At 43.7% G+C, this 72,089-nt stretch overlaps 1 long non-coding RNA gene across 1 annotated transcript; it reads right to left on the bottom strand.

The window, feature by feature from the left end:
* Nucleotides 1-23,727: 23,727 nt before the first annotated feature.
* Nucleotides 23,728-69,442, bottom strand: LOC138258936 (uncharacterized). Its single transcript, XR_011198605.1, has 3 exons — nucleotides 69,263-69,442; nucleotides 30,320-30,379; nucleotides 23,728-25,581 (listed from the first exon to the last, which is right to left on the bottom strand). It is a non-coding gene; the product is annotated as an uncharacterized lncRNA (long non-coding RNA).
* Nucleotides 69,443-72,089: the final 2,647 nt, after the last annotated feature.

Raw genomic sequence — 72,089 nt, 5'->3', positions numbered from 1 at the left:
CTCCTACAGGTTGTCTCCGATCTCCTGTATCATAAGTCACACAGAGAAGACAGATTCCCTGTGGAATTCTACAAGTGGGCGGGAGAAGAAATGCTATATGTCCTACATGGGGCGCTAACTGAGGCGTGTCAGATGGACTCTTTGGGTGCGATCTCCCACACCACCATAATCGCTGTTATACCAAAACCTGGCTGGGACCCTCTGTTTTGCGGCAGTTACCGACCCATATCCCTCCTGAACGGCGATATTAAGATATTGGCCAGTGTCCTGGCTAACCGCCTGCGCAAGGTCATACTGTCTCTCATACACCAGATGCAGGTAGGTTTCGTGCCGGGCCGTAACTCAAGAAACCATCCCTGTACCCTCTGTCACACCCTTTGGGGGACTTGGACCACGCTGTAGGCCACGCTAGCACTGTCCCTTGATGCTGAAAAGGCGCTTGACCAAATAGAATGGCCATACTTATTTGCAATATTGACAAAATTCAGATTGGGTGACCAATTTATTTCCGATGTCCGTCTGCTATACGACCATCCTACGGCGCGGATCAACTGTGGGGGCTTCCTTTCGGATCCTTTTCCGATCTGTAGAGGAACCCGGCATGGGTACCCTCTATCCCCCCTTTTGTTCCTGCTAGCGTTGGAGCCGCTGGCGGCTGCAATCTGAGCATCCCCTAGGATAGCGGGCCTCCTTCTGCCGGGCGGCACCACCTCTGAACTTTATCTGTACGCTGATGATGTCCTGCTCACATTAACCGACCTTGAACGCTCACTGCTTGCTCTCATGGTGATTATTGACGACTTTACTCCCCTCTCTGGCTATCAGGTAAATTGGGACAAGAGCGAGGCGCTCCCCCTTTCACAGGAGATGACAAAATCAGTGCTCCTGGGCTTCCCATTTCGCTGGACCCCAAAGCACCTTAAATATTTGGGGGTCTTCATCAACAGTGACCTAGAACGAATGGCGGCAGACATCCTGGATCCCCTCATTGTACGCATGAGACTTGACTTTGATAAATGGGCCCAATCAGGCCTCTCCATGTGGGGCAGGCTGCAGGCGGTGCGGATGGTCACGGTGCTGTGCTTCACCTATGTGCTGGGATTTCTGCCCCTCCAGATACTCCTCTCCACATTGAGATTGGTGGAAGCCGCAATCAGGTCCTTTGTGTGGGGATCTATGCACCCATGACTAGCACCAGCCAAACTAATAGCACACAGATCACACGGTGGAATGGGGCTCCCCTTGGTGGAGCATTACACCTTAGCCCTCCACCTGTCACCAGTGGCAGCTGCCCTGTCCGTCCCCACAGAATCACCACAGTGGATATCTGTAGAGAGGGAATTGCTTTGCCAGAAAGGAGGCCTTAACAGGCTTTACCGCACGACTTCTGCAACCTCTAATGATCTGAATCCGATTCTGAAGGTCACAAGTGGGGCATGGCAGAAGGCCGACCGCCTTCTGGGGGATCACCCCTTTCTCCACACCCAGGCCCCCTTGTGGCACAATGATAGCCTGTGAATAGGTGGAACTGGCCGCATTGGAGGGACGCCGGTCTTAACCACATAGTCCAGGTGCTGGAGAACGGCAGGCTCAAACCCTTCACCAGTTTGAAGGAGGAATTCTGCCTCCATCCTGCACAGGAGTGGAAATACTTGCAACTCCAGCATTGCATGCGTCAACACCCCGACATTGCCCGATGGGGGCTGCACCCCTCACCCATAATAGCTTACCTGAAGACATGGGGGAAGTACAAGGGTTTGATGGCTGGCCTGTACGAAGTCCTTACAAGTCACCTATGTTCACGACCTGTCCTAGATAAACTGCGTATACAATGGCAAACCCGCCTCCAGCAGACTTTTGATGTGGAGGATTGGGTAGATACAGTAGAAGCGTTAGACAGAGGTACGCGTGAAGCTCGCTTAACGTCCTGCCTCTTCAAGATACTTCACGATTGGTACTGGACCCCGGTGAAATTACACAGGACTGTCCTCCTACCGCATGCATCATGCTGGTGCTGCGCAGATCCACGCTGTGACTTGCTCCATGTACTCAGTAGCTGCCCGTCGGTACAACCTCTATGGAGAGCGGTTGAACATATCATAACGGAATCTATGTCACTCCCAACCCCCTTATCACCCTCACTAATCAAGCTGCACAACACGACCTCCATCCCGGCCTTATCACAACCTCAAAAAAGGCTTCTACATACAGCCCTGGCAACTGAGAAAACATGCATCTTGCGACACTGGAGATCTGCAACTCCCCCCGCGCCCGAGGAATGGATTGTGGCAATGACTAGCATAGCTACACATGAGAGAGTCATTTATAACCTCCAGGACCAGGCTGCCATCTTTGCTCAGGTATGGGCCCCCTTCCTTTTGGACGTCTTGGCCGCATCGTCGTCGCCATTACCGACCCTCAGTTAATTTTCTGCACCTTACATTCCCTCTCCCTCCCGCCCTCCCCCCGACTCCTGCCCTCCTCCTTTCTCCTTTCCACACTCTCTTCCTACTCAACGCCCTTGCCCTGGGGCCACCACACTCGCCCACCTGGTCTCACTATTCCCCCCTCCTCCCCTCTCCCATATATATATATATTTTATTTTATTATCTTTATTCTTTCAACACCAGTCCCCCCGTTTTTCCTCCTTTCTTCTCTCTCGCCTCTGCCTTCCCTTCCCTCACCCCTTCTCTTTTCCTTTTTTTGTCAATTTCTCAACAAGCCCTGCACAACCTGGAGATATCCTACCTTTCCCCATAAATATCTTCATATCTCTTACTTTTAGAATCATCAGAACACCAAGGTGCTGCTTTCCCCTGCCTTCGCACCTGCCCTGACTGATAGCCGGTGTTGCAGGACAGATTCCGTTTGCAACAGTTGTACAGAATCTTTGTCTATATCGATCCTCACTGACGGAGGAGATGACACATAGGGATTCAGGAATCCTATGAGGCGGACCCACCTCAGAATGTTGCCCAAACATACTGGTTGATACCCTCTTTTGACAGCATACTGCTCCAAGGCCTGCATCCCCTGCTTATCCCCCCACCTCCCTCTCCCTTCAGCGTTGGTCTTTCCATTTACTATCGCTGATCGCCCTCATCCCTGTTATTCTCTTCATGTATTCTTTTTTTTTCCCTGTCACCATTTGAATATTCCATTGATCATGCATACGTCTTGTTTTCTCAGTCCTTCCTAAGGCGACGCTCCAGTGATCTTCGGACTATAATATGCAAGAACCATTATCTGTTAGCCTTTGTCCTTTTTGGCTTACTTCTTGCTTATTGATCCTGTATTACAATGTATCTTTATTGCTATTCTCAATAATAAAAAATTATAACACAAAAAAAAGTAAGAGGTTCCCCAGTGTTCCGTGAGAACTGTGGTGGGGGCTGCAGTTTGCACTTTGAGAAGCAGTGGTAGTTTGTACCACATAGTTTCAACGCTAGAGAGCATAGATCCCACCAGACTGCTGGACATTTGCCTTCACAGCTCCAGAGTCATGGGTGTGACAGATCCTGTCCTGAGTGGACAGCAAGACCTAAACAGCCCTCCATGGGTATCCCCTACTGGAAACAGGGCAGTTGTCGGAAAGGAATAATGCAATGCTTCAAGGGGCACTTCCGAAAGGGTGATTCGCCCTAAGTGGAAGAAGTGAAGGTAGTGGTGGTATTGGTCATAAGCATTTGGCAGGCCACTCATTGATGGTAAAAATTACCTGTCGGTAGGGGGCCAGCAAATCCAAGGGTTGAATACGAATAAGGACAGCAGTATGCTTCCACATAACTTATATGGGTGAAGGAGGGGTTCATCCTCCTATGAAGTCGGGCCGGCTCAAAAGGTGGGAGTGGGGTCAAATTGCCTTTTCCTGGGCCCTAGCCATGGGTTTTTTGGACTAGGCCTGGCTATGACACTAAGGGAAGAAAGGGTTCCCTTATGGCTTTGAATACACCCACTTTGTCATTAGGTCTGCATATTATCTGTTCACAGACCACAAACCTAGTCAGCTCTGTTTAAAATTCTGAGGGATTGGAGATAGAGGGTAGCCTCCAGTGCATCAGGATGTACACCTTAGTGGCTGTGAGAGTAGTCACCAGCCACCGCTTAGTGTGTTTATTTGGTACCATACAGTCTGTCATGTAGAAGGGGCAGTCGCCTTGAAGGGGTAATCTGTTGTGTTAGGATGCCCAAGGTCTCCCACATAGCTGCCTAGTACATCCGAAGTGCCCCACACTGCCAGAGAATATGCCAGAGGTGGCAACCTCCAGTTCCACATCTCGAGCTCAGGTCATGCAGCTAGAGGCCTGCATCGTGCACTCTCTGGGGAGGAAGAAGGGGTCCAATACCTTAAAACAATGAAATCTCAGGTTGGCCTCCTGAAGAAAAGTGTTGTGCATAAAGAGAAGAGCAGACCAATCTTTCACTCTGCAACTCTGCATTCTTAGACTGACACATCACTGCATGCTTCACTTTTCACGTTCTAGAAGACCCAGCTATGATTTTACACGTGCTCATTTAGGAACTAGTCATGAGCCATCCAGAAGGAAGCTGATAGGAAAGCTGCACAGAGCGGAGAAGGGAAGTCCCCTGCTGCCGTCCCAATCCTGCCTTGCACAATCCTGCCTGCTGCTCAGTCCAGCACACGCCACTATTTACAACCGCCCAGATCAGTAACTACCAATAACGAGGCCCAGCAATGGGGGAATCAGTGTCTGTCTGGCCTATCCGCAGACTGAGGTGAGCGTGGCTGTTTATTAGGCAACAGGCACTGAGTGAGTGCACCGCGACCACATGGAAGTGGGCCAGCTAGGTCTGGGTGTGGTTTGTGAGGGTCCAAAGAGCCCCGCTCACCTCCCTGCCTCCCCACTACGCTGGTAACGCTGGTAATGTGTGGGTCAGACAAAAGGACTACCATGAACCTGGGATGACTCCCCAAAGAACTTTTGGTCACAATCCTCAAGATAAACGGCGCATGTGGACAGTGACCCATAAGAGATCAATTACTCTCTAAATCAACATGAGTTCAGGTACAGTCAGGCTTCCCACAGAGGGCAAATATTGGCACCAAAGGAGGGTGCAAATGAAAGGGAAGTGCACTGTGCTGGAAACACAAGATTGTAATTTCAAACAAATGGCATTGCCTCCTACCCCTTTCCAGGCCTCCTTCAAGAAGTTGGGCATTATTGATAACTTTGCCTTTGTAAAAGACCCAACCGCTGTTATTTACTCTAATTCTGACGACATTAAGGGCCTTCTGTCCCCGTTGGCCCCTCAAATATTGGGCTCAATGCAAACGCAGCAGGATGCATCTGTTAACAAACCTTATCACTAACTCTTGCTTCGCCAACAACCATGGACCAAGGTTTAAAGCTTGAACCTCCTCTCCAAGTTTTCAGATAAATATGCTGGCGCAAAGCACGATTCAGTCTCAGATCCTGAACAACCAGCTGGCCCCCAGAGTGTGAGGATAATTTCTTGTAACACATCGACTCAAAGGAAGCCACAGGCGAGCAGTACTCGGGTTATGGCCCTGGTCCATTTTCCAATGATAATAAATCAGTATCAAAGCATTGGGCGGCAGAGCACACAACTGATTACAACTGTGACAGATAAGCCACACAGTCTACAGCTGCCAATTACTCTCGAAAATCTGACAGATGCACCCAATGACTCACTGTTTATTGTAACTTGCCAGCATTCAACTCCTATGTTGCAGCAAAGCCCAGATACACAGGGGCTTAAACTGAGGCTGGAAGCCTGCAATATTCTATCTATAAACGAGCTGTAAGACTCCTGGTTGCATTCAATTTCCATAACAAACGACAAGGATCTAGTCCAATTCCTGGACTTAAAAACCTTCATCTTGCTAAATATTAAAGAGCAGCACTTGGATCAATTATATCGGCCGCAGGAGTCAAACCAATGCTCTACCGCACCGCAACAAAAAAGAGGTATCCACTATGGGTATCGAAGTTTCAATTGGTTGGGGCGATCTACACCAAGAGGTAGACTCGCCAACTAAGGGAACAAATGAACCTACCAATATGGATATTCCAGCCAGTAACACCAGCTTCCCTGACACCAACAACAGCGAAAATCCACCTATAACACAACATTTAGCTGGCTACTACAGTTGTGAGATGTGGGATCTTACTTGGTTAAACTCCTCACTACTAAATGCCCTCCATACCTCAACGATAGTACTCAATATGCAATCGGATAAATTAGATCTACAAATTGACATAATGAACATCATAGTATCACTTATCGCTGACATTAACCACAAACTGGAGAAGTTAGCTAACTGGCCGTCTGTTTTAAAGGCCATAATGGACCTGCAGCAAGATACCTGCAAGTGTGGTCCAATTATCGATAAATTGAACACTCTGCCCAGCATTTTAACAAATATACTAGATGAACTAAAAATAAATGAGTGCAAGTTCTTGCTATCTAGTCAGGCAAAGCAACAATTAACTTATCCAGTTCCTCAACAAATGAAACCAGGAGAAGAAATCATCAAACATCAACATCTGGACTGTCCAACAAAAAATAGGGAGAAGGACTTGAGCACCACCATCTGCCCAAATGCCAACCCAAAAGCTCAAAGCAGTTCATCTACAATTTTGAACACCTCTCAGGCCAATGCAATGGCGGACCAGATGCTAAAACCCATGTCGACCGGATCAAAGTGCTCAGTCAAACCATCAGCGCGGATATCTAACCTTTTAACCAAAAGACAAAAAAAGAGCCAGAAAGGCAGGAAAAAAAATCCATAGCAAATTTACCCCATATTTACAGTGCAACCGAAGCTGCCAACAGAGACATCCCTCCCTTCAAGTGCATTGCAGACTCAAAACAACATGAAAGCTACACGGCCAGTGGTAGCAAATGGCTCAGTACAGTTAATTTCTCATGATATACAACTAGCAATCTCCCCTCAATACATAAAGCACACAGTGCTCATGATGACGGAACCATACAAACTTAACTCGTCCTTTCTGGATATGAGAGAAGCAATGCACAAGGACTTGCCTTCACCAAAAAAACAGCAATACAGGGACGCTTGACAACAGCAGCAGCGAACACGTCAGCATACACAAGCAGCAAGAGGTCAGAGGTGCAATTCATTTATTCACTATCACCGCAGGCCCCCTCAAAGATACCGTCAGTATCGACAATGAAACCAATGAATGGCTCGCAGATAGTGGCATTGGGAGTCAAGTTAAGACCCGGGAATCCAGTGCCTCCGGCGTATTTAAAGCCGCCTACAGAAGATGATCACCTGCAACTCAAAGTTGATTGTTCGGTTGTTAAAATGGGTGATTCCCCGAGAGACAACCCACAGTTACAGAACTTTTGTGGCTCTGAACAGATACAGTTTGTTCGTCAGCCCAATAAATCATCACCTTGTGTAAATTATCCATGTTGAAGCACTAAGAGCGCCCAGCTCAGGGAAAACACCACAGAAACAATCCCAAATTTGAACTACCCCCCCCCGTAGAGTGGTAATAATTAGTAATGAGCGGAGGGAAACATCCTTTTTTACGACCTTTGTTTTCAGTAAGTCGTGGTTAACGAAAGCGCAACAATGCTTTTTTTAACCACGACTTGTGCCTTAACTACGTATGTTCTGAACAACGAACATGCGTGGTTAAGGTACAAAGAAGGGAGTTGGCGAAGGTAAGTGGTGGGTTTAGGTTTTGGGGAGGGGGTGGCGGGTGATGGGTTTTAGGTTTTGGGGTGGGGTTGGGGGGTGGGGCGTTTTGGGTTTTGGGGAGGGGGTGGGGTGTTTTTGGTTTTGGGGAGGGGGTGGGGGGCCAGGGGTTTTTAGGTTTTGGGGTGGGGTTGGGGGGTTTGGCGTTTTTGGTTTTGGGGAGGGGGGTGGGGGGTCAGGGGGTTTTAGGTTTTGGGGTGGGTTTGGGGGATGGGGCGTTTTTGGTTTTGGGGAGCGGGTGGGGGGTTAGGGGGTTTTAGGTTTTGGGGTGGGGTTGGGGGGGTGGGGCGTTTTTGGTTTTGGGGAGGGGGTCAGGGGGTTTTAGGTTTTGGGGTGGGGTTGGGGGGGGTGGGGCGTTTTTGGTTTTGGGGAGGGGGTGGGGGGCCAGGGGTTTTTAGGTTTTGTGGTGGGGTTGGGGGGTTTGCCGTTTTTGGTTTTGGGGAGGGGGGTGGGGGGTCAGGGGGTTTTAGGTTTTGGGGTGGGGTTGGGGGGTGGGGCGTTTTTGGTTTTGGGGAGTGGGTGGGGGTTAGGGGGTTTTAGGTTTTGGGGTGGGGTGGGGTTGGGGGGGTGGGGCGTTTTTGGTTTTGGGGAGGGGGTGGGGGGTCAGGGGGTTTTAGGTTTTGGGGTGGGGTTGGGGGGGTGGGGTGTTTTTGGTTTTGGGGAGGGGGTGGGGGGTTAGGGGGTTTTAGGTTTTGGGGTGGGGTTGGGGGGGTGGGGCGTTTTTGGTTTTGGGGAGGGGGTGGGGGGTCAGGGGGTTTTAGGTTTTGGGGTGGGGATGGGGGGTGGGGCGTTTTTGGTTTTGGGGAGGGGTGGGGGGTCAGGGGGTTTTATGTTTTGGGGTGGGGTTTGGGGAGTGGGGTGAGGGATGTAGGGTGAATGGTGCCTATTACTAATGCTTTTATCAGGAATGCCTTTACAACGAAATATCATTGTTAAGTCATTCGTGGTAAAATCATTAGTAGTAGCAACGAGGTCGGTGTTCCGACCTCGTTGTTAAGGCAGTAGTTGTTTTTGAACTCGTTGTTTCGTCGTACAATCATGAGCGGAGCCTAACAACCACAAAATTAACGTTCCAAAACACATGAACCGCTACAACGGATCTGCAGCATAGTGCTCCTCGAATCAGTCAAGTAAGCCGGTCCACAATGGTCCAAAACAGTGAACAGCATGAAGATGAATGGCTGAGAAAGTTAGAACCACATCAAACCACAGACTATGCCCTCCAACCTCAGTACCGCAATAATTCAGTAAATAGTTACAAATCAAGGCAAATCATTCTAATTCCACAATATACGCCAACAAGATTGTCTGAATAGGGGTAACATCCTAAGGCTGCTGGCTGAGTTGCCATCAACCCAGAAGATAACATCTACGGATTTAATATCGGTGAAATTTATTTCCAGCAGTGACCGACAGGGGCCAGAACAAACACACACCATCTGGAGAACAAGGGAAATAACTATATTGATCCTGGATGCTAAAACGCATTTTGAAAGAATGGGGGATAGTCTTTGCAGAGCCAGCTAGGTCATGCTACTCTTTTCCTCTATTGCCCATTGATTAAAAAAAAAAAATACCACTCTGAATCAAGGGGTTATTTACCCAAAATGTACGGACGAAAACCATTGAGTCCTGAAAGAGGCAGCAAAGGAGAGGGGAAATTAAGCTGAAATCTGCGTACGTACCTCCAATTGCTCGAACTTTTCTGCCTGTAACCCCGCAATCACAGAACAACTCACAGGTAGAATAGAGGTGGATGGCTCATACCTTAAATGCTCCAAGGAGTAACTGACTACAAAACCATAATGTAGAAAATAAAAATCAGGGGAACGCCGTAAACATTTTGTCCTGGAACATCGCTGGAGCAAAAGGCATTATCTCAGACAGCTTCACATTAGCAAACAGCCGCAATTACAAATAAATCATATTGCAAGAAACATGCTTAATAGACCCAGTCCATCTAGGTGGTTACATATTACACCATGTCAGTGCACAAAACCAAACAGATCTGGCAGACCAAGTGGAGGACTGGAAATGTATGTTTCGACAGTGCTATGTGTAACAACAGAGTACTTGGCATGATCTGCAGGCCATTAAACTCATCTTAAGCGACGACCGACAAGCAACTCTTTTTGTAATATTCAATGTTTACGCCCACCCACATAAATGCCGTGAAATCCAACTCTTCAAGAAGTTACTGAATAAGATTGAGGAAATGAGATACGCCATCCAACCTGGGACATCCTAGTGACAAGTGACTTCAACGCCCAATTAATCCATACTCTAGAGCCCGATGAACAGGTGGTTGCAGAAACCCCTTTATGGTGAGTCTTGCCTCAAGTCCGGCTACCACAGAAGAAACCGGACGGCATGGGCCTGGAACTGGTTGACTTACTAAAACATTTGAGCATGAGGTTCCTAAATGGTAGGACCAAAGGTGATATGCCACTAGGTTATACTTATTATATTTTGATGGCGGCCTCCACAATAGACTATACTTTTGTGAATCTCTCTCTGCTACCCCAAGTGAGGAAATTCAAAATTGAAACCACTCTTTATAGCCATCACTCATACCAGCATTTAGAACTGAATATCAATGGTCAAGATTTTATGCCTGTCACTGTTGACCTTGGTAGTCTTACAAACATTAACTTAATGCGTTTGATCTGGTCAGAGTCCTCACTACCACGGATTTGTTAAAAATAAAAAAATCTGTACCAAATGGCAATTCTTCAATACCTGTTAGTAGCGGAAGCATGGTCCACCTTTTTAACTGCATTATTCTCGCTCAGTCCCACTTCGCATCCAACAGTGACACAAACACAGACAGCATCCTTAAATTTGTCAGAAAAAAATTCGAAGTTAAGAGGGGAGCTGAGGTAAGAACTTAGAAGAATCAAAAAATAGAACGTCACAGAATCCATGTGTGCTCATATAAAGTCCCTAAGGAAAAACTATAAAACTCAGGTATGGCTTGAACGCAAGAAGGAAGAGGACAACTTTTGGTTAAAATTTCTCCCCAGCTCTAAAACCTGGAAATTCTAGGGCTTTTTGGGAAACAGTTAATGGTACTGATCAGCAGCCAAGGAATGTCAACTACTCCTCAATGCCTGAAGAAAAATGGGTAAATTCCTTGGCCAACATCTTTTTAAAACAAAAATCACCTGAAGCAAACCTATACCTGAAGGAGCCAGTAAGTTCTAATGGCTTCAGCCAGTCCAACATAGGATACAGTGCAAAGGCAGTATCTTTAGTCATTAAGAAGGGGCGCAGAGATGGTGCGCCTGGCCCCAAAGGCCTCCCCCAGGAGCTATTTAAGGCTGACCCGGAATACTGGTCTGCACAATTTGCAACTCTCTTTATGGAAGTAGAGAGAACCAGAACCATCCCGGACAGCTGGAGAGGATCTATTATCAATACGATATTGAAAGGAGGGGATCCAACAAATCCAGACAACTATAGACTGATCGCCTTAATTGATAGCAAGGCCAAATACTTTGCCTTATTGATCCTGGATGACCTGCTTGATTAGTCCAACTCAACCAATCTAGTTCCTTTGAATCAAACCGGCTTTAGAAAGGCTATGGCACTATGATAAATGTACTAGCATTAAGTGAAATCGCCAACGAAGCAAAATGCCTAAAGAAAAAGCGATATCTATGCTTGGTTGATTTTAAAAGTGCTTATGACTGTGTGAACAGAACCATTCTTCTGCACAAGCTGCCAAGTTGGGGCCTGCTTGAGAGAATTCTTTGAAACATTGAAATGCTATAAACCTGGGTGCAGATCAAGTTAGCAGACGGCTCAAATGTCTCAAGGAGGATCCCAACAAACATATGCCTGGAACAAGGATGTGTCCTGGCTCCGCACCTGTTTAATCTTTTCATAGCTGATCTTTCCCCCAAGTTGGATGCGATAAACTCACACTCCCCGAAGCTGGGAAATTTGCTTATATCACACCTCTCATATGCTGATGGCATAGTTTTACTGAGCCATACAAAAGTAGGGTTACAGCAGTTAGTCAACACCTTAGTCGCTTTTGCAACATCAAATAAACTGAAAGTTAACAACACTAAGTCAAAAACTATTTCCATGGGATGCCCTTTTAATTCTGCAAGAAAATGTAAGTTAGGTAATACAGGACTGGAAGAGATCAGTCACTACAAACATTCGGTCTTCAATATAGATAACAAACTTAATTTTGTGCCACAAAAGCATCACATTGCACAGAAATGCAAAGCCTTGACATTTTCCTTTTGTGCCTGCTAACGCGGCTGGTCCTTGATAAGTAAACTTACAAGGGGACGTGTATAGACCGATGAAACTTTTGGATCGCATGGAGTATCCTAATCGCGTAGTGACCAGTGGCATCAATAATCGATGTAATTAATCAGTAACCACTAAGAGAATCATTAGTCAATAAACAATTATAACCATAATTTCATGAATATACCACAACTCGATAAAGCATTTAACAATTTTTATTTCCCTATTGATTGTAATTCTAATGCATCTGGTTAACTCAACTTTATTTAATCAGCTCAGAATTAGTTTATTGGGAACCACCAATAACATAATCTAATCAGAACTTTGGAAAGCATATGTTGAAAGCTTCAACATAAGCCAACAAAAATGGATATAATAGCAGAGTTCAGCAATCTGTCCATCAATCATTTGTCACTGTCAACATCACCTATAGAAAACCTACCTAACCCAGATTAGCATCAGCATGTGGGACTTCATGCGAAAACTATTTAGTAAACATAAATTTGGAAAAACATCTGGCTAGAGAAAAAAAAACCTATAAAACAGCGCAGTTGGTGCCTAGAAGAAAGGGCACAAAGTTAATTAGTCACATTGTCATAGCTACCTATCCATGGAATGGATCAGCAACAGTCAGTCTTCGTCTTCAGGTCATCAATAGATCAGCAACACATCAGGCTTTTGTGAGTATAGGCCCAACAACAGAATCTCGAACCGCGTCTCCTGACGCCATCAATTCTCCTCTTGCATCTGAGGTTTTAGCCCCTTGCCATGACTTTTCTATGCACCTACGGTGAATGAAATGGAATTGTGCCACTGGAAAATATGGCCCTCATTTTGACCCTGGCAGTCTTTTGACCGCCAGAGTTAATGTGGCAGTATCACTGCCAATTGGCTGGCGGTGTATATCACCACATTATGAGTGTGGCAGGTTGGCTGTTGCCAACCCGCCCCATCTCCACTCATACCGCCATGGCGGTATTAACCACCGGGATGGAGATGTTCCTCTCCATATAATGAGCCAGCCTACTTCCATGGTTCCCTCGGCTGTAGCACTGCCACGAAAACCATGGCGGTAGGGCTACCGGTGACAGGGAATTGCTTCCCTGTCACCGTAGAAGGCTCCTCCACCCCCTTATCAATCACCTAACTCCCCCACCTCCCCTAGAGTCACAGTGCCCCCACTCCCCTCCAGAGTCACAACACCCTCCAACCCCCACATACATGCACACACACACCCACATGCACCATGCATACACCCATTCACTTCAATTTCCACACACCCTTTCACTTACACTTCCATACACGCATTCGCTCACACACATCCATACACGCATTTACTCATACACACATAAAAATACACATTCACTCACATGCATACAACTATGCATACACCACAACACTCAAAGACACATTCACACACACACACACATTCATACGCACACACAGACACCACACACTCGCACACAGCACTGCCCACCCTCCCACCCCCTCCCCTGTTGGATGCCCGACTTACCTTGTCCAGTGAGGAAGTAGTCAGGCAGGCAAGGGAAGGAGAGCTTCCACCGCCGGCAGCACCCCACCAGCAGGACACCGCCAGGTTGTATTATTGGTTACAATACAGCTGCTGGAGACCTTCTGGCGGGGCGGGACAGGTGGTAGCACAGCCCAGGCGCCTCTGACGGCTGCTGACGGATTTACGCCCAAGATGTGGCAGAAATCCGGCAGTGTCAATAATATGGCGGTCTCCTGGCGCCCATGGCTTTGGCGGTCTCGCTTTGAGACCACCAAAGTCATAATGAAGGCCTATGTCTGTTGTCTGATGGGACTGAAGAGGGGTACTTATGAGATCTCCAAATATATCCACTGTGGAGGACTCTGAAGCAGTGCATGGGGTACTCAGTAACAGACCTCTGACATGGAAGACCGCAGGGGAGTGAAGCAGCTATAATAGACTAACTACTACTAAGGGCTCAATACAGCAAAACATCACATTCCAGGAGCACATGGGCAGAGTTCAGGCTTTTGAATCCCTACGTGCCAAGGGAGGGGGCTCTGAGGAAGAAAGGAGGCCATCATTAGAGGACCAAGGAGGTGGCATCAGTCTGTTAGATAGGATCAATGGAGGTCTCCTCATCCCCATATGTTTAATCTCTTAGGGCCAAGCTTGATTTGTCCCTGTCCTGTGTGAGGTTTTCAATAACTCTGTTAAGGCCCACCCTAGCCAACTTCCTATAGTATGGGTTGAGGGGCCTGGTGTGGGAGTCCACACTGTTGTGTTGCTGGTCCTGCCCGCTGTCATGCTGACTCTTTTTACCAGTCATAGGTCCTTGATGCTCCATCCCAGTAAGCCCCTCTACATCCATGAATCAGTCAAGGCACCTGGGGCCAGATGTAGGTAACTAAAATTTTGTGACTTGCAAATTGCGAGTCTGACCGACTCGCAATTTGCAACTCCCAAAATTGGATGCAGAAAGGTGTCTCAGACACCTTCTGCGACTCGCTATGGGGTTGCAAAGACCCACCTCATCAATATTCATGAGGTGGGTCGCAGTTTGCGACCCCATAGTGAGTCCCTGCACTCACAGGGATGGTGGCCTGCTGTAGTCAGCAGACCTCCATGTCTGTGACTGCTTTGTCAATAAAGCAGTTTTTTTTTCTTTTTCATTTTGCAGCCAGTTTTCCTTAAAGGAATACGAGCTGCAAAATGAAAACTAAACCAAAACCATTTGGTTTAGTTTTTTTCAGGGTAGGCAGTGGTCCGTAAGTTTTTTTGGGCATTCACAAAGGGGAAGGGGTCCCCTGGGGACCCCTTCCCTTTTGCGAATGAGTTACCACCAGTGTGACACTGGTGGTAACTGCGGGTTGGTTTGCGACTGCATTCGCGGTCACAAAGCAACTCAGAATGGCGATGCGGTCGCAAATAGGAAGGGGACACCCCTTCCTATTTGCGAGTCGCATCCCCAAATTGAGAGTCGGTATCGACTCGCAATTTGGGGATGAGCATCGCGTTCGGCCTTTTGCATGCCGCAAACTGCGTTTTTCGCAGTTTTCGACATGCAAAAGGCTTCGTATATCTGGCCCCTGGTTCCTGAAACTCCAATGTGCACCCTTTGTGAGTGATAAGTGTCACTGCAGGGTCAAGGAGGCTGTATTTGATATTATGTTGACAAAGCTGGGGCATCTGGGTTAGGAATTTCAGTGAATATGCCGGCCATCCAACTAAAATGGGCCCTTGTGCTTTTTCACTGCCTGTATGATGGTCTTCCCCTGATTGTGACAAAGAAGGAAAGCGATGATCACTCAGGGTTGCTAGGCACTGGGTGTTGAGGAAGCTTGGCAGCATGGACTACAGGAAGGTTGTCATGTTATTCACCTCAGCTTCTTCCTACACTCCATGAATACAGATATTATTCCACTCAAAGCGGTCCCCAAAGGTAGTCCCCACGGCTGATGACCTTCTGTAGGAGGTGCCAAATTCTATGTCCCAGTTAGGTTGTTGGTTCACTTGCCTGACGAGGTCATCTAGACGGTAATCAGCTGTATCCAGGCGCTTGTGTAATGGAGAGAAATCTGTGCTCCTAGACTTTATTTCCAAGGACAGGTTATTAATTGTGGATTTGAAGTCAGACATTTTGGAGTCCATTCATAAAATGTCTTTGACAATTGTGTTGTGCACCATGAGGGGCATCTCTGGCTTTAAGCCTGCAAATGGGCAGTCCAAGGACTGGTAGCCAGCTATTGTGCCGAGGGTATAAGGAAAGTAGCTATAGAGATGTAGAAGGCTTAATGGGGCTGTTAGCCAGTCAGTGGTGAGCTGGACACTCTTGATGCAGTCCAGTGATGACCCAGTTGGGCCAATCTCAGGATTCAGGCACTCTGGCTGAATGTCCCTAGCTAATAGGGCCTACCTTGTAAGTCAAAAATCATGAAGCAGAATGTGATCACAGCTCCAGGGCCACCAAATAGCATGTATTGCCTGCACTTTGCAAGAGATGATCAAGTCACAGGAGGGGGAGGAACCATCACTCAAGTAGGATCTGGAGAAATTATTCCAGACATCTGAGAAACAAAATGTATGTGGTAAAGTGACTTGAGGCGCCAGTCTCTAGCAGGTGAAATGAAGGGGCATATTCATCATCAGGGGCAAAGAAACCCACCCATCCTAGATAAGAACATCCCAAAAGGAAGTGTTGCCAGGGCACAAACGACCTGGAGATAAGCAGTGGTTAGGGTTGCCTCCCCCAGATTATGTACATTAGGGTGAGACAGGAAGAGGAAGCTCCTGGAGTATCCATAATGTGGCTTGGTGAAAGCACCACATGCATTTTGTTCCCTGTCAAGTGGAGAGGCAGTAGGAAAGGGGGCCCTTCAGGCACTCCCATTGGGCCCCACCATGAGAACCATCTTACTCAGGGCCTCTCCATGGCCCTCTTGGGTCCTGTGTGGCTACCAAATTGCTGGAGGGGTCCCTGAAATGGCAGTCCAATGGAAATAATGGAGGAGAATTAGAGACAGGCCAGATGCCAGGAGGTCCATTGAACCGGAGAAACTGCAATTCACTCCTCAGATGCCGGTGGGACAGTGCAAAGATGGTGGTACAGAACCCGGGAGAGATGATGCATTACTCATGCTTGCCCCTGGGGCCACATCTGGAGGGGAGAACTTTTGTGTACCTCCTTGGTGAGTGTACAGACTTGAAAGGAAACTCTTTTCAGGTTAGATAATGGAGGGCCACACAAAACACATGTAGGCCACTGAGTCAACCATGGTTGTGGGTGCTAGCACTCCCAGTAGGGCCCCAGGTGTTGCAGCAATTTATGGAGGCTCCATCTTGCTTTGGAAGCTCACTCTGCCGTCTCAAACAATGCTAAAGCCATTATAAAAGTACAACTATACATACAAGAATGTTCCTGCAAAACAATGATTGTATGAGCTTCAACACCTGACATCTACAGTTTTCTGTAGAATATACAAGCCACAGCATAGGCAACAAAGTATTAATTGCAAAGCCAATATTTCTGCAGTACTTTAGGCACATACGTTCTTTGCTGAACTGTTTTGCACCAACAGTACAATGGTATATATTATGGTTTTGTGCAGTTTGTTGGAACATACAATTAATCTCTCATATGCATACAAACAGTACATTCAAAGTCATGTACACACTGCAAGAAATTGGGTTATTGGTTCTCTTTGGTATGGGTCCTGGTCAAGTAGAAACCACATTCCTTGTCAGGGTGTCTGGTAGCTTAGCACACAGCTGTCAGGGTTAAGTTAGGGGCAATGAGTAAAGTAGCTGTGCAACACTTTAAAAGATAGTACAGTGTAAATACCACACAAAACATTCCACATTGTAGGTAGACAAACAGAGCAATATTTAATAAATGAAACAAGACCAAAATAACAAAAATCCAATCAGTAGAACCGGAGATATGAATTTTTAAGAAATTTGGTGAAAAGAGCCCCAAAATAGCACAAATGTCCAACTTGGGAAATCTGATCGCGCTGGACCAGGTCAAGGTCATACTTTCAGTTTGACCATGATGGACTGCAGGTTGGATGCAGTAACCAGGTTAGGCCCACTTCCATTTTACGTTCTCAAATTCATTCCAAGAGTCACATTTAAACTGAAGAGGGCTGTTAAAAGCAGGGAAAGCATTGTGGGAGGCTGTCAGTAAAGCTCGAAGAGCAGGATGGCGTTATGGTTGAGCGTTGCTGGAGCTTCACTTTCGCAGTCCTCGCAAGTGGTCAATGCTGCAATTCAAAGAGTCAGGCTGACTGAGCCTAACGGTGATTTGTGGTGTGAGTGAGAAGGTCTCTTTGCGAAATGGGCCTGTTCTTGGTTGTGAAGAGCCCAAAAGCATGATTTTAGCACCCTTGAGCCACACCAAGGGTCCAAGGCCTAAGAGGCACCATTTGGGGGTCAGGAACACACTGCAGCTGGCTCCAGGAGCTGGTGCAGGATGTTGGGGAGCCTTTTATGTCCCCAAGGCTCACATCAGGAAGCCAGCAGACTAGGCCTTGGAGTCACTCTGGGTCCTGGATTCAAGGTGAAGTTGCAGGTCCAGTTCTTCTTCCCCAGGAAAGAGGGCAGAAGGTCAGGACAGCAGAGCCACATTGCCTTTGGGGTAGCAGTCAAACAGGGTGACAGCCTTTTCAGCAGTACAGCGGTCCTTCTTCCTGGTAGAGTAATCGCATGTTCAGAAGTATACTAAAGAGTTGGTGTTCGAGGTCCAGTATTTAAACACAGCTGTGCCATTGAAAGAGGGAGAAGCTTTTAAAAGCATGCCTTCTTGGTCCTGGCTCCAGACTAACTACAGGGGGTACGCAGCCCTTTATGTGGAGGCAGAAGACAGCCTATTCGAGGGTAAGTGGGGATGTGCCCAGCTCCTCCCTCCCATCCTGCCAATGATGGCCCATCAAATCACACTTAAGCTCCCCATTGGGTGGCTATCTAGGAGGAATGCAGGCCCAGTAGGGAACTACACCCAGTTATGTCACCCAGAAACAGGTTGAAGTCCCAAATGGCTAAGGCAAGAAAATGGCAACTTTTAAAAATGATAATGCAAAATCCGACTTGCAGAGATACCAGACATGAACTGGTTACTTGTTCCCATTTGGTAATTACACTATAAAATATAATATGTTTACTACAAGGTTATCCTATAGGAGAGACAGTCTTTGCTGTAGTGAAAAATTAATTAAAGAGTTTTTAACCTCCAGGACATGAAAACTTAAAAGTCCATGCCCTGCTTTTTAAATACAATGAACCCTGTCCTCTGGGCTGTCCAGGGCCTACCATGGGGGTGACATATGTATTCAATGGGAAGGTTTGGGCCTGACAACAGGTTTAAATGGCAGTTTAAAAACAGACACACATAGGCTGCAATGGCAGGCTTGAGAATGTTTAAAGTGCTGCTTATGTTGGTGGCACAATCAGTGCTGCAGGCCCACTAGTCGCTATTTACTTTACAGGCCCTAGGTACATGTAGTATCACTCTACTAGGGACTTATAGTAAATTAATTTTAACAATTTGGTATATGCTAATCAAACATGGTTTAAGCAGAGAGCACAGGCACTTTTGTATTGGCTAGCAGTGGTAACGTGCAGAGAGTCCTAAGGCTAACAGAAACGAATTTGGCAAAAATGGAGGAATGAGGGCAACACACACACATTCAGAAAACATACATATAGGCGGATATACACTTGCATATTGCTTAGAGCCCCCAAAATTCCAGTTCATGTCAACAACAAACAACGTGGTTGTGAGATGTCCAAGAGGTCAAACCCTGCCCATTCGTTCACAGTCCTAGTGTCTGGTCCAAAAATGCTGTATGCTAGTACCTGCGTTACAGGTGGGAAATGTTATGCAGCTAGTATATCAGCAACTCTGTATTTTTAACTCCTGTTTTTGCCTAATTGGGAAGAGTTTTTTTTATCGCTGCATTGATTGTGATAAGGAAAAAATAAGATACATTAATTTGTGAAATTTTATTATGTCTGCCCTTCCAGCCTACATCCTCAAAGACATTGGCTTACCTTTGTTGACCAGTCACACGATTGGGGCTGTGTGGTTGCTGAATCCTCACTGGGACTGTCTCTGGTCACCTCTGTCTCCAATTAACTTTCTCCACTGAGGATGGTGAGCCTGGGCATCCAGGTGAAGGGGAAAGGGTGGCTTAAGGGTGTCTTCCTGTTATATTGCACCCGGTTTCCTGGTAAGAGTCGTTGGTCAGAACCAATACCTCGCATGTCTCTTATTTACATGCATTCCTTCCTTAGGTAGACAGATTAGTGCCTGCTCACTCTCAGCTCCTGAACTTCAGACAAAACACAGATTAATTTACTGATATGTGCTTTTTCTTGGGTTGCGCCTTCAATGTTTCCAAATGGATTCCATGGTTCCTTTACTTATGTTTTTCTGTTTTTTCTTTCAGATGTGCCTTCCAGTGCTCCTGGGTACAATCCTAAAACATATATGTTTTTGAGGTATTTTTTTCCATCATGCCTCACTATCCAACCTAACAAGGAGATAGCACACTGCCTTGCTATTATTGTTTAATCAGGTATATTGAAAAGTGCTGATTGAAGTGCAGCATGCATATTCTCACCTACCTGTTTAAAATGCATACTGGCAGTATCACGTTCCCTACAACATGACCAGATTACCTGTCAGGATCTCACCTACCCTCCCCTAACTCCTCTCACATCCAGTAGGTTATACTACAACCACGCCCCTTCAACCAAAAATACACATCCAACTGTAGTTGTGCTGTAGTCGTGCTGGGCAGTAATATTGCAGCAATATCACAATGTTGGTAGTTGTGTGCTATGAAAATGACACGTGACCTATCATAGCAATCTACTTTCAGACAATCTACTGTTAACTACTGTGCCACAGGAAGGTTAAAGATGAAGTGAGGAGCATAACATGAATGAATATTTGGTTGCCAAAGCAAGGAATGTGTTATTGTATGTGGGGTGGGTAATGTTCAGGCTATTTGTATTGTAGTTCACAGAGTTCTGGCAGTGTGTGAGCAATGCTAAAGGTGTAATAACACCGGATTCATTGGGTGGCTGTCCTACGCTGTTCACCGGCCCATGTATGGGCATTCTCCTAGAGAGATCCCTCCTGATTGAGAGGCATATAGCAGCTTGTTGCCACTGCAGTGCCTGCATATGCCTCCCATTCGCAGACACTATCCAGGCGGCTACGAAGAAGCAACAGCGGTGTTTAGTTTGGCCCTTATCTGAAACTCAGAATGGAAAATGAAGAAACTGCTTCTCTGCTGCTACAAATTAGATGACGGAGTGGCAAAGAAAAAGTAGCTCAATCAAAAGAAGGCAGCTGAGGGGAGAACATTCACCCTACAGAGACAGTTGGAAACAGGCAGGAGCTGCTAGAGATCAGGACCAGAGCTCACTGGTACGGCCTTATGCATCGTCTGTGCTTGAAGCCTCCCTGGAATGGTGTGAATCAGGTTTTTGTATTACGAAGCTGACTTTTTATGAACCAGCCAGTGACGTGTTGGGGTGCATGATAACTGGATTGTATGTGTTTGTTTTCACTTTTAACTGATGGCAAAGGTCACTTGTGTAAGGGTATTCATGAACTTCCCCTGCTACTAATGAACACAGATGTAGGTTTTCATCTACCACTGTCTGATTAACAGATTTTAACAATTTGTAAATGACTCCAAAACAATAGATACAGGGTCTGTAGAAGGACCCCTTGTTAACTTTATCGACAGTATAACCTCTGCAACAGCAGTTGTTCTTTGCAAAGCTTAAAAAGGTCATTCAAAAGTGCCTTTAGAAAGTGGTCACAATGGGCACATACGGACAAGCCCTCTGAAAAACAAGGAGAGTGCTGCACTTCCAAATAGGCCGAGAGCGAGAAGCTCACTGTAGTACTCTATGTTATTTCTGCCATTACAAAGCAAGCCACAACTCCTCCAAAGTGCTGGAATGTAGAGAAATCAAAAAAGGCCAGATGCGATTATTTCCTGGTCCTGTGCTGTGCGGTGCCATCTGTCATAAGAAATGTCAAATATTGTCTCCAAAGAGTTGTTGGGCCGGCCCAGAAGGCTAATCCCCTGACAGTGATGGCCATGGCATAACCAGTGGATACCTGGGACTTGCTGGTGTAGAACCGCGCACCTGCTCAGTTGCAAGATATAGCCTTCCTAGCTAGTGTCAAACACCAATAGACACAGATTTTAGTATTGGAGGGAAGTTTGTATCAGCCATGAAAGGTTTCGCAAAGGGGAAATAGCTGCAACTGTTTGACTTTCAAAGTGGTGGTATATAAAAGGCAGCCTTGAACAGTGTGAACTGATTAGTGTAAAACTAGCGAGCTACAGAGTGGGGGTAATGGGAAATCTGGCAGTGGCCAGAAGGGTAGTGTGGTAGATCGGTGCATGGGCTGTTTTTTGGCTATTTGTTCCTGTTTTACGGTCTGGGGTGCTGAGTTTTACTGTTGATTTCTCTGATCTTACCACAAACATTGCCGGCATTAAGCACAAATGTACACATTCTCGGCACCTTGCAAAACACATATACAGCTTATCTTTCTTTGCAACTTTAAAACTGCTCCGGCTTTGGAAATGTGGGACACTTTTTTAGCTATCTGAGTCCCTAGTGTAAGACACTTTTAATTTGGTGCCTACCCTATTTTCTATCCTATCCCCACCCTGGTGAGTCATTAATACTTCACAGGCAAGCGAATCTAAATTGCTACTGGGTGGTTTGGGAACGCTCTACCCACAAAACTGTAAAGCAGAGTCAAAGGGTTCATTTTTTAACATCTTTTGAGCTAACTTTAGCTAAAAAGCTTTGGATTCCAGGCGCCCTGATGAAATAACCCCCTACTTGCTTCTGTGCCAATCAAGCCTAAACTTAAACCAGTTTGTTAGGAATTTACCCTCCCCAAAAATTCCTTTGAAAAATTATTACAAAACTGTGGGGGGCATATTTATACTCTGTTTGCGCCGGAATTGCGTCGTTTTTTTGGGCACAATTCCGACGCAAAACTAACTCCATATTTATACTTTGGCGTTAGATGCGTCTAGCGCCAAAGTCCATGGAGTTTGCGTCATTTTTTAGCGTGGACTCCTACTTTGCGTTAATGAGATGCAAGGTAGGCGTTCCCGTCTAAAAAATTGACTCCGAGGCATGTGCGCCGTATTTACACTCCCGGGCAAAATTCACGCCTGGGAGTGGGCGGGTCAAAAAAAAAATGACATACGGCCGCTTTTGCGCCGTTTTTTAGCGCCTGGAAAAGGCAGGCGTTAAGTGACCTGTGGGCTCGGAAGGAGCCCAGAGGTGCCCTCCCAAGCCCCCAGGGACACCCCCTGCCACCCTTGCCCACCCCAGGAGGACACGCAAGGCTGGAGGAACCCATCCCAGGGACATTAAGGTAAGTTCAGGTAAGTTTTTTTTTTTTTTTTGTGGCATAGGGGGGCCTGATTTGTGCCCCCCTACATTCCACTATGCCCAATGACCATGCCCAGGGGACAGAAGTCCCCTGCGCATGGCCATTGGGCAAGGGGGCATGACTCCTGTCTTTGCTAAGACAGGAGTCATTTCTATGGGGGTTGGGAGTCGAAAAAAATGGCGCAAATCGGGTTGAGGCAAAAAATTTGCCTCAACCTGACTTGCCCCATTTTTTGGCGCCCAAGCTCCATATCCCCCTACGCCGGCGCTGCCTGGTGTACGTCGTTTTTTTCCACGCACACCAGGCAGCGCCGGCGGTTAACGCCGGCTAACGTCATTGATTAAATACGGCGCCCGCATGGCGCTTCAGAATGGCGTTAGCCGGCGCGAATTTTTTTTACGCAAAACTGCGTTAGCGCAGTTTTGCGTCAAAAAGTATAAATATGGCCCTGGGTGCTTAAACTCAATTTCACTGCAAGTTGACTGAAAAGCCATTCCTATTGCAAGCAGTTCAGAAAATCAGGGTATGGGATTTCACATGGCTTATCAGTGCTTTTTAAACGTATACCACATCTTTCTTAACTTTTAAATTCCTCTGTTTTTCATTTTCTATCTTTCCCCTTTCAAGTCGATTACTGGACATTTTTCATGACATGAGTTCTATTTGGAAGCTGCATGGTTGAACAATCAATCGAAGAAGAACTTTAAAGTGAATATATATATATATATATATATATATATATATATATATATATATATATATATATATATATATAATTTATTTCCAGGCATTTTTGACTTCTTTTGTCAAACGAACTGCTGGCACTGGTGTAACTTTTCATGGTTGCTGGTACAGTTTTGTTCTATGGATTCCAACCCGCTGGCCAGTGCAAAAACTATATTAACACAAAATCAGGTCAAGAAAATATCAATGATTCGAATTCAGACCAGTCTTATTTCCGTATCGAATATATAGATCCTTATTGGGAATATTTAGCCGTTCTTTTCAGGCGAAGTTTCATGGGCTACTCAGTTAACAAGCATGTTTTCGATGAGCAGATTCCGCCCACAATTTGACATTAACTGCATGAAAAAGGTGGTGGTGTTCTGTGGGAGCCTCTTTGCCATCACTGCTGTTTCACCGAAGTATGGGCTGTAAACCGGGCCGGACTGGAACTCAGTAGCTTCCTGGAAGCAGTCCTGGCGAATTGTGTCAGTGTCTCCTTAGAGTGCATAGCTAGCAAGCCAGACCACGACAATGGGTTTAGAGGGAGTTCTCCAGCCCATGAAAATTTGGGGAAAAATTACAAAAATGTTGCATCCTACAACACATTTTTAATTATATATTTATTTGCATTAGTTTTTAAAGCATAGTAAATGAGTAAGTAGACCAGAATACAGGAATCTTTATTGGGACTCTTCAATGATTTCCTCATCATCACCCTCTAACAGTACCTCTCATCTCGCAGTAGCCCCTTTCTCACATGTATTTATTTTGTTTTATAGTACTTCTCTTCCCAATGTAGGGTGCTGCAGCACTTTACACCACACACACATACAGAGACAATGAATCATATGTCTGTAAATCAGTGTATAGAAAATGTTACATAAGACAAAGGGGACTACAAGGTGTAGGATTTGCATGTCATCTATTCCGGTAGGAATTGTTTAAGAATGCTTGGTCTGGGGAAACATAAACTCATGATTCCGAACGTAACACAGTGGTTAGGGTAGACTTTATTAATGACAGTTTATTTCTACCCAAACAAATCCTTTTTAGCAAAATTAGAATAATATGGGAAAAACATAACTTTCTAACCTGTACCATTCAGTTTGCATGCAGCTCTTTGATGGCAGTTCACAGCTCACTATGCTAGGGTATGATTTTAACTTATGAAATGTACAGTAACTGTTGAAGCGCTGATGCCTCCTCTGGCGACCCGGGATGGTCCAACCCTTCTGGCACCCCTATTGGGGAAGAAAGCCCCTTGTCGGCCATCATTCCTGCCATTGTTGCTGCAGCCTTGAAGTTTGGAGGGGCCTGACAAGAGTGCGTGGCTGGAGGAGCAGCTGTTGCCTCTTCCGGCCCCTATGAAAACCTTTCCAGAGAAGACTTTTTCATGGACGACTGTGTTTTATCTAATGAAGAGGTCGCCACAAACTTCCCGAGCTCCTTAATAAAAGGGTCTTTGAAAAGATTGCCTTGCGCCACTGCTCCCACTTCTGAATTCAACAACTCCCCCAGTTTGGGATCTATTTTTATGAGCAAGAACCTATACCTCTCAGCCAAGATGGTGCAGTTAGTGTTACCAAGCAGGCAGACTGCCCGTTGTGCCCAGCATGTGACAATGTCTGTTTGTAAGGGCACCCTAGACTCTACGAGGTCTCTGCCATTTCAATAATTTTGGTGATCGGACCTAGGACGTCCAAAAGTTTATTCTGGCAAAGTCCTTTCTTCACTTTTATTAATTACAGCAAGTTCAAAGTTCAACACAGAAAAAAACATCCATAATACTGCAACTCCCATGATGCTCCCTCGTAGCCACAGTAACCAGTAAACCAATCCCTGTCCGAGAGCCCAAATATCTGTCAAACAAGAGCCGTCCTTCCTCTTCTTCACCGTAGGATTTTAAGCTTAAGCAGCCTCAATCTGACTTTCCATCTTCTGCAAGATAAATAGATATGAGAATTCTAGACTCAACTATGAGGTAACCACTTCTAAAACATGTTATTCCTTAAATTGCCAACAAGACTATAATTTCAAACAAACTTCTACATCCATCAACCCTTGAATAAACAATAATTCCTGAGTAATGAAAAACTTGTCAATAAGAAAATTCTAAATACTGTACCATCAGTCTTTTCACAGAACAACAGTATCTCATAATAAGGAAAATGAATAAGGAAAATGCATATAACACCTGTGAATGTGATGTCCACTCATCCTTCGGCATTGATGAAATACTCCACTGAACCCAAATCCCGGGTGGGAATACTGTCCAAGTATGAGGGAGGGATAATCCTCGCCTCCGTGTCCTTAATAGAATTGAAACTTTCTTTCACAATATTTAGGAACGTTTTCATTCTATGTCAGGACTGAAGGCGAGGATTATGCAAGTTCAAAGCTTACTTACCACTGAAGGTGCAGCTTGATGTATTGGTTTAAAATATAATTTCTTAAAAAACGATTCTGATGACCAGTCAGCCGCATTCATGATACTTTCCAATCTACCTCTTACCTGAATAGCTTTACAGGCCATAGCACCTCTGATAGAGTGGGCACCAAAAACATGTATATCCATGCCAGCTTGTGTCATGATCCGCCTAACCCATCTCGCAATCGTGGGAGTAGAAATCGCCCTAAACTTTTTTTTATGGTGATTAATAACGGTGTCTCCCCCAGAGGTCTGCTCTCCTCGGTCATTTCCTCGTATGCTTTTAGACACCTCACCGCACACAGCTTAGGATGGGATTCAAAACTAGGGTAAGATACCGACCTGGTATTTGTCTTAGTCCTCCTAGAAATAGTAAACGTCACTCCTTTGGGGTTAAAACCCCTAGCTGAGATGTCCAAAGCTTGGACATTCAAGACTCTTTTGCAGGATATAAGACACAGCAGAATAGCCAAATACACTGAAATCTCTTTCCTGGAAAGAAACTGATTATCCTGCCAAGATGAAGTAAAGAGTAGGACTCTATTGACATCCCACAACGCCGAATATCTGGATGCAGGAGGTCTGGACAATCTGACTCCTTTGAGAAGTTTACTCACCCAAGGATGTTCACCAACTGGTAAATTGTTGACCTGTTTGTGCTTTGCTAAAATGGCTGATCTGAAAGAATTAATAGTGTAATAGGCTAACCCGACATGTAACGTTTTGCCAGAAAATTAACTGTGAGAGTGACAGGTGCCCCCACCGGATCCACCTGTCTCTCCAAACACCGAAAGGGCCATCGACTCCAGGCCAATCTATAGCTCTTAATCGTGCCTGGTGCCCAAGATTGTCTGATAGGTTCATTAGCATCTTCTGAAAGTTGTAAGACTTGCCAACGTCCCCTGAAATCCTCCAAGCCATAAGGTTGAGGTGTTCCTGTAACTGTATAGGGTGTTCGCAACCTGTCGGATCTTGAAGGATCCCTGGCGCAACTGATAATTTTAGAGAAGCCATCCACGAAAGCTCCAACAGTGTAATGACCCACCCTGGATTACTGGTGTAATCAGTACCAGAGATGCCTTCTGTCTCCTGACCTGAGCCGCTACCCTCAGAATCAAAAGAAACAGAGGAAAAGCATACCCCTGAAACCTCAACCAATCCTGTAGAAATGCATCCACCACCTCTTCTCCCGGTTCTGGTCTCCAGCTGAAATAACAGGGAAGCTGAGAGTTAAACCTGGATGCAAACAGGTCAACTTCGCAGGTTTCCCAGCGCACCATCAAGGATTGGGAGATTGCCGGATACAGTCGCCAATCGCTGTAGTCTTTGAGATGACAGGAGTTCCAGTCCGCCACCTTGTTCTGTTGTGCCGGCAAGTACTCCGCTGTCACAGAGATCTGTTTCTCTAGGCAATAGTGCCAAAAATCCTTGGCCAGTTTCGCCAGGACTCTGGATCATGTGCCCCCAAGTTTGTTTATGTATTGGACCGTCAATGTGTTGTCCATTCTTAATAGGATGCAACACGATGCCTTGTCCTGTGTTAAAGAACGGATTGCAACCGAACCTGCAAAGAGTTCCAAGCAATTGATGTGGAGATTCAGTTCCTCCGGGGTCCATTGACCTCCCATGGAGATCTGGCCACATCTGGCTGCCCAGCCCGTTCTGCTGGCATCAGACTCTACTATCGTGTCGGGAAGGGACCCGAAGATCACCCTCCTGTTCCAGTCCTCCATGTGGTTCAACCGCTAAGTTATCTCCAACCTTGCTTCTCGGAATAGTTCCACCAGTTCCGAGTACGTGAGGCCCTTCCTGAGATGAGCTGACTTGAACCGTTGGAGGGGCCTATAGTGGAGGGGACCCGGAAAGATCACCTGAATTGATGAGGATAAGAGCCCCACTATTCTGGCAAACTGACAAAGGGAAATTCTGTCCCTCCTGATCATCCTTGCAAGTTCCTTTTTGATTTTGGTGATCTTGACCTCTGGGATTCTCAGGGTAACAGAAACTGTCTCCACTAGGAACCCCAAGAAAATTGTGGACTGGGACGGGAGAGGCATTAACTTGTCCCTGGTAACCACAAACCCAAGGTCCTGTAGCAACAGAAAAGTCATGTTCAAGTAGTTCAGCAATTGCGCCCGCAACTTGTCCATCAGGAGGATATCGTCTACATAAATTATCAACCTGATGCCCTGGGTCCTTAGAATCTCTATGACCGGTCTCAGCAGCTTCGTGAAGTACCACAGTGCTGATGACAGGCCAAACAGTAGGCATTGGAACTCCTATACCTGATCCTGCCACTGGAATAGCAGAAAACTTTGATGTAGAGGAAAAATGGGGACTGTTAGGTACACGTCCTTGAGGGCCAAATGGACCAGCCAATCTCCTTGGAGTAACATATCTCGGAGGAGATAGATACCCTCCATCTTGAAGTGACTGTAGAGTATCCACTTGTTGAATTCTTTGAGATTTATCACAAGTCGGAAGCCCTTGTCCTTCTTCTTGACCAGAAATATATCGCTTAAGAAATACGTCGGGTGAAGGGAAGTTTGTACAATAGCCCCTTTGCAAAGTAGTTGGTGTACTTCTGCCTCTATAAGTTGTGACGCTTGCCAATTGAACTGAATGGGATGGGGTCTTACTCGTTGGATCGGGGAACCATAGAACTCTATGTGGAACTCCTTGACTGTGTCCAGTACTCGTGGATCAGACGAAATCCGTTCCCAGTTTCCTACGAATAGTCTCAGCCTCCCTCCTAGATTTTGAGAGGAAAAAAGTTATTTGCAGCAGGCATATTAACCATATGCACTAGCTTAAACCAGTCAAAACTGCCACTAGACAATACTCCAGTCTCTCTCTGGGAGCACATTAATCAACAGAGTTATCTTAGCACTTTTATTGTTGCCTGAAAATTGTTGAATATACAAGGAACTCTGCAGTGCTTTTAAAACCTCTGCACTGATAAACAACCGGTCCCCCAGTTACAAAAGTAGCCCCCACTCTTCCAGCCTCCCGGGGAAACACAAACTGCCTGGGAAAGCCATTCTGGCTTTCACTGTAAAACATCATGGTACAGGTGCTGTAAAGGTGCCTTGGCATTTTCCTTCCAACACATCTTCTCTAACAGAAGTCATTAATTTTTATCAGCATGGCTTGAATAGCAACTGCATTAATGCACACAAAACTACGGTCATACATTGCAGCACAGTGTTGCTGCAGGACATGTCTTCCTTCTGCCCTGAACCCACAGCTCATGAATCATATACTGAATCATTTCAACTGAATGAATGACTGCTGGCTAATGCCGTCCATTTTTAACCTCATTAAATAAGTGCCCTTTGGCTTTTACAAAGTGGCTGGTAAAATGAAGTGAATTTGTATGGATTTTCTATAGAAGAAACAGAGGGCCATATTCACAAAGCTGCAAGGGTAAGTCACAGCAAAATGGTTGTAAATTGACTTAACGTTTTAGTGAATTAAAAGTTTGGGAAAATAAGAACTTGAATTATTTTGTAATACACTGTTGCTGTAGGATATGAAATATGTTATGAAATGGTGTGTATTCTAATTTCTTGATTAAAAGTGTAGATTTTTTTTTGTCAAAAATTAATTGTTTTTATAAACTAAGCAAACAAATGTTGTATTCAGGGTTGCTAAAAGTAGAATGAGGGAGCATTCTTTGACTGCAATCCTCAAAATTCATAATCGAATCGCCCCCTAGCAACAAAGATCATACAAGGGATAAAATGGAGAAACTGTCACCTTAAAAGTTCTACATAATGTACTCTTCATTATTAGTAGAGGTGATATCTTTCTAGTCATTTTCCTTTATCTGTAGGCAGCATTTGAAGACACTGCCCAAGAAAAACTAATCTACCTTCTTGCTGGCATATGACTATTAAAGGTACAGTTCTGCAATAGTTTTTAGCATGAGGCTCATACCAATTTCCCTATGGAGAAAATAATTTAAAAATACCTGTGAATGAAGATGACATTCAGTTTTTTTTTTGTTAAACCCAGAACTTTCCCTACCTCATTTTCATACAAAGGTTACATTATTTAGTGCGGTTTCTGGATACAAATTAAAATCTGAGAAATCAAAGATACTGCCACTAAATAAATTTGGTCGTAAACATACGCTTGATGCTTATAATTTTGCTTGGAATTATAACAAAATTAAATATTTAGCCTATGTTTTACTAACGTCATCAAAACACTCCAAAACTCAATGTTGACACTGCCTATACTCACCTAATTCTTTAATATCTAGATGGAATCCCCTTTTTCTTTCTTGGTGAGGTCGTCTTGATTCTATAAAGATGACAATGGTCTCAGTCATTTTATACACACTTGCTATAATCCCTGTACATTTTCCAATTTCTTTCATTAAAATATTTGACTCTATTCTTTCTTGCTTTTTATGGCACAATAAAAGGTTAAATATCTCATTATCTAAATTGAAATTACTTAAATATTGAGGTGGAGCTAATTTCCCATATTTTATTTTATATCGTAAGGTTTTTCTTATACAGGCAGTCTTATTAGATTTCTGACTGTGACCACCCTTTCTCCTATTTATAGTTAGACATGGAAAATCTTCCTTTTATACTTTTGTTTGCAGATAATTTTGGCTCCTCACAAAAGCCACCACATCTCTCTAATCCCACATGTAAACAAATGACTGCATTATTTCAACCATACCTTTTATCTGGTAGTATGGACAAACTTAATTTTCTTTATTCCACAATATGTTTCAACAAAGTTATCAAAGCAAATCGTGAAGCTATTTGCTTGCCCTCTTGGAAACTCATAGGAATCTCTTGTGGACATCAGGTTTTCTAACAACATACACATCTATTTTTCAAATGCTAAAGTCCTATTTAACCATCCTACCTCATATAGACAATATATTGGCACAAGTGTTAACTGACACGTTTGCAAGTTGTGCTCCTACTTCCTTCTTGGATACATGTATCTTTTTCCCTATTACAGCTACGTTCGGCCACCCCAAAAACATCCATTATCTAGATGTCATTAAGAACATCCTCCTGTGGTGAACAATCAGAATCTAACTTTAAATTTCTCTGCGAATATGATCTAAATATCTCATGCCCCCCCCCCCTCATTATGGGTTCAAATCTGAAGGAAAATCCATGAATCTTTGAGCACTTATTTGTAACAGATTGTTAATCACACCAGAATCTCTACATATAATCAACCCCTTCCCACCACATATGATTGTCTTGTAATTCTCCTCATGCAAGTTTACCACACATGTTATTTTATGAATATTGTATCACTATCTTAGCTTTTTGGAATAAAGTTTGGAATCAAATTAACTGGATCGTCAAAGTTAACATACTGTTTACTGTTACAGATCTCTTTTTTATGAAGTTTATCAGACCAATATCAAGCTTGTTCATATAATATTCCTATAGTTGATCTTCTGATTGCTGCTGAGTTTCAACAAATTACAAAATAATAGAAGGATAATTTGAAATTGTCCCCTATTCCAGTCATAGGCCCACATTAGGACCTTGGTGGCAAATGCCACCTATCGCCACAGTGACGGCTGCCAACATACGGTAGCCGTGGCTACCGACTGTCCATGCCATTATGACCATAGCCGGAATTCCACCAGAAGACTGGCAGAATTCCGGCTAAGGTCATGGCGGCAGACAGTGGTAAGGTGGTGCTGCTGCCAGCAGCAGCGCCACACCAACAAAACACCGCTTACCCTATCATGTTCCATGATACGGCCTGACGGTGTTTTGCTGGTGGATGCTGCTGCTGGCAGCAGCGCCGCGTCCCATCTCCTGCCGGAGGACCCCCTGTAAGCAGGTAAGTCTGGTTCTCCGACAGGGGGGGGGGAATGTGACTGTGTGTGAATGTGTGCATGCATGTGTAATCCGTGTGTGCATGAGCGGGTGTGTGTATGTGCATGTTGTGTCGTGTGAGTGCGTGTGTGGCTGGATGTATGTTCATGAGTGTTGCTGTGAGTGTGTATGAATGTATGCATGTGTGGGTGAATGTGTGTACGTGTGTGTGAATGTGTGTGTATGTTTGTGCGAGTATGTGTGTGTATGTGGGAGGGTCAGAAGGAGTAGAGGGAGGATGGGGGAGGACTCTAGGGAGGGAGAGAGGGGCAGGGGAGACCCCTATCAGTGCCAGGAGAGGAATTCCCTGGCACTGATAGTGCCTACCTCCATGGTTTCCGTGGCGGTACAGAAACCATGGAAACCATGGCGGTGGGTGGAGTCAAAATGCCATGCGCGGCATATTGACAGCCGCCAGGCTGGCTGGCGGTCATTACCGCCGTAGCGGTTGCTGTGTTAACTTGGCAGTTTGGCTTTGGCTCCACTATTATGACTATGTCATAATAGTAGCGGTAGGTACCGCCTGCCTGTTGACGGTAATACCTCCACTATAGCACCAACCGCCGGGGTCGTAAAACCCCCCCGTAGTGCTTGATTCAGTTGTTTTTTTGTCATTGTAAAACAGATGTCACTTTACTTGTTGGTTGTGTGTGAAGCAAGCTAGCAAACTTTATAAAAATGCTAAAACAACAAATGAACTCCAATAGTTTGAGGGTTTGGATGCTGCTTTGTCAAAGGGCACTTCCACAAGTGGTAGCATAGTTGTGTTGGCCTGACCCACACTACGGTGTCTTCTAGGGAGTCACTGTCTACCTTACAGTCTGACTTGTAGTAGTCAAATAAAAATACCTATAATAAGGTGAAACTGCTAAAGATTGTCCAGTTTTGATCAAAAATGTCCGTTTGGCAATTGACCATAAGGTCAAGCATATTTAATAACATTCATCCAGATTTTAAAATTACTAGTCCTGGCCCCCTGAAATATCTCTGTAAAACAATTGTTGTCCAGAGATTTTCATTTTTGATTTGTGTTTTTTTATTGTTAGAGAAGTAATTTAGCTTGGGTAGACATTGTTAATCCTGGCCGATTGTTTCTGGATGACATTTTTAAAACTGGCAGATGTGGTGCAGTAAGTTTTCAGGAACCATGAGACCTATCTACTTCATTTTGGTGTCAAAAGATAGGTTTTGGGGATCAAGTACTGTTATAGAGACATAAAATGATTCCTCAGACCAACCCTTTCACCATTTTCCAAAAAGGCTCCTCTATAATGATGTGTTTTAGCCATAATATAGGTAACTTATTTTAATATTGTTTTTGTTTCAGTTTTTGTGTTGATTCTAGTTCATAAAAATCAGCTAAGCAGGTGGTAGAAGACAATATTTACCTCCTGAGTGTTGCTAAGCACAACATGTGAGGACACCTTCAGCAAAGAAAAATGTGTCATATGCCAAACTAATCCGAAAGAAAAGCTAACATCAACTGTGGCTGGACAGAATAGAGTTTGAGATGCTGCATACATATGGCAAGACGAAGCTCACAAAAGATTGAAACTAATGGGTGAAGAGGATCAAATATTTTATATCATTATAACAACAAGTCGTATACAATGGAAAAAAAGCCTGGAAAAAATTAGTTCACAAATAGTGGAAACCAGTGATTCACAACAAAAATCCAAGTCTTCTGAGAAAGCGATGACAACCAAACCTAAAGCCCATCCAAATCAATCGCTACTCCTCATCCGCCTGCAACAACTGATCAGAAAGCAGAGGATCTTCAATGTGTCAGCTGTGGTTTAGCCAGAAGGTACAAATGGATTAAAGAAAGAACAAAGTGCAAAGTATGTGAGTCTTAAAGAGTAAACATGTTTTTATCTGCAGCCAGTTCCTTCCAACATGAAGTTTTCATCCGAGGAGCTGATCTAAACAGCGAGGGGAATTTATTTGCAGAGGATTTGTATGTCCTCCCAAAGTGCATGAGTGCATACATTCGAAAATATGAATGTACAATGAGCTCCGAGTAGCAACGTAACCTCCAGCCTTCAGTTAAGTTTGCACGCTTTGAAAAAGCAACTGAAGTTTTAAAGCCACTCTTGAGTGCTGGCTACGGGTTCACACTCCTTAGGATCAGCAAAATAATAGTCAACATTGATGAAACTGTATTGATCCATAGTAATGAAATTACATTTTTTGTGGTGAGAATGTACAATGTCAGAATTCGTTTTTGTCAGTCTAACAAAGAGAATGAGCCACTAGTTTTCTCAACTGATTTGACACATGAAGTTCTTGTTGCCAACATAAGATCACAGGATAAGGTAAAATCAGCAGGAACCATTTTAAGAAATGTCAACAAGAATGCCTGATGGTGTTTTAACATGTTTTACTTCATTGTTTAATATCAGCAACGCAAAACTGTTCTTGAGTTAGGAACAGAAGCCAACAACATTGATGATGGCTTTGAAGATTTAAGCGAAGAAGTGGAAGATAATCCCATGAACTGACAGGCTTAAACAGTGCAAATGTACTGTCTTTTCCAAATCACGTTTTATGAATTACATCATGTCAAAAAAACTCCGCTACACATGATGACTGCCCACACAATCTATGACAAGGGCAAAAGTAGAGAGCTAATAACTTCAATGAATAGGATTGGTGTATTAACAAACTATAATGACATAGTACAGAGCAGGAACTTGTTAGCAGCTCATGCTGTAATATCTTGAAAATCCAACAACACACCACTTTCAAGCCACTTTACCAGGAAAGGATTTACAACTGCTGCTCTTTATAATTTTGATTTTGCAGAACGCTCTTCTTTGTCTGGAACATCCAGTACACATGATACTGCCATGGTGCTTTTTCAAGGCTGTACTCATGAAGTAGCTGCTGGAAAACAAGCTGTGTCAGATGTATGCATAAACAAACAAAGCTGTAAACTTATAATAAAGCCAACTGCCTTGCCAACATCACAAAATCACTATAAACAATCAACACGTCACAGTCTACCAGAAAGTTTCAAAGTGGCTAGGACATGGATCTTCTTCTACCTAATGCTGCAGTCCACAAAGCTGATTTAAATTAATTTGTCATATTGTTTATTCAGTGCAGACTGAAGGATGAAGAAAAGCCAGTTCCTCTGTGGGTTAGAATTCATGCACTGATCTCACAGAATACCATCCCACTAAAGAAGGTTGGATGTTTACCAGTAATACCATTTCCAGTCACAAGCTAGGCAACAGTATACACAGTTCTAAAAAATGTCTAAAATGTGTATGCTCAGCTTGAAGACCAGCCTATACTGCCAATGTTCTGCAATGAAGGTGATTTCCGTATTGTAGATGACATTTTTATGAGCAATCCAGTAGAGTTTGATGATCTTTATCCAATGAAAGGCATTTTCCACATGAAAAAGCTGCATTGCAGTTTGCAGAACATTTTCTCAGTGGATGTGGCATAGACAATGCACTTATTGAGGCTGAAATCTTTGGAAGCAAAACTGTCCAGTCAGTGTTGAACGGAGCTCGTTATGTTTGTTCGCTACTACGTATGCTCATCAAATATGAGGCTATAGAAACACTGCATTGGAATGCTTTCTGGAACAAGAATGACAACCTAGGCTTTGCATATCTAATCTCAGAAGTAAACAAGGCACAGGGTGCACTTCATTCACAAGACATAATGCAAAGCCAGGCAATGTCTAATATACTCCGTTCAAAATCAGAAAACCTGAAAATCAAGTTTGTAGAGTTTGTCAAAGAATGTGAAAAAAAATCAGAACTTTGCAAATACTCAGGAAATGTTTTACACATGGTAGCGCTAGTGAAAAACTTGGTATGTGCTGATCAGGAAGGTAATTGGGAGCTCCGTGTGAAGACTGTGCAGTCACTGATTACTGTGTTTTGCAAATTTGATTGTGTAAACTACCTGAGATAAGGGTCCTGGTATTTGTAAAGCGTAAAGAAGCTAGAGCTGGAAAAAATATACTTCCACAATAAAATATCCAAAGACATTTTGCGGTGAAAGACAGAGAGGGAAGGTACAATGCTGTGGCTCCAGATATAAAACTGGAACAGATGATCCAGAGATCACAGAAAAGCTTCAAGGGAATTGTTGGTCAGACACATAAAAGTGAACATGTTGCTCAATGGCAGGTAGTTTACCATGACCTCCTTTTCATTTGCAATGTTTTCAGAGAGATGACAAATTCAAAATTAATGGCCCACATGAAACTATTCCTCACCATAAACATGTGGGAAAGAGAGAGGAACATTTTTACAAACATGTTGATAGCCTTCTTCATTTCATGCAGCAGCAAGGACACCCCTTCAAAATGAACGAGCCTGTGCGACTACACAACTTTGTGACCAAACAATATGCGGATAATGAAATAAAGACAAGTCTATAAGATGCCCTGGAACATGGATCAAAACTATGTGCAGAACTGAAGCAGGAGAGATTTGTATTGAAAGAGTAAAGGATGTTTGACATAATCACTAAAGCTAAACTTCCATACTTTAATTACAATAGTAAGAGTTTCGTCCAACCAGTCACAATAAAACAGGTTACAAAAAACCAAAACTTTTGCAAACACATAGAGGGATGGATGTAGCAAAAGAAGGAGGTAAATTTATCAAGGACATTCTGTCACATGATCTTTTTCCAAAAAACACATTATTTGATAGAGATGCCACAACCAAACCAGTGAAGCACAAACTTGTAAAAGAGCTCGGAAAAAAAGTTTCATCTGAAGAATTTGAATTCAAAAAGGTGTGCTCATTGAAAACTGCTGTCGTTGTGGACTGTATGCCACAATTGTGAATGATCAAAAATTCATCCATGCAAAACTTTAGAGAGGTTGTTCTACTTGATCAGAAGATGTGTAAATGTTTTGAATCATGCATATGTAGAGAAAGATCCATGTGAATTTGGTTAGGAAGATATTGCTGCGGTGCTAATACCTATTCTTTCTAAAGCCTCTACCAATAGAACTTACATGTACATGTACTTGCAAAACCTGTACTACAAAAAGATGTCCCTGGCAATATGCTCTTCTGAAATGTTCAACATTCGGCAAATGTACCACAAGCAATTGCCAAAACAAAAAAATAAAGTGAAACATGAAAATGTGTCTAATATAGGAGTGCTAAGCATTATTTTTTCATATTCAGATCATAAACATTGGGGTATACATAAAAGGATTAAAAACCATTACTATTTGTTTCATTTCTATATATGCCTTTTCTTCCTCTTTATAGCCACCCTTTTGGTAATGGTAAAAGTGTTCTTCTGAGGAGTTATTCCTGTCTCTATAAGACTACTTGACCCCAAAACCTATGCTTTGACACCAAAATGAAGTATATAGATCTCATGATTCCTGAAATATTATATCATCACCGCAACACATCTGCCATTTTTAAAATGTCATCCAAAATAATTTGGCCTGGATCAGCAATGTCTACCCAGGCTAAATTGCTTCTCTGATGATCCAAAAATGCCAATCAAAAATGAAAATCTCTGGACAACAATTTTTATACGGCGGTATATCAGGGGGCCTGGATTATACTAGCCAACCTGTATTTCACACAATTAATTGTAGATTCAATTCCTAAAGTAATAGTAGTCTTTCTCCAGCTAGAACCACCTGTAGTAGATGCCAGCAACAGATAAACAATATCTGTTGCTCTGAACAGATAATTAAAGTCACCTAACCCATCCCGATTGAACTAGGTGATGATTAGAACAGTCCCCCACAGTGTACACATTTGTTGCTTTGTCCCTAAATATACTATAGGAAACGTAATGTGAAAAGGGGCCTTTGTGCTTAGGAAATGAAGACTCCTCACATTTTTGGAGGACAATATTAATTTGAAATCAGAATCTCCTGGCTGAAGTTTCTCCTCCATACTCCTATGGATGAGTAATTCTTACAGAAAGTCAATGATTTTCAATTGCCATCAAACTCCGTAGCTTATAATATGCTCCACAGGAGAAAGGGATCATGGCTATAGTAAAATCTAAAAAATAATTGTGACAAATAAGAGTTTCCATTGAAGAAGGACTGTCTATTTCAGGAACTGTGACTAAGTTTATTCTATTGTGAATCAAATGGATTTATACCACAGCATTGGACAAGCCTCCAGCTCAGTTTTTGTCAGTAATTGTGTATATGACCAGTAGATGCATGGGCCAATTTATTTACTATGTGGAGCCAATGAATGTATGAATGTATAGTAGCATGATATGAGATTTTACTCTATGGTTTGGCCGAATGTATTTTCAGACAATAACAGGTTGTCTGTTTTGAATGTAAGCATGTTTGTATGTGCTTTGAAGTGATTCCCAAGTCTCTGTTGTTCATGTTTCACAACACATGAAAGGTACTGTTTTATTTTATGGCAGAATGGGAATGTATTTGTCTCATGACTTTTAGGAAGATTGTCAAACATGAATGTGAATATGAAGAAAAATGTAGCTTCCAGGATGCTATGTGTGATAAAGATTCAGCCCAGCATTATGACATTGGCGTTTTTTTTTTTTTTTTTGGAAGGCCGCCGTGCTGGCAGCCGCTAATAGACCACCAGTGTCGGCGGTCTCATGACTGCCGTACTATGAGTCGGAGAGCGAAGACCGCCAGATTACAGCCACAAACCTGACACCGCAGGCCGGCTGAGGGCGGATGAGAGGCATTTCCACCACCAGCACTGCCATGCCAAAAGAACTTCGTCCGCTGTATTATGAGACGTAATGTGGCAGAGCGGTCCCTGCAAGACGGTGTAGCACTGGCTGTGGAAATGCCGACACCAATCCCCTCCTGTATGACCACCTCACTCAGACAGGTAGGCAGACCATCCGAAAAAGGGGGGAGGGTGTGATGTGTGCATGTGTGTGGTGTGTGTATGTGTAGCAGTATGGGTGTGCATGAGTGCGTGTGTGTATGTATGTGTGCTTTGCGGGTGTATGTTTGAATGGAAGCGGAGAGGAGAGGGGTGTGTTGGGGTGCGAGTGAGTAGGTGTGTGTATTGGGATGCATGTGAGTAGGGGTGTTTGTATGAAGGTGTTAGAGCGAGTGGGGGTGCGTGTATGTCAGTATGAGAGGCCAGGTGGGGGTGTTTTGATTGTATGCGTGCGGTCATGTTGGGGGTGTCTGCAAGTGTGTGGATGAGTGGGGGTGTTTGTAATTGTCTGGATAGGTGTTTGCACATGTGTGGACAGGGGGTGGTGTTGGTGAGTGTGTGGATGGTGGGGAGGTGTTTGCAAGTGTGTAGACGGGTGGGGAGGGGTGTTTGCAAGTGTGTGGATGGGTGGGGGTGCATATGCCGGTGACAAGAATGGGGATTCCTGTTGCCTGGTGTGTTAGGGCCAGGGTTTTCATGGCAGAGCAACTGCCGCAAAAAGCCTGGTGGTTTGCTGCCTCCTAATACGGCCAGTGGCCTTAGGCCTGCCACTGGCCTGGAGGAGCTCACTGCCAGCCATGGCTGTCCAACCGGACTGGCTCTACTTGCGGCGTTGTGGTGGTTTGGCTTTGGCCAACCCCCACCAGACTCGAAATGCAGTGGTCTTTACCGCTGGGTCTGCAGCGGGCTTAAGACTACCACACTCATAATGAGGCCCCTAGTGTATCAAAATTTACTTTACTGACAACCACAATTTAGATTTTGAACATCAGAGAAAAATAGGACAAACTAAGTAAAATGCATCTTTGATTGCTGGAGATATTAAAAAGAACCATGCTACTATCTAAAATAAGATAATTCCCCTAGTCACTGAGCTAGAATCCATGAATCTGCATCTGACTCATCATCTCATTAGGCCAACTTCTAAAGAAATACCACCAATAAGTTAAATATCTAAAGCAGAGCACCATTCAAGACCACCAAGAATTGCATCTGCTTACTCACAGAACCTTTGATTCTAAAGTCCATCAGCAAGTGTAACACAATCATTTCTTTAGCACCAAGCTCAACAAAATCAACCCCACATTTACAACATGAACTCAACAACAAGACTGTGAGAAATTGGGGTGCTGTATTACTAGGGTGTGAACACTGGTCAAGCAACAGCCACAATTCATTGCAGGCTGAGCCACAAAAAGACACTAAATTAACTTGCCCTTAACCTTTGGTATCTTGGCTTAAAAAGCAGTCAGGCTTAACTTAGAGGTAATGCATAAAGTATTTATGCAGCACAAAAAGTAATATACAAAAATTAAATCAATCGAACTGAAGTTATGAATTTTTAAAGTTTTTAGTAAAAACTAGTGCCTAAAAGATCAAAGCACCAACAGCAGATATATATTTGTGTGAGACCGGGTCAAAACCGAAAAATATGTGCAACCACAATGGAGGCCGCTTTGGCTACAAGAAGTGGATTAGGCCCAGCAGGGCTTACCTTTGAATGGTCCATTCAGGCACACCTAATCCCTCTATTATCTGAATGTCTGGGAGGAATTCACAAAGTCTAACTGTCAGCTACACCCAGTCGGATGACCCAGAGAAGGATACAGGCACTAAATGGCTAAAATGCCAACTTTCTAAAAGTGTTCTTTCCAAAATTTTAATTTAAAATCCAACCTTACCATTAAATAGGATTTGTAATTACAATTTCATATATACCAAACATGTAATACTTACCTGGTCCCAATCAAAAGTTAGCACTTATTAAATGTAATAAGGCAACCCAAATGTTATCCTTTGGGACAGGTATGCTTCACAGTAAGGATTTTTTCACAACCAGGACAAGTAAAGATTAAAAGTACATGCGCCTTGCCCTACTGGCTACCTAGGGCCTACCTTGGGGTGACATATATGCAATAAGAATGGAGTTTAAGGTTTGGCAAGAGGGTTATTTGCCAAGTTAAATTGGCAGTTTCCAACAGCATTCAGGCTGCACTGGCAGACCTGGGACATGTCTTAAGGGGATACTTAAGTGGGCGGCACAATAGGTGTTGCAGGGCTACTAGTAGCATTTCATTTGCAGGCCCTGAGTACATGGTATGCTACTTTTCAGGAAAAGGTACTGGAGGTTTCCACTCCAGAGATGTTTAGAATTCCCTGCCTCCCAGCTGTTGTAAGTATGGCAGGTGACAGCTTCTCCTCCTCATCAAGTCAGTGATTGCCCATCCTGCCAACACCTATGCCTCTTTGTCTCACTTTCTGGGGGCAATATACAAAGACCAAATGCCAGCTACACCTATTCATGTGATCCAGTAAACAGTCTGCTGGCATCAAATGGTTGGGTAGGAAAATGCCAACTTTCTAAAAGTGGCATTTTCAGAATTACGACTTAAAATCCAACTTTACCATTAAAGGTAATTCTTTAGACACCAAACTCAACATCCATACTTGCTTTCAATTACAATGAACACTTATTTAATGCAATACGCTAATTAAATATTTTCCTAAGAGAGGTAAGCCTAGAAGTAGTGAAAAACAAATTTAACACTGTTTCACTACCAGGACATTTAAAAGATAAAAGTATATGTCCAGAATTTTTAAATACATTGCACTCTGCCCTATGGGCTGGTAGGGCCTACATTTAGGTTTGGCAGTTACAACTACACACACAGGCTACAATGGCAAAGGATACTTAAGCGGGTGGCACTATGACTGCTGCAGGCCCATTATTAGCATTTAATTCACAGGCCCTTGGTACAAGTAGTACTGCTTTAGTAGAGACGTATAAGTAAATTAAATATGCCAAATAGGTGTAAACTAATTTTATCAGGTTTAGGGGATTGAGCACAAGCATAGTAGCACTGGTTATCAGCAGTAATACGCACAGAGTCAGAAGGCCAAGAAAGCAAATTCAATAAACAAATTGAGAGAAAAAGACAAAAGGTTTGTGGGTGACCGTGCAGAGAGGGCAAGGTCAAACAAGTATTACCTACCATTCCCCTTTGATTTACCCCAAACGGGACAACCATAAGCATCTTCTCATTCTTAGCCATTCTTTAAGTAGTTGGCAACAGCTCCTCACCAGTGACATAAATTACCTCTACCTTGTGACCCTGCACAGCCTCTTCATAGTCTTTAACAATGGTGTAAGAAATTAGGATGTTAGTTGAATGGGGTGTGAACCCTAGTCAAAGAACAGCCACAATCACTTGCAGGGTGAACCACAAAAAGTCAGTAAACTAGCCTGTGCTTCACCTTGGGTAGCTTGGCTCAAAAAGCAGTCAGACGTAACTTAGAGGCAATGTGTAAAGTATTTATGCAGCGTACCAACAGTAATAAAAAAATGAGAACACAACACTAGAAAAATCCCACACCAATTTAGAAAAAGAGTAATATGTCATAAATTATTTGACACCAAAACAACAAAAATCCAATCAGTAGAACCAGAATAATGAATTGTTAAAGGGTTTAGTAAAAAACGAACATCTAAAAGGTCAAAGTGCCAACCACGGACATCTAGTTAAGTGAGACTAGGTCAAAGTCAACAAATATGACTACCGATGATGGAGCACAGTTCAGATACATGAAGTGGATTGGGCATAGTCAGCTCTTACCTTCTGACTAAGGAGAATTTCTTAAAAACTTGTTCTGAAAAGGTAAAGATCAGAGGGGCAAGGCTGCAGGGGGTGTCTGACGAGAGGAGGGTTGTCGCCAGATAGCCTTGGGATGATGCCATGGTGAAGATGTCTACATTCTCTGAAATGAAAGTGGAAAATCTCCAGTGGGACAGGCAGAGGGCTGTAGTCAAAGAGAAGTCCATGAGATCGCATACCTGCTGCTGCAGAGAAGAACACAGTGAGAGAAGCCATGAAGTCAATCCAACTGAAGATGCACCCCAGGCAGATAGGTGAGTAGGTTGGTCCTGGCCTCCTCTTGGTTCTCAGTGCAGTTTTTAGCCAAGAAGTACCCATTTGCGGATTTTGGCTATATGGTCACCTTCAGCACCACTTCCAAGGGTTTAGGCCTTGTGGAGCACCACTGAGAGGGTCACGACTCACCAGGCTGGGTCCAGGTGTGTGTCCAAGGTGAAGGGAGCCTTTTGTGTCCAAGAGGCTCATATTAGGAGGTCAACAAACTATCGATTTGCAGTCACTCTGGTGGTCCTAACATCAAGTTGCAAGTACTGTCCTTCTTCCCCAGGCAAGAAGGCAGTAGGGCACAAAAGCAGCATTTCAGCAAGGCAACAGCAGGTCAGCAGTTCAGCAGAGTGGCAGTACTTTCAGTAGCACAGCAGTCCTTCTTCCTGGCAGAGTATCCACGGGTCCTGAAGAGTACTGAAGAGTTGGTGTCCGACGTACTCTTTTTATACCCTGGTGTGCTCCTTCTGGAAGGCAGGAGAAGTCTCCAGACAGTAGCTTTGAAGTGCGTGAAATTTCCTGAATGCCCTGCTCTAGCTTTAAGCTGGCTGCAGTGACAATGTGGAGGTGTTAGTTTCTTCGTTGAAGGCAGAGCACTCCCTATTTGCTTGCAAGTGGGGCTCTGCTCAGCTGTGCCCCCTCATCCCAGATGGCCAACTAGGACACACTTAATCCTTCTATTGTGTGACTGTATTGGAGGAATTCACAAAGGCTGTCAGTTACACTCAGTCAAGTGACCCAAACCAGGCTACAGGCACAAAAAGGCTAAAGTCAGAAAAATGGCAACTTCCTAAAAGAAGTCATAAAACATTGAGCTCTTGAAGCAGTAGCCTATGAATACCCTGAGTTAAGTTGGTATAGAAATCCAAACTATATTGAATTAAACCAATGAGAAATGCATATGATAAGGCATACCACAAACTACATTTTGAAAGAGTTTTACACACACACACACAAACACACACACACACGTTTTGATCATAGTCCTTTAGAGATTGAAAATGTAATTGCAAAAATCGAGATCCAATGATGGAAGTCAGAGAGGATATATTGTTGATGTTTGGATCTCAGATGGCTGAAGAGTCGGCAAGACCATCTTCAGGACTGAGTGTGAAAGAATAGTGAAAAGAACAAACCTTGAGCAACCTAACAAGATATATAAATGTTTGTTAATATCAATGATAATTAGAATTAGATAATGGGTATGCCCAAAGAAATGTGCTACCCACAGTTCTAAAAGTGGCATTTTAAAAATTGTAATAAGAAACTCTATTTTACCCTTAGAAAATACACCAAACACTGTCTAGATACCTGCTCCCAAATGAAAATGACAGTTTATTAAATGGTGCAATGAATCCACAATGTTACCCTACCAGAGGGGTGGGCCTCACAAGTAGTGAAGACAAATATAGGATTTTTTCACTACCAGGATAAGTAAACTTCCAAGCACATGTCCAACCCTTTGGGGTACTTATATGTAACAAAAGGAGAGTTTAAGGCTTTGTTAAAGAGTTTTTAATGTTAAGTCAACATGACAGTTTAAAACTGCATTCTGGCTGCAGTGGCAGGCCTGGGACATGTTATAAAGTGCTACTTAAGTAAATGTCACAATACGTGCTACAGGCCCACTAGTAGCATTTAATTTGCAGGCCCTGGGTATATGAGACATATAAAAAGGAACCTGAAAGCATAATGAACCTTTATTTCCTGCTAGCAGGTTGAGTCTCGTACACAGATAGTGGAAAGTCAACTGTACCCATTTAACCTCCCACACTCAAGAATAGTGCATCCCTTGTCCAAATACACAAAGGCTGGAAATAGAAAAGACTGAAATCATTTGATGCCCAGTCCAAACGCCACTTCAGAATCCTTCAGTGGCTTTCCAATCTGCGTTAGATGTAGCCCCACATCTCTATTATACAATAACATGTTTTCCACAGGGTGACACCGAGAGCACCCCCACCGTCAGAAGAAGGTACTGGCTCTTCCCAATGAAAAACATGACATTTTCCTCCCAGAAAGCTACTTTCAGAGCAACAGTGCCCTGATCCTTTCTTGCCCAGATGAAGACAGTGATGTGCTCAACAGTTTATGTAACATCAAATTGGAACACCTCAAAGACATCCCACAACATGCAGACCATCTCATATATGGCTTGAAGAAATGTACTATAATTCTACTTCTGAAAGAATTAAATGTGTTCATCCCCTAGACTCACAGCAACTTCAAGAACAGGTCATCAACTACATTACCATCAGAAATGATACCCTGGCTCACCTCTTGAATTAACAAACCCCCTGAGACTGACAATGCACAAAAGTATCCAGTACTTCACAAGATTGGAAATAAAAACATGCATAACATTAAATACAAAACAGAAGACAGGCATCCCCATGGGCATCAGAACTGCTCCAACTCTCCTACAATTCAGAAAGAAGCAATAGATTCACAGACTTGCATCATCACTGTATATTATCCCCAACACATTCTTTACCTGGTTCTCTGTAAATAATCATGAATAAGTCCACTGGACATCCCCATGGCCCAGGTCTTACATTATAGAGTTTCCTCTACATATACACATACATGCACACCTGAGTCAAACACCATCAGTAAATATGAAGGAATTGGCTAGAACCATCTCACAGGAATGGTCATACTGAGATAAGTCTGCTAAGCAGGACATACCCAGGGAGGAATCAGTGAACTGGGAGTGAGGTTGGGAGTGGGCAACTGAATGTGCCAGGAAAAGACAGGAAGTGGTCCCCCTTCAGTAGGATGGAACCAATAACTGCAAGGAAACAACAGAAGCATCAATTTGACCTGCTCAATTTAGCAGCAGCAAAACATCAGAAGCCAAACTCATTGCCACTACCTTAAATATTGACATTATTATTAGTACTTTCCTGGAATATTTGAAGTTAAACTGTGGTTAATTGTCAGAATTGTCATTCTCGCATCTTTTGTATTTTTCTCGATTCTGGGGAGAAAGCCTTTATTGAATATAGGATGCCTGTGCGGTCTGTACATTGCCAAATGTTCTTTACACATTTTTTATTATACAATACTGTTAGACCTATCAGCCTTACAATGGTCTTTCTACCACCTTTTTGCCTTCCAACTCCACTTATTCTAACCTAATTTTCACTGGTATTAGCAATCTGCACACTTTACCACTGCTAATCAGTGCTAAAGTGCTTGTGCTCTCTCCTATAAACAAACTCATTTTAGGTTAAATCCAAGTTGCATATTGTTAGAAATGGGGTCTTTGGTTGGTAGTCAGGTTACTCCCTGTCCAAGCAAGGACCCTCACTCTAGTCAAGGTAAAGGGGTAAAGGAGATTCACCCTCAGCTAACCCCCACTCACTTCCTTGGTAGCTTGGCACGAGCAGGCAGGCTTAACTTCAGAGTGTTAGGTGTAAAGTATTTGTACCAACACACACAGTAACTTAATGAAAACACTACAAAATGACACAACACAGGTTTAAAAAAAATAGAAAATATTTATCTAAACAAAACAAGACCAAAATGACAAAAATCCAACATACAGTTATTATTTTAAAAGCAAAAGAATCTTAAATCCTTGAGAAAATAGTAAAAATACTGTTAGCGGTAAAAAGTACCTGGGTAACATCAAATGAACACGCACGGGCGAGTGTGCATCAAAAAAGGTAAGTGGTGTGTCGATTTCTCACCTGCAAGTGATACCGTGCGTGATTTCTCCTTCTCTGGTCGGGTCGGCGTGCGTCGTTTTTCCTCTCCGCAGGAGAGCGATGCGTCAATCCGGGCAGCACTCGGGTCCGGGCAGGCGTTGCATTGTTTTTCCATGCCAAACAAGGCTTGCGTTGAAAATCCTGCCATACGGTATCCGCAAAACAGCAAAATGTGGGTTGTGACATTATCAGCCTCTGTCAGCAGGTGTTGTGCATCATTCTTCCAGCTACGTGCACCGATTTTCCAGCCGCAATGCCGGTGGAGCGCCGATTTCTGCTGAAGAGCCGGCGGCGCATCATTTTTCAACTGCGTCTCGGAAGGTGCGTCAATATGTTCCCTGCATGGCGGTCTGTGCATGGATTTTCAGTCTTGGTCTGCCGGCTTCACCTTCCAGGAACTGGATAGGGCATCACTTGGCAGGGCAGGAGTCTCAGCAGAGAGTCCAGGTGCTGGCAGGAGAAGTCTTTGATGGCCCTGAGACTTCAACAACAGGAGGCACGCTCAGGACAAGCCCTTTGAGATTTCTTCACCAGCAGGAAGGCATACAAAGTCCAGTCTTTGTCCCCTGGCACAGGCAGAAGCAGCAACTGCAGGATAGCTCGACAAAGCACAGTCTCAGGCAGGGCAGCACTTCTCCCCAGCTCTTCAGCTCTTCTCCAGGCAGAGGTTCCTCTTGATGTCCAGAAGTGATCTAAAGTCTGTGGTTTTGGGTGCCCTTCTTATATTAATCTTTGCCTTTGAAGTAGGCTTACTTCAAAGGAAAGTCTCTCTTGTTTGTGAAATCCTGCTTTGCCCAGGCCAGGCCCCAGACACACAGTGTGAGAGCAGGCACAGCCATTTTAGGTGTAAGTGACCACCCCTCCCCTCCCTCCTAGCACAGATGGCTCATCAGGATATGCAGGCTACACCCCAGATCCCTTTGTGTCACTGTCTAGAGGGAGGTGCAAACAGCCCAACTGTCAAACTGACTCAGACAAGGAATTCACAAACAGACAGAGTTACAGAATGGTTTAAACAAGAAAATGCTCACTTTCCAAAAGTGGCATTTTCAAACACACCATCTTAAAACCAAATTTACTAAAAGATGTATTTTTAAATTGTGAGCTCAGGGACCCCAAATTACATATTTCTATCTGCTCCGAAAGGGAATCTACACTTTAATCATTTTTAAAGGTAGCCCCCATGTTAACCTATGAGAGAGTTAGTCCTTGCAACATTGAAAACCGAATTTGGCAGTATTTCACTGTCAGGACATGTAAAACACATTAGTATATGTCCTAACTTAAGCATACACTGCACCCTGCCCATGGGTCTACCTAGGGCCTATCTTAGGGGTGTCTTACATGTAAGAAAAGGGAAGGTTTAGGCCTGGCAAGTGGCTACACTTGCCAAGTCGAATAGGCAGTTAAAAGTGCACACACAGACACTGCAGTGGCATGTCTGAGCCTTGTTTACAGGGCTACTAATGTGGGTGGCACAATCAGTGCTGCAGGCCCACAAAGAGCCTTTGATTTACAGGCCCTGGGTACCTCTAGTGCACTGTACTAGGGACTTACCAGTAAATCAACTATGGCAATCATGGAAAGCCAATTGCATACACATTTTATACAGGAGCACTTGCACTTTAGTACTGGGTGGCAGTGGTAACAAAAACAGCAAAAACAGAGTCCAGCACCCATCAACAACCTGGGAAACTGAGGGAAAAAGTTATGGGAGACCACGCCAAGGATGAAAAGTCTAACACATTTTTAATGTCCTTGTAGGTCCCTAGTAAAGTGCGCTACACAGGCCCAAGGCCTATAAGTTAAATGCTACTAATAGGCCTGCAGCACGAATAGTGCCACCCACTTAAGTGGCCGTTAAACATGTCTCAGACCTGCCATTGCAGAGCCGGTGGGTGCAGTTTTAAATACTATTTTGACTTGGCAATATAAACCTTTTGCCAGGCTAAACCTTCCTTTTTAATAAATATGTCACCCCTAGAGTAGGCCCTTGAAAGCCCAAAGGGCAGGGTGCAATAGATTTAACAAAGTATGACAAATACTTTTAAGTTTCACATATCCTGGAACTGAAACAATCTTAAATTTGTTTTACACTACTGCAAGGCCTATCTCTCCCAAAGGATAACATTGAAGTTGCCTTAGTATATTTTATAAGTGTAATTTCCAAATGGGAAGAGATTATTCATTAAAGTTTGCTGTCTCTGGAATCATAATTTGAAATCCAGGCTTAGGGTAAAGCTCCAGTTCTAAAAATGTCACATTTAGAAAGTTGGTATTTTCTTGCGTTGTGTATTCCTCTTAGATAGTCACACACAATTGGGACTTAGGTGTGACTTAATGGGCCATCACTAAATCATACCTGACAAGGCTGTGCCCTGTCCACACACAACGGGCATAACACCTCTGTATGGCCATTCCAGACAGCTTGGAGCCAGGGCAGGGGAGGCAGGGAATTACTTGCACTTCAAAGCCACTGTCTAGAAGCTTCTCACACATTCCAGAACCAGGGCACTAGGGTATAAAAGATGGACCTCAAACACCACCACTTCAGTACACTTTTAGACCTGTGAATATGCTGCCAGGAAGAAGGACTGCTGTGCTTCTGAAGGACTGACTTTCTGATGACCAGCACGCTGCTGGACTCCTGTTTTGGTGTGTTGACCCACTGCCTGCTGTCCCCTTGCCTGGGTAAGAAGAGCTTGACCTGTATTTCTTGAACCCAAACCCCAGAGTGACTTCAAGAGCTAGATGGCTGGCCTCCTGATCTGATGCCTCATGGACATAACAGTTTTCCAACAGCCTTGCATCTTCTCTTTGATGCTGCCATTTGTGAGTCTGTCCTGTTCAATGGTGTCACCACCCTCATGGACCCTTGAAAGTTGGCCTAATGTGATCTGTCTTTCTGTGAATCCAGCAGAACTGATGCATCTCCTCTGCTGTGCGGCGCTATTCCGAGCAGAGCTGACTTATCGTCACCACTGCAGGAATTGGATCCATCGCAAAGACTTGCATCGCTGCTGCAAACCACATTGCCTTTAGAACTGCTGCTGTGCAACGTTTCTTTCGTGCATCTCACATCGATGGCAGCCTCAATGACGTCCTAGTCTGGTGTGACCAAATCTCCAAAGTTGTCGCTTTACACCATTTGGTACTATTTTTTACTTAAAACTTTAAAATTCAATATTTCCATTTCTATTATTTGGATTTATGTAATTCTTGTCTTACTTTATTTATTGTAATCTACTCTTTTTAACTCTGTTGTGAGCTTCTTTTCTGGTGTGTTTTCTGAGTATTACTGTTTAAAGTGTTGCACCAATACTTTACACATTGCCTCTAAAATAGCCCTGTCTGCTCTGTGCCAAGCTACTAAGACGTTGAGCACAGGTTAATTTGGGGTCTGCTTGTGCCTTATCCTGACAAGGATTGTGGTTGCTGCCTGACAAGGGCTCACACCCCAGTCAACCAACAACTCAATTTCCTAAAAATAGGGTGTGGAAATTTTACCATTTCATTTTTTTGCTTGCAGTTATAAAGAGCTGCACTCTATGTTCAAAGCATGTGAACTTCATTAAAAGGGCAAGTCACAAGCAAGATTTTAGTTGCATTACATCTTTGTAAGCTTTATGTCTTTGGCTGCAAAATTTAAAGTGACATTAGGATTAGATTATGTACTTATTGTCATTTTGTGGTTGTAAGCTCCGAAACTAAATATGGGTTGTCCACCGTCCATTAGTTTAATAGTTATCAATTATGACTCTATCTTGATTCTCGGGAGACGTGTTTTATCAAGTTCTTAAAATTGTTGGCTTTGTGGTGATAAGTAGCTAAAATGAAGATTGACTATATTGCAATCTTAATTTTACAATTTCATTTCAAATAAGATTTGAATATTGAGAGAAGGCACTTTGTGCTCGAAGCAACCCAGTAATAATTAATTTCTAGTATGGCTATGTGTCCCTAGATAAGACATCTTTTCCCTTCTGAAACAGATGCATGCTCTCTCATGCTTTGTATTATGTACTTCATGTGCTTATATTGGAGATAATGCCCCAGCCTTCAGTGTGCCAGATGCAAATTAATTCCATGATGATTATTGCATTCCTAAGGCTCTTTCTTGGCTTTGGGCTTTGCTGAAGGTATGAAGTAAATTGGTAAGTATAAGTGGAGGCCTTTTGGCACATCTTTACTTTCCATGTGTTTCTATTTCACAATGAAGGTTGAAGATCCTTCTCTCCCTTCTCTTATGCTTAGTCCTCTTAGTTTGAAGCTAGGTGAGATGACAGGTTCAGTAAATCTAATCAGGGCCAGTGGACTTTCAATCTTTATGCTCAGCAATCTCTTACCGATCCTTGTTCTTCTGTGTGGGAAGTGTGAATTGGAGGAATCCATTAGGGTTCGCATCAGAGACATCACCACTTACCTTCTTTGTGTAAGCTTCATTATTCAGTGTTAAATGGGTTTCCAATTTTGTGCCTCTAGGGCTTACTGAATGCAAGAGCTGCATTTTGCTGTTTTGAATCTTTCAATCTGCCATTTTAGTATATGATTCTAGATCTGAGAAAATGTACACCAGACTACTTGGGAAAGTTTAACAGAAAAACATCACTTTCCGAGGTGTAAGTAGAATTCAAGGCAACACCATTAGTGTTCAGAAGGACCTTGTCTGATTGACCCTGATGGATTACCCATGATCACTGTCTAGCTTCTTTGAACTCCCTGCTCGCATGCCTCCAGGGGTGAGAAACTTAGGAAGAAGTGCTAGTATCCTTATGCAGAAGACCCTCTTAGTGTAGCAATATTTATCTAGTAAGGGGTAGTAGAATCATGTTCCCCTTGTTTTGTTTGCTGAGCTCTTTCCCTTAGGTCAGATGATATGTGTTTTTTCCTTGCTGTATGTGCATTACAGAAAGCATTTTGTAACAGCACACATTCCATTGCCTGCTAATTTGAAGGTAGTCTGTTTGTTTGGCTGTTTGCATCTCATGACTTCCTCTGTGAACCTAGTCTAAGAGTTGACATTTCTGAACTGGCCTGCAATATTCTTTTGCTGTATGTCCAGTATGCCCAACAAAATAACTGTGCTGAATTTCCATGTCTACCATTTCACAGCACCAAAGGTTTGCCTTCATAATTGACCTGAGAGAGCAGCTACGGAGTGGTGCCTGACTTTGGTACACTGCAAGTGGACAACTTTTATCAGCTTCACAGTTATAATATGAACCACTGTGCTTTGAGACTACGGGGCTGGTTTAGAACTTGGTGGTGGGTTACTCGTTCACAGTGGTGATGGATATCCCGTCCACTGAAATCTAAAGGATACAATGGGATTTAGATTTCAGCAGATGGGATATCTGTCACTGTTGTGATGTAGTAACTTTCTGTTGAGTTCTAAACAAGCTCTAAGTATGAAAAAAGCCATCATGGAAATCAATCAATCAGTCTTTTTCAGAGTGCAACACTGTCACCCCTAGGGGTATCTGGCTGCTGAGGTTGCTGCTTCTGCATCAAATAGCCAGATCCTGAGTTACTTTCTGAAGTCTGCCAGGGCGGGTGCTGTTTGGAGGTGGAGGTCATTCCAGGCTTTGGCGGCAATGTAAGAGAAAGCACGACCCCTGCTGCAGGTGTGATGGATGCGGGGGACATGTGCCCTTGTTTGTGGAGGGCTTTGTAGGCATGTGTGAGCATCTTGAACTGGCATCTTTTCTGGAAAGGGAGCCCTAGAGTTTCCTGAGATGAGGGGTAATGTGGGTACGCTTGGGGAAGTCCAGGATGAGTCTAGCTGCTGTGTTCTGTATTGTTTGGTGTCTTCCGAGGAACTGGAAAGAGATACCAGTGTACAGCGCATTGTTGTAGTCAAGGTGGCTGATGAAAAGGACTTGTATGACAATCTTTCTGGTGTTTTCTGGGATCCATATGAAGATCTTGCAGGACATGTGGAGGGTGTGGAAGCAGGAAGAGGTGACTGTGTTGACTTGTTGTTTCATGGTCAGTTGGCTGTCCAGGATGATACCGAGGTTCTGAGCATGGTCAGTCGTTGTGGATCCAAGTTCTTTTGGCCACCAGCTCTGGTCCCAATCAGAGGTGTTCTCTCTGAGGATCAGTAACCTCGGTTTTGTCAGAGTTCAATTTGAGACAGCTGTCTCTCATCCAGTCTACTATGTCAGTCATGATGTTGCAGAACTTGGTTTTGGTTTTATAGGGGTCTTTGGTGAGTGAAAGGAAGATCTGTATGTCGTTGGCTTAGGAGATGATGTTGAGTCCATAGGATCTGACGCTGATCTACTTGTAAGTCCCTAGTAAAGTGCACTACATGTGCCCATGGCCTTTAGATTGAATGCTACTAGTGGGCCTACAGCACTGGTTGTGCCACCCACATAAGTAGCCCCTTAACCATGTCTCAGGCCAATCATTTCAATGCCTGTGTGTGCAGTTTCACTGCCACTTTGACTTAGAATTTAAAACTACTTGCCAAGCCTTGAACTCCCCTTTTTCTACATATAAGTCACCCATAAGATAGGCCCTAGGTAAACCATAGGGCAGGGTGCTGTGTAGGGAAAAGGCAGGACATATATGTGTGTGTTTCTTATGTCCTGATAGTGGAAAACTCCTAAATTTGTTTTCCATTACTGTGATGCCTGCTCCTTTCATAGGCTAACATTAGGGCTACCTTCATATACTGTTTGAGTGGTAGATTCTGTTTAGAAAGGGGTAAACAAGTCATGTTTAGTATAGCCAGAATGGTAATGCCAAATCCTGCTTGTTGGTGAGGTTGGATTCTTTATTTCTATTTTTGAAAAGCTAATTTTAGAAAGTGAGCATTTATCTGCACTTGAAATCCATCTGTGCCTTACAGCCTGTCTCCAATCCACATCTGGGTTGGGCTGGTTGAAAGCTCCCTTGTGCATTTGACCCAGACAACCACAAACACAGGATACTCAGTCACACCTGCACTCATCTGCATACTGAATGGGTCTTCCTGGGCTGGAAGGGTGGAGGGGCCTGACACTTACATTTCAAAGGCTAGTGGCCTGCCCTCACACAATGGACTGCCAACCCCCCTACTGGGACCCTTGCAGACAGACCTGTATTGAAAGGGGGCCTTGTGCACTTCAAAACCACTCTTTGAAGTCTCCCCCACTTCAAAGGCACTTTTGGGTATATAAACTGGGCCTCAGACCCCACCAACTCAGACACTTCCTGGGTCAGACTCTCTGAACCAGATCTTACAACCTGCCAAGAAGAGCTGCCTGGCTGCCCGAAGGACTCACCTGGACTGCTTTGCTGTGAAGGACTGCTGCCTTGTTGTTGCCCTGCTGTCTTGCTGGCCTCTGGCTCTGATGAGAAGTGCTCGCCAAGGGCATGGATTGAGCTTGCCTCCTGAAGTCTTGGGGCCAAAAAGACTTCTCCTCTTCAAAGAAACTCCTTGTGCGGCAAAAATTGATGCACAGCCTGCTGGAAATGATGCACAGAGTGCCCACCGCATCCCTGGATTGGAAACCGGGGTGGAGATCGACACAGCGCCTGTGTTGTGACCGGAACTTCAAAGCACAGACATACCAGTTTGATGCATTGCCAAGCCGGAATGTCACAGCCTGATTTCCTGCGTGAGGAATTGATGCAGCACCTGCCGTGCAACAGAAACTCTGACACTTTGCCATACCGGATCGACACAACACATGTGACTTCGTCCTGCACACCCAGGATTTCCACGCATCGTCCCTGGGCATCAAAATACCCTGCATCCCAGTGAGGTTCCAAGACTGCACGCCGGAAATCGACACAAAGCCCTTGCAGCATGGGAAGAATCAACACATCGTCTGTGCGCTTCAGGAAATCGACGCACACCTTCCTTTTTCCATGCATCTCCTCCTCTGCGGTCTCCGTGCATGGTATTTTGACACATACCAGGTACTTTGTGCACACAAGAGACATTTGTTGATTTAAAAAGACTTAAGATTCTTCTTATCATTGCCAAAGTGATATTACAAATTGCGCTTATCAAATCTTGATCATTTTGATCTTAATTTACTCAGATAAATATATTATATATTTCTAAAACTGTGTGGTGTATTTTTGTAGTGTTTTCACTGTGTCATTGCATGACCTATTGCACAAATACTCTCCACATTGCCTTCTAAGTTAAGCCTGACTATTCAGTGCCAAGCTACCAGAGGGTGGGCACAGTATAATTTGGATTGTGTGTGACTTACACTGATTAGGATTGTGGTTCCTACATAGACAAGGTTGTATACCTCTGCCAACTAGAGACCCAATTTCTAAAAAGGTTCTCCAGTAGGAATGTGGAGTTGGTGTCCTTGGGGTTTTTGATGTGGAATTTGAGGTCACCGAGCAGCAAGTACTGGAGAGAGTCGAGGGCAAGGGGGGCTATGATGTTGTTGATGGGATTGCAGAATGCTGGCCTTGGTCCTGGTGGTCTGTATGTAAGGGTACCTCTTATGGTTGTCTTGGCGTCAATTTGTAGTAGGAATGTAATGTGCTCCATGACAGGTTGGGTTGTTGTTAGTGGTGGAGCATTGCATGGTTTCCTCGAATATTATGGCGATTCTACCAGCGTGCTTGTTTGGGCTGTCCCGGTGTACCATCTTGGTGGTGGTGATGTAGGGGTTGAAGGTTGGGTTGAGCCATGTTTTGGTGATGAAGGCGAAGTCTGGGATGAGGGTGATGATGGTGTCCCAGATTGCTGTGGCGTGTTTGCTGAATGAGCAGGCATTGAGCAGGATGCAGTGTAGCGGCTCTGGATTGGTGGTGATCTGCTGGGAGGTAGTGGTGTTGGGTCCAGTGATGTTAGGCGGACCTGTGAGACAATTGATGACAGCTGCTACAGGCGAAAGGTCCTTCCGTGGAGCACAGGGAGGATCTGCAGCAGCGGGAGACTTGGCATCCAGTATTGATGCCTCCGCAACCCTCATCCTGGAAATCTCCTGCCAGTGTCACATCACAGCCCACCTGAGAGACCTGCATTGGCTCCCCATCAACAAGAGAATCACCTTCAAACCCCTCACCCACGCTCACAAGGCACTGCACTACACCGGACCTTAATACCTCAACAGACGGCTCTCCTTCTACACCCCATTCCGACAGTTTCACTCTGCTGACCTTGCCTCGCCCCACGCATCTGCAGAACAACCACCGGTGGCAGATCATTCTTGCACCTTGCCGCCAAGATGTGGAACTTTCTTCCAACCCACCTGTGTCAGACCAAGAACCTCCTTACCTTCAGGAGACATCTCAAGACCTGGCTGTTGAGCAGTAGCAGCACCCCCCCCAGCAACTTGAGAACCTTACGTGTGAGTAGTGCGCTTTACTAATTCCCTGATTGATTTATTGATATTGAGTATGGGGAGCTAGTCTGCGTAGTAGCAGCAGATGGTGGGAGGACCAGGGGTCCTGGCATGGGCACAGTCTACGCATGGATGGGCGCAGACGCTTTGGTGCAGCTTAGGAAAAACAGCACCTCTTGTCCATATCCTTGATATTCAAGTGTGAATCTTTTGATGTATCTACTCATCTTAATTCCCTATACCTTATGCGTGGACCAAACAAATGTCCATATCCAGAAGGAAACAAGGCATTGAACTTGGCCCAGGCCCTTTACTTGATTCCTGGGTCAGGAACAAATGGCAGATCAGAAAATATTCACTCTCTTTTTCCTTAACCTGACTTGTATTTCAGAGAGTGGACCTTATGGCACCATGCTTCTGCTGCAGAAGTTTGGAGCGCACATGAAAATAATGTAACCACTCGCTCATCTGTTACACGACACTAGGAACTATACTAGTGTGTAACGTCAATTTTGCCACCCTGCTTTATGTAGTGGAAGGTGCAAGTACAGTGAGGTGAATGGAAAGGTCTCTAATGTATGGCCATATGGGTGTGGACTGAGAGGGTGATTAAAACGTGCGGTCATTGGGCGGCTCCATTTGACTCAGTGGAGAAACACATGTCGAAAAGAAATTTTAAAAAACAATGCACCATTGTGGGTGTAAATATAAATATGCATTTCCTGTATTTGGTTTAATATACCATAATAAATATTACAGACATTCAAATATTTAAGTTCAAATTGCTTTACTTTATGCCATGTAGTTGCCAACGTCAAGTTAAATGTTATTGTAAAGAAGCCGAAGGTTTGGAAGTAAGTGCAGAGAACTTTTAGCAAATGTTTCAGAAAAAAACATAAACAGAATGTCTACAATGTAGATTGCTTTAAAATAGGCTACCTCGTGATCTAAAATTGCTACCTTGGGCACTTGATAAATGAACGCAACATTAACTAAATTGTAAAACAATGCAAGCTGAAAACATGGTTAACAGGAAAACGGAAGCAGGCTACATTGAAGCTTGAACTGTCATCAGTGACACTAATTACAGACACAAGCAAATTGAATTGGTCTTTCATAGCTGAAGCTTGGTAACAATAAAAGAAAAAAATGTGTGTTTACAATGGGCCTATAAACTGCGATGTTAGGATTATTTGGAAAGCCACATATCCCCATGTGCGTGTGTCTGTACATTGCAGAGATGTAACACTAGCTACGTGAATCACAAAACTAACAGGTCCGTCCCACAGCTCAGTATGATGCGCACGGATTCCCCAGCATACTCTGGTCTTTCCTAACCCCAGGGGCACAGCACTCAAAAATGCGTAGGTTGGCACTACAGGTGTACAAGCTTGTGTGAATATAGCTTTGCAAATTTCCTGAACAATTTTGTGAAATCCTTAGAACATACATGAAAAGATGTGTCTGCATTTGCTAATGTGAAATTGCACACAGGGAAATTAGAACATTTCCAATTATTTTTTTCCAGCTCTTTTCCTCCCCGTAATATATTTGTTTCACTGTGCAAACCTCTTTCTTTTCTGTGAAAACAGAATACTTTGGGGGTTGATGTCTGCTTGTTTCCAACTAGGAAATCTTCTCTGAATTCTGTGAAAACAGATTACTTTTGAGGTTGATGTCTGCTTGTTTCCATCCAGGAAATCTTTTCTCTGATACTCCTTACAGGAGTAAATTTCAGGCCTCGGTCACGTGCAGATTTGGGAGCACCCACGAAAATGATTCCACTTGTTTCAGGACGTTCCAGGTTGTACGAATCAAGCTCCACCCATTGTAGGTGCTGTAGCAACATGAAAATTCACTTGTGAGTACATTTTGACAGGGGTAAAGCCTGCTTTTTTGAATGTCAAAATTTTATTACAATCACTAAAAGAAAATGCGGTTAAAGCTATACATATGTGGGCAAAATTCAAAAGCTGTGTGTGTGTATAATGTCCTCTTGCTGCGATTGGTTAGTTGAGTTCTGAAGTTTTACAAATATATTTTTCATTCTTAATACATGCGATATATTTTTCTCTATGGGGCGGAGGTCTCCTCTGCCTTCACATGCCCTTAAATCTTCAAATAACATGGCTCCCACTTCAACGCTTATTATGTTTTTTTTCCTTTGTTGATGTAGATGTAAATTTCGAAGTGTAGATTGCCGTGAGAAATACTTTTCAAAAGATACTGAATACAAAGTTACTTCTGCTTGACACTTCCATTAAAAAACCCATAATGGGACTATCTAAAAGTCTGCACACTTCATAAAATGCTGCAGTCATAATGGCATCGCCTCGTGAAAATCTTTGCTAGTACTGCCGTTCTTAATTTTGTGAATTAGGTTTTCAATGAAGCCTGATTTTTTTGTAAAGTGTTAATCTGAGTTAACAACGAAAACACTTTGCGCTGTATCTTGTAAACAGCTTTGTTTTAGCAGTATATGCTTTATTTAAACTATATTTCCAGTAAAATCTAATAAGAGCTATTTGAACGTGTCAATGCTTGATGCTAGCAAAATATTTTCCCTTTTAATTAATTTTTCATTGTTGTCAGTGGCATTTAAATACATCCCACAGACTGCATTTTACCCCTAACTAATTAAATTACTCCTAACACAAACCTGTTTGCTGGAAACAAACACAAATACATAAAACAACGTCAATGCTATTATCCCCTTGAATTGGAGCTGAAGTTATCCTATACATTGTAAATACCGCCACTACACTGGATTTTGTACTTTGGTCCTATATACACCAGATAGAAGACAATGAAGGAGTGTGACAATGAGCTCTCATGTCTCGACGTCTAATTCTCTTAAACCTTCATCAATGTGCCTCTTACTATTTATCATGATTTGTAATTTGCCTCTATGTAGTGCTGTGTTGAGCAAAGAACGAATATTGCAGTTTTCTAACAGATCCAAAATGTATGAAACCGATTTACTATTATTCTGACAATCCGTGTTCTTTTATATAACATACCATAAGTTCGCATTGAGCATACACTCCTGCACATAATGTAAAAACAAACATCTCCAATCACCGTATCTATTTCCTGCCATGTTTTCTTTATTCTTAATTTAGTCTTCATTTTCTTCATTTTTTTACTCAGTTTGAGGAGCCCTGGATGACTGGTGACCTACGGCTCCTTAAGGACATCCTTAGAGCGTGGGGGCAGTGGCCACCCCTTGCAAGATGGCAGAGGCCAATTAGCCCTGTTCTGTCCGAGGACTCAGCATTTGTTAACTATCTTCGTAATCAGTGCCCCCTCGGACAAGGTGAACGTCTGAAAAAGGCACAGAGTGCCAGGGGCATAGACGACTGCAAGCAGGAGTGGTGGAAGCAGTCTGCGGAGCCCACTCTGATCATCGTGGCCCAACACACGAATGCGTGACTGCCAGCTGATGAGCTTGAAGCACAGCCCTGCAGTCCGAGTCATCTGCAAGCTCGGCGCACCCCAGTTTCCACTGCGGTGTTGAATGGATCTCCAAAACACATTGAGAAATCAATTCAACTGGCATGGGCTAGTGGCTGCAGCTCAGAGAAGCCCCTGGTGACACAATCGTGGCTGCGCAGAGAGGAGGGAGTAGCAGGCCCTCGCCGAGGACCAAGGTGAAGATGTGCTTGCCCCCAACGGTGGCGCTGGACACACTGCCCCACATATTTGCCACCCACATCAGCATAAGGGATAGTGGATGGGAGAAGACCCCAGTGGACTCCTTACCTGTGGCTGCAGTAGGTGCCTCATGGCCTGTGGGGGTGGCAGGGGGCTCCTGTTCTGCATAGCATTCCCCGTGCATGACCTTCCCTCTGCAGCTGCTTTGTTACTGGGCTGCATTGCTAAGAAAATAATGCACACTGTCGATTGTTCGCACTGAAACTGTACATCGCAACTTTTGTGCCCTAACAGGACTTCCGCTGCCTGAGCTGGGATATGGAGAGGATGATCGCTGCAAGCCTGGGTGCTGCACAGCACCTCAACTAGGGACCCAATGAAGTAACTCTTCTGTATAGACCCCAAACACCCAGCCAATCTTGGAGTTACTTAGAGCCTACCTCTTCAGGTATGGACTGGCAATAGGCTCCATCAGGATGTGCAGTGTGAAGTGCTCTCTGTGGAGCAGCAGTGGAAAGGCTGCGCAACTGTGCTGCAGCCTCTGGCACCAATGGAAGGTACAGGGGTCCCCAGTAGAGGTCCTTGGAGGTCACGGGGGAGCTCTGGGGATTATCTGGCTTTGTACTGAGCTTGCCCCCACCAGGATGTGAAGGAACTTAAACTACTCTGCCACCTTGGTACCTAATAGAGTCAAGGTGTTAAGGTAGAGGTGGGTACCAACTCAGTGATCGCCTGCCATTCTTCGGTGGGAACTCTCCACAGTGCAGTATTGTATTGTATTTTATTGTATTGTAAATAATTTGTAAAGCGCATTCTGGTCGTAGCATTGAAGCGATGATAAATACCAGTGAGTCGTAAAAATACAAAAACAGAAAGAGGTCAGACGCCAAGGCCATTCCATAATACCCCATCCTAATGGGAGAACAGGCAAGTTTTCAATTTCTTTCTAAAACCAAAATATGTCTCTGCCTGCCTGATCGCAAGAGGGAGGGAGTTCCAGAGTCTGGCTGCCCCCACCGAAAAACTTTGTCCCCTCCATCTAACTCTGCGTCAGCGGGGTACCGAAATAAGCTGTCTAAATGAAGATCTGAGCATCTGAACCAGCTGGTAGAGTTGCAAAACTGATCTAAGATAATCGCAGCCCTCTTGGAGGTGGGCCTTGTAAGTTAAACAGAGAGACTTAAACTTAATCCGTTTCTCCACCGGAAGCCAGTGGAGTTGTTTGAGGCAGCTGCTAGCTGATGCAGAGCAAGGCAGGTCTAAAATCAAATGGGCTGCTGTGTTCTGGATAAGTTGTAGTTTGTGGAGTGCGGGTTTACTAATATTCAACATTAAGGCATTACAGTAATACAATCTAGACATTACCAGTGCCAGAACCACCACAATTTGGAGGTTTTCCTGAAGAAAGGGAAGGATTTTCTTAAGGGTTCTTAGTGCCCAATAGCAGCCTTTAACCGTCTGGTAACTTGTTGCTCAAATGAGAGGGGGCTGTCGAATACAATGCCCAGGTTTCTATTTGAGGAGCGCGGAACTGGGCTATTACTACAAGACTCCGGCCACCAGCGGGGACTCCATAACCTACTATCTAATCCAAAAAAATGATTTCAGTCTTTTCCCCATTGAGTTTGAGCCAATTACTGCTCATCCAACTACTGATCTCTCTCATACAGTGATGAAATCTATCGGCGGTCTCATCCCAGTTGTGTGAGACCGGAATAATCAGCTGAGTATTGTCTGTCTACGACACAATCTGAAAACCGAAAGAGCGCACTAAACTGGCCAATGGTGCTACATAAAGATTAAACAGAGTGGGGCTGAGCGAAGACCCCTGTGGGACACCACATGGTAATTGAAAAGGGGTAGCCCTTTAATCCCCACAGGACACAGTGATGGATCTGTTGGTGAGGAAAGACTTGAAGATATCAAGTGCCCTATCTCTGACTCCTGCCTGATGCAATCACTGAATAAGACGTTGCAGGGATATAGTATTGAAAGCTGCGGAAAGATCAAGTAAGACAAGGATAGTGCCTTCCCCCTGATCTACTCTTCTGCGAAGAATATCCGCTGAGGAAGTCAAAGCAGATTCCATGCTATGAGCTTGTCGGAACCTATGTTGGGATGGATCGAGTCCACCATTCACTTGTAAAAAATCAGCCAATTCCATATTAAGGTGTCTTTCCAGGATCTTGGCCGTGGTGTGTAGGAGGGAGATAGGTTGCAGATTTTTTAAATCGTTAGATTCCTTGCCTGGCTTCTTAATTAAAAGGATCACAATAGATTCTTTCCAAGCATCAGGAAAGCACCCTTCCCTCAAAGGACGGGCGCAGATGGGCTTGCCTTAGGTGCGCCTCCGGCGCGCCAGTGGCGCGGCTGTGTCCCCAAAAGCTTGAATGCGGAAAGGGGAGCCGTCCTGTCGAGCTTGCCCAAGAGAAGCTAGACCGCCGACTGTTTTCTCCCTCCAAAATGGCTGCCACAACGCTGTTCAGGGAGGGCTCTGACAGGCCCTAAACCCGAAAAAAGAACCGGCCGTAGCGGAGACCAGAAGGAAAGAATATGTGGCAAGAGATATGTGTCGCTAAAAATAAGTGGCTTATTCCGAGGTAATCATATTAAATTAAAAACAAGAATGGCTAAAGTTAAAAGGACATTGAGCCCAAACTGTTAACAATAAGAGAGAGCGGTGCTTGCCAATAGTCAGGGTGTCCCAATGTTAAAAAACAACACGTGCCCAGCCAGCACCAGGGCCTGCTCCCTCTCTTGAGAGTCCAGTGTGCAATTAGAAGATAGCATTCCTCTTCTCTCCCTCAACAGGCTCACCTCCTGGTCTGCGTGTGTCACCCTCTCCACACTAGATGGCTTGGGGGACTGATGTGTCTGGTGGGTCCAGGGAGGCAGCCCTCCAACATAGTAGCTTGACCATTCTGTACCAGCAAACGGTTCATCACATTTGGACATACAGATTCCTCCAACCAGTCTTGCAACCTTGGGGGCCACAGACCTGCCATGGGGTGCAGAGGAGGTACAGGCCCGCCCCTAAACAGGGCATCAAATTGAAGATCCCAACACCACCATACTGGACTCAGGAACAGATTCAACAAATACATTGGCACCAACTACTGATTTGAAACTGGACAAGATACTTCCTGCAATAGCGGATACTAAATAGGAGCTATATGTCAGAGTCAATACAATCACAGTGGAGATGGGACTGCTTAGAGATGACTAATGTAAACTTACTGGTCAACACCACCGAGACTGCCATTACTGACTTTAAATCAGCACTCTCAGAGCTTGAAACCACAGTCAATACTCTCTCTGCCAAGGTACATGAACTTAAAACCAGGGAAGAAGACTCTGAAGGTAGGTCCCAACTAAACAATATCAGGATATTGGGGTTCCCTGAGGGAGTGGAAGGGCTGACTCCAGTGCCATTCTTCAAAGAGTGGCTGAGCTAGACTATAGCTCCTGTCCGGTTGTCCTTGCACTTGCTGCAGGAATGAGCCCACCGAGTTCCAACCCAGAAACTGCAGGTGGGTGCCCCCTGACCCATATTGGCGAGAGTGATGAATTACCAGGACTAATAGGGAACACTCCAAGCCACCAGAAATGCTGGACCTATCACCTTTGAAATGCACAGATTTACATCTTTCCAGATTACAGTGTGGCAGTACAGCGAAGGAGAGCCTCGTTCCTTGCCGTGAAATGAAAACTTCGATATGCTGGCTTACGATATTCCCTACTTTCCAGCAAAGCTAAAGATCATGGCAAATAACACTAGTTACTTTTTCACTGAAACCTTAGATGCCCGGGACTGGGTAGTAACCCCCCCACCTCCTACGGCACTCCATGGTGATCAACCAAGGAGAAGATGAGTGGGTGCAGCCAACAGGATTGTCACATGGAGCGGGCAATGGGCACCCCTACACCGGAGCAGGTAGAGGAGGATCTAACACAGATGTTGTCCATGGCCACATCCTGGTGCATGGAGAGACGCTTCCCACAATCGAAACCAGCTGATGACACTCTCCCGGAACTGGACTCCCGCACCTTGCAAAGCAGTGGCGGGTCCTTGGTGCTCACTGAAGTGGCACCTCAAACTGTTGAAGTCATCCGTCTAACATGATTATTTGATACTTACTGTTTCACTCTATAACTTCCCGCTTCTAATCCCCCACAGATGGGCTACAGTCCAGACCATACTCACTGACCCTCTGGTCCCTTGGTCATGGGTACCCGAGAAGAGGAGGAATCCCCCTTGCTTACACACCGCTCCCTCACAGAATGTGCAAAGAATCACTGGCCTTAGTCTCAGAGATGACATGGGTCCCCCTCACTGCTATTCCTTCTTTCTCTCCCGCTCTCCCATTCCCCAGCAAAGTTCAACTGCAGTGAGCTCCTTCAGCTGGCCACCTGCACCCCCCACACCCTAAGGTGTCCACAGAGTTTACGCTGGCACTCGAATGAGCATGACAAAGCTCCCCCAGTATGGGACTGTTAGTTCATGTTTTGGGCAGATTTCCCATTGGGATCCGCCCTGGGATGCGAGTTGAGGGGGATAGTTTTATTTACGCATATCACACATCACAACCGACATTAGCTAAAAATTATGCTTCCTTCTGGGGTCCGAGGAAAAATTGTGCCTTTGCTAGTGCACCTCCGCTCCTTGCAATTACTGACATAGATTTGTACCCATCCCCATTTCCTTCACAAAGACCAATCATATTCCAGATAGGGGTATTAACTTGGAATGTGAGAGGGCTGGGCACGATATGCAAATGGCATGCCATGCAGCAATACATCAGCTGATGGGGTGTGCAGATAGCGATGCTATAGAAAACTCACATAGCAAAAGATGAGGAGACTTGCTTCCAAAAGTGCTGGCGAGGGCAATGTAATTTAACCACTTACTCTGGCATTACAAGTGGCGCACTGGTTTTGGTTCAGCCAGGAGTCCCCTTCCTACATACTGCAGAGGAGATAGATCCAGAGGGTGGATATGTTCTGGTCGAGGGCCACCTTGTCCACAAGCCCATTCTCTTAGGTAGCATGCATGCACCAAACACAGTGAAATTGCCATTCCTGGTGCGCCTCACTGTTACATAAACGGGATGGGCATACATACCTTGGATCCTAGGAGGTGACTTCAATACAGTTCTTGAGCTTGAGTAGATAGATCACAGCCCCCACTACCATCCCCCACGGCATTGTCAGTGGCCACCTCCTTTGCGCAATGGCTGATGCACTGGTTGTTGCATGGTAGCTGGAGGGAACTACTCCCTAGGGGCAGAGAGTATTTGAACTACTCGGCCCCACATGAGGTGCACATGCACATGGACCGTATCCTCTGTCATACCATGCTACAGATACAGGTTACTGGGGCTGAGTACCTAGGGAAAACTTTTTCACATCCTAATCCCTTGCTTAATGGTCCATCTTAAATGGGAAACACCTCACACCCTGCCCCCATGTGGCAGCTTCAACCAACTATGTTAAAAGTCCAGCCCTTTAGAGAAAGCTTGTGAGAGACCTCAGCCCATTATTTCACAGATAGCTGGGGCTTTGCCACTTCTAGGCTCATTGTGTGGGAGGCATTGAAGGCAGTAGTCAGAGAACACTTCAGAGGAACTGTGGTAGGGGTATGTGCAGATACAGAGATTTACTGCAAGCTGAGTTGTTATTATGACCCCTAGAATGATTAGCTAGATTAATTCCCACAGCACACCTAGCCCTGGCGAGGCATCAGAGCGACATGCCCGCTTGATAGAGCACTTAAGCATCGTGAACTTTTGTGGTAGGCTAAAATGCATGCTAAAGGAGACAAGTCAGGTTGATTGCTAGCATGGCTTCTCTGTAGTGTACCTCCCACACCACCAATCAAAATGCTCATGCACACACTGACACACATGCTAACCACTCAATCGGACACAAACTAAGCCTTCAGTACATATTATCAGAACTCATACGATCCCCCCTGCATGGACAGAGAGCCATATATTGATGACTTCTTTAGAGATACTGAACTCCCCCACCTTGACCCCCTGTAGAGGGAAGTATTGAATGCCCCACTGGACATCCAAGAAGTTAGGGAACCTGTCAGACGTACTACCACCCAGAAAATGTGAGGCCTCAACAGCATACCTGTTAAGGTTTACAAAGCCTACAAGACTCTCCTGGCCTCAAAACTACTGGAGCTATATTGAGCAGCACCCGAGCGGGCTGCCTTAGAGAGAAATTCATTAGATTAAAGAAATTACAAAAAAAAAATCTAAATGGGTGGGTGGTGCTAGACTCAAACAATATTTTTAAATAAATAGGATCCCATGAGGCCTTAGATCTTAGAATATGCATGCTTATGACAATCTGGGTGAATACCTGCTCATGAAATGGGAGAAGGAACCTATGATTATTTTTATGAAATTGATGGATATAGTTATTGAAAATGCTGAATGAATGGCATCTAAATTACAAGAAGAGCTCTTGAATTTGGAAAAAGAGATCAAAAACCTAAACCTCCCGGAACCAACTGCTAAAAATTATGATATTCTAAATCATTTACTTACTAAATACCAGCAAGAGGTAAAGGAAAAGGAAAGTCAGAAAATTAGGAGGGATGAGATAGATTATCATAACAGTAGGGTTTTCACTTTTGCAAAGAAATATGATCACTGTATAAATAAGAATAAGGACCTAGGTAACGGTTACAGGAAGTACCATCACTAACCCCTCGGGTAGCAAGGGAGATGTTGAACCAGGGGAGGAATCTTCAAATCAACACACAAGTAAAACTTTTTTTATGGGAGGAGCAGAGGAGCAGAGAATCATGCTGGGAAATCAAAATATGTTCATGAAAAATGAAAGTTTAAGACGAGAAGGGGAAAAAGAGGAGGAATGGTTGTCCTGTTAATGGTTGAAAGGTTTGTCGCAGCAGATATGCATTTTTTGTTTTTTTTGAAGTCTTTGTATTATTGAAACCTCATTTCAAAAGAGGAGGAAGGTCATGACAACAAGAGCAAAGGCATTAGGACAAGAAAATGGACCAAGAGGAAATAGAGGTGGGAAAGAATCAGATGTCATGATCATTAATCTGTCTAATAAAACACTGAATAGTGATGTGGTATCATTATTGAAAGAAGAGATGGTATTTTGCTCAGGCAGAAGTGGAGACATCTGTACTATGAAAATAGATCTGTTTAAATTTACTAGGTGACTGATGCTTAAGAAATTCTTTAAAATGAATCCACATGCACAAGATGTTGCTATTAGTTCAATCATTTGACTATACAATATGTACATGATGCTGTGACACTATTATCAATAATGGAGGGCCCTACTATTATGTCTAAAGTGTTGGAAGACCTAGATGTGAGAACAGACTCCAGTATTGATGTGGATTGAAATGTAAATCATGCCGGACCCTGCAACTCACTAGTGTGAAAAGTATTGCTTTGTTTTTTCAAATGGTGAGCAGAGAACTCAACAGAATGAGTAGGCAGTGCAATGGTCAAAGAGGTAGGAACATTGATAACCTAAGTCCTGGTGAACGGATTGCTCTTAAACAACTACAGAACACTGACATTTTAATTACAAGGGAGGCTGATACAGGTGGGAATATTATGGTAATGAACTGCTCAGATCATGATCAGGAAATTCTCAACCAATTGACCGATACTACATGTTATGAGAGGTTAGATATTAACCCTATTTCTGGTTTGACCAAACGGATTAATACTGAATTACTAAAATGGCATGAGAAATATTTATTTAGAGATGACAAATACATGTACTTGTGAGTTGATCGACCTAGACACCCTTGTCTTTATACTCTTCCCAAGGTGCTCAAGGATCTCCCTTTCCCATTAGGGAGGCCCATTATCTCAGTGATTGGTGGGCCCACTGAAAAACTGTCAGAATTTGTGGATTCGTTTTGTAACCATTTGTGGTTAATCTCCCTTACCACATACGCAATACATCACATGTATTGAATATTTTATCAGATGTGGCTGTGGAGCCAGGTATGTGGATGGTGACACAGGATGCTGTGTCAATATACACAAGTATACAGCATGACAAGGGTTTAACAGCTCTCAAACATATGCTCAAAATGAGACCCATCACTTTACTTACTAGAGCATTCCGAGATGTTAGTATCAATAACAGAAATTGTTTGTTAGAATATTGTGTTTCTATTTAACAGTACATGGTATAAAGAACTACGAGCAACCAAAATGGGTTCCAGATTTGCTCCTTCTTATGCAAGCCTCTTTATGGGGCAGTTTAGGGGGTTCCAATCTGGGCACACAGAGAATGGAATGGTGTGAATAGATAATATACTGGAGTCTCTTAATTGATGACTGTTTTTATGATTTAGAGTGGTTCTACTGAACAACTGGAATCATTCTGTGCATATATGAACACAAATGACAGTAACAAATGAAAACAAATAAAAAAAAGTTGCAGCAAGCTCATAAGCAACGCACCATCCCTATTGATACCCAATAGTAAGAAATGTAAAATAGATCACAACAATGCTAATGTTAAGTTACAATAGGCGTGCAACTACACCAAAGTTCCTGCTGCAAAGAGGAACTAAACAGGGCTGAGGCAGCCCCACTGGAAAATACGCAAAGAGGCGGTGCACCGCAATGAAGAACAATTAGATATACTGTATAGTATACGGAAATGAAGCAAAATCCAATGTTCTGATGGTACAGGTGAACAGTCCTTATTTTTAATATTAAATTGCAAGTCCAAAATGTTGATTCCACACAGTTCCGTAGATGAGATGAGTTAGAATAGAAAGTGATGAAGTGAACAGACAGCCTTATATTCTTACAATTCCATAGACCAGGTAAATGTAACTCAAGATGGACAGTCAACGTGTTTGGCCCAATAAAAGGGCTTCTTCAGGACTGTAATTTAACCGAAAACACTTATGTATTTTGTGCTATCCATTGCATAAAAATATGAATATCTAGGTGAGTATAAAGATACGAATTTCAAAGGTGAAACGAGGAAACGAGTACTGTGTACCAACACATTAATAAAAGTGATAAGCCCGTGTAGAAACCGTTCCATGTCATGCACCAGAAAAAAAACAATCTTGTGAGAAATATGTAAAGGTTATTAAACGATGGATTAATTAAAAATAGAAATAAAAATAAAAATAAATATAAAATAGTGATGTGTATATAAAAATATGCATATACAGTGTTAGTATATATCCAATAAAAGGTGAAACCTCAACCGAGAGAGGAAGCATCAAAGTTTCAAGTAGAAAAAGTGAAGCGAAAAAACGTACCATCAATAGTATCCAGTCAGTAATACTAGTAACAAACAATGTAATGGCCTGGAAAAATGAAAATCAAAGGAAGGAGGGATAAGTGAAATTTATAATAATATAAAAACTGATAATGTCTTTCATGTGAACAAACTGTCATAAGGAAGACTATAAAGTAAGCACTTAAAGATGGCAAAAAGCTAAAGAACCACGTGCTTGCATAACCTGAGTAGAATAAATCATGAGAAAATGAGATAAAAGAAGAAAGAAAAAAAGAGGAAAAAAGCGCGTCAAACCATGTGGCACTGCAGGTCTAAAGTAGAAAAAGGGAAAGAGAAAGAAAGTGTTCCCACCAGCCATAACTATTTAAACCCCAAAAAGTGACATGTTAGGCCACCTGGGGAATCCCATAAAATGAATAGCAAAAAGACAAGTTCAGAATAGTTCAAACAATGAGTGAAGGGAAACTGGTAGGAGACGGTAGAAGTAAAAAAGCATCCAGACGAGACAAAGAATCATGGAATGAAATTTAAAATAAGTGGAAAATTGTAGTTCTTACCGCTCGTGTCAAATTGCAGCCTATCGCGTGCTCGGAGCGTTCGGTAACGCGATCGAGCTGTCATCCAAAATCATGAGGAGCCGATCCGAGTATGGTGCTGGCCGCCAAAATGAAAGCTACTTAAGTAAAAGCCTCCGGTCCGGGTGTGCTCACAATAGGCGCCCGGAACCCGGAAGTACGTAAACAAACCTAATGAGAATGGAAAGAGGACAGGAACGGCCGCCATCTTAAAGCAGGTCATAACGAAAGCTGGTGCATTGTCGAGGATAGAAATAAAAGAAGGGGAAATCAAGGCGACCGCCATGTTAGGGATGATTCATAACAATCAGCAGAAGGAAAGTAATGAATAAATATGAAACAAAAGCAATATGGAGAAGGTCAAATAATTAAGAAAAAAAGGGGGAATGGAAGACAATTGTGTTAAACTGACTGGGTACCTTATGGTACTTAAATAAGTGAAACAGTGAAAAGTAAAAATAAAAATAAATAGGAAAATAGAAGTGAGCAAAAAGTTATGACCATAATAAGTGAAGAAAGTAAATATATCAGGGAAAAGTAAAAGAGGAAAAAGTGAGTGAGGGAGAAAAGAGAGAAGAAGAGAGGGGGAGTGAGAAAACGGAAGACAGGTGAACCCAGACAAGTGAAGTGATCCGGAAACATATAGTTCATGTGAAAGGGAAAAATGTACATATTAATGAAACAAGTGTTAACACTTACAAGAATTTAAACAATGACAATTTCTATCACCCTGACATAAGATCGTAGTCATAGAGGTAGAGCAAAAACAAAATTCACAATGTAGCATAATGATTATGAACAAATCAGAAAAATAATTTAAACAAATAATGACAATGATATGGGTATGTTGCTAAATAAACAGCCAGATCTTAGTCATAAGGTTAAAGTAACAAAATAAGTTAGACAAATGATGGAAATAGTGTTGGTATATTACAAACAAATGACAAAATGTTTCCCGCCCCCAGTAACACGTCAACAATCATAGTAAGGAAAACACATGACAATTCGAACCCGACTTATACATTAGAGAAAGCAATGGAACTCATGATCTGTATTGTGGCCCAGTTCCACCGCTTGAAGGCGGCAGATCCAGCCCACCTCTTTTTGGCACAAAATAATTTCTCTGTTTCCCCCTCTGGAGTGAATGGGAACATGTTCAATGCCGTGAAACCAAATAGTTGGATGGTTAGAATGGGCCAAGGTCATGTGCATAGCGAGAGGGTATCCAAAGTCATGTTTTCTTATGGCTCATAAATGTTCCTGTATTCTAAGCTTTAAGGGACGTTTCGTGCTACCTACATAGACCTTATTGCATGCACAACCCAAAATGTACACAACAAATTTGGTATTGCAATTAATAAACTGGTGAATGGTGAAACTCTTCGTATTGTGATAGCAAAAATCCTTGGTTTGAAGAAGAAATGTAGCTGGGACATAGATGGTCTCTGAGGGTTAAACCTCTACGATAGGTGACCTTAGGTTTATTGGATATGATACCTTTAAGACCCGGGACATCAGTCAGTAAGGGCCAATGGCGTTTAAGAATTTTAAAGATACCCTGGCCGTGGGCCGTGTATCGAGTCACAAAGGATAAGAAATCCTTTCGAGTCTTGTTACTCACATGTGTTTTAACAATCAAGGTGTCTTCTCTAGGGGTGTTCATGATGCAATGAATGGCCCGAGTTATGATGTTGGCATTATAGCCCTTATTAATGAATCGATGTCTAGTATGCTCAATTTGTGTACAGAAAGTGTCAGTGGTGCTGCAATTATGTCTAACGCGTACCATTTCTCCATATGGCATGTTTTGAATAACCGACACAGGATGGGCACTAGTAGCATGAAGAAGACTATTACATGCTGTGGATTTCCTGAAAAGTGCACTCTGTATACTGTTATGTTCAATATAAAATCTGATGTCCAAAAAGTCTATAGTATTTTTATCGTAATGTAAGCTGAGTTGCACATTGTAAGGATTGTTATTAAGATAGGCATGATACTGGGTAAGTTGATCAATAGTCCCATTCCAAATAATGATGATATCATCAATATATCGTCCCCAAAAGACGATGAAATCCATCCAGGGTGAGGCAAGTTTGCCCCAGGCGTGTATTTTTTGGTACCAGCCCATGAATAAACAGGCATAAGATGAAGCAAATTTTGAACCCAACGCCGTCCCCTGTATCTGGTGGTACCACTCATTATCATGCAGGAAGTAGTTCCTAGAAAGGATGATGTCAATCATCTGAAGTAGCATCTGATTGTGTTCAAAACAATCCGCAGTCCTGGAATTAAGAAACATAGTAACTGCATGGATCCCAAAAGGCTTACGTATACATGTGTACAGACTAATTCCATCCATAGTCACAAAAAGAAGATCCTCAGACCAGGTGAAATCATCAAATTTATTGAGGATATCTTTACTATCCTGTATGAAGGAAGGTAGGTTGTTGACAAATTTCTGTAGATAGAAGTCCACATGTTCAGATATTTTTTTCTGTGGGGGAGTCTATCCCTGAAATGATTGGTCTTCCTGGGGGGAATTTTCCTGTCTGTTCACTTCATCACTTTCTATTCTAACTCATCTCATCTACGGAACTGTGTGGAATCAACATTTTGGAATTGCAATTTAATATTAAAAATAAGGACTGTTCACCTGTACCATCAGAACATTGGATTTTGCTTAATTTCCGTATACTATACATCTAATTGTTCTTCGTTGCGGTGCACCGCCTCTTTGAGTATTTGACAGTAACAAATGGTTTAGTTATCAATATAGAGATGAGAGGATAGTTTTTCTTGATGCTGA

This window comes from Pleurodeles waltl, chromosome 2_1 (assembly GCF_031143425.1).
Source record: "Pleurodeles waltl isolate 20211129_DDA chromosome 2_1, aPleWal1.hap1.20221129, whole genome shotgun sequence".
NCBI lineage: Eukaryota > Metazoa > Chordata > Amphibia > Caudata > Salamandridae > Pleurodeles > Pleurodeles waltl.
This window is presented reverse-complemented; position numbering and strand designations above follow the sequence as displayed.